This window comes from Cryptomeria japonica, chromosome 2 (assembly GCF_030272615.1).
Source record: "Cryptomeria japonica chromosome 2, Sugi_1.0, whole genome shotgun sequence".
NCBI classification, from domain to species: Eukaryota; Viridiplantae; Streptophyta; class Pinopsida; order Cupressales; family Cupressaceae; genus Cryptomeria; species Cryptomeria japonica.
Genome location: NC_081406.1, coordinates 105,109,272 through 105,181,360, shown reverse-complemented (window position 1 = coordinate 105,181,360; position 72,089 = coordinate 105,109,272). Strand labels below are relative to the sequence as shown.

The following is a 72,089-nucleotide window of genomic DNA, read 5'->3' as shown; positions in this document are numbered from 1 at the left end:
CACCAAGATTTCCATATGAGGGGGATGAGTGTCAAAAGAAGTAGAAGATGATTTAATTGAGGTGAGGTCATCATCAATACTAAATATAGCATTCATATTGAGAGATGGTCTTTTAAATTATTTGGTGGGCTTAGAAGGATCATATCCAAGTCCAAATGAAGCTTCATGTGTGTTATGTTCTAAAGGAACTTTAATTCCTTGCTCATTTATGCCACAACCATTGCCATTATAGCCACTCTTAGCTAAAATATGAAAACCAGGACCATAAAGGGATGCCAAATCAGAAAGATTGAGATGGTAATGCCTCATAGGTCTCAATGCTATATGAATTAGAAGAAGGATTTGAAGAATTATTTGAATTAGAAACAACCACAAAGTGGTTACTTAGTTGTTTAGACAAAGTGGGTTGCTCTTTAGGTTCCTCCTAGATTTCTCCTTCTTAGTCTTAGATCCTTTCAAAGATACTCTATACTCTCCTACAAAAGTAGGGTTAAAGTCTAGAGATCCCCAATCATCATCTGAGAGCACTCCTTTGGAAGAAAAGATATCCTTGGGAGGAGATTCTGATTGGATAGAAGAATCAAGAGTACTAGAAGGAAGAATATCATCAAAGGAAATAGATGTATTTGAAGAAGTAGGAAGATTAGAAGAATGGGAAGTAGTTGAACAAGAAGATCGAGATTTTAATGGTTCTTGAAGATTGGTATCACCTAATAAGGTGTATGTCTTATTGTTATAAATGAACTCGACTTGCCTATGAAAAGTTAAGGAGATAGCTTGCATGTTATGAATACACGGTCTCCCTAATAGAAGGTTATGTGTCAAATTACCAGGAATAAGATGAATAGGTGTAGATACAGTGACAAGACCTACCTTAACAGGCAAAGTTATTATACCTAAATCTTGTTTAGCAATATTATCAAAGCCTCAAACAGAAATAGAAGTAGGTTCGATGAGAGAACGATCCACAATAATCTTATCCAATAAGTCTATATACTAGAAACATTAAGGCCAGACCCATTGTCCACAAGGGCTAATCTTATAGAACTATCTTTGAAAATAACCATAATCATAAGAGAATCATATTGATGTTTGATTTCATGAGAAGGTAACTCATCTTGTGTGATTATAATTTGAGATTTGGGTTTATTTGTAGGATCAATCAAAGAAGCCATGTTATTAGGTGTCACTGCAGGTGGGACATCTAATTTTTCCAAAGAATCTTGTAACATCCCATGATAAGTAGGTGAAGTTTGAACCAAATCCGACACAGAAATAGTGGCAAGAGTAGCTTTAAGTTGTTCAATGAGATCATACTCCTTACTAAGAGTCTATGATATATGAGGTACTTGTGGAAGAGTAGGTTGAGAGGGAACAAGTGAAGTTGGGGTAACCGAAAGAGGATTAGGTTGCCTATTATTCCTCGTGTTGTAGGTATGAGAAATAGTATGATAACTCTCTCTAATGATTTTCTTAGCATACTCATAAGGGCTCTTAGTAGGATATCCTCCTTGCATAGTAATAACAGGTTTCTTAGGAGTGCAAAAAGAATCATTAACATAACCACCTTGAACCACTAAGATAGGCTTAAGTTGAGAACTTTGAGAAGGACAAGAACCTTGAACTATGAAGAGGGGTTTATTAGGTGTTTCATTCACATGTATCAAATTGATTGAAGATGGTTTAGGAATATCAAAGGTGTCCTGATGAATTTTAGAAGAAGAGTGGACAATATTGTTGGAAGAATTGTCGATAGTCTCTTCTCGCACTAAGATGTTATCATGGATAAGATCAATTTTAGGAGGTAGAATAGAAGTTGGCATTGATGTTTTAGAGGGAATAATATTATTAGGAAGGGTTATATCATCCTTTATCATCAAAGGATAGACATGGGGAATAGACTCTCTGGGAGAAAGATCAACATTACTCTCTAAAGTTTCACCTTTGAGAGGGAGATCTTTGAAAGAGATGTTAACAATCTCTTCTTGAACTAAGGTATCCTTATGATTAGAACCTAGTTGGGGAGAAGGAGATGCCTTACCTTTAGAGAAAAAATGATTGAGATTCATGGAAGGTGAGATGTTATTGAGAGAGTTACTCTCATAGGGTAGAGAATAATCAACGCCTTCTTCTAATGGTTCATCCCAAATAGTGAGGTCATTGAAAAAAGTATTAGAAATATCTTGCACAAAGATGTCCTTATTGTTATTGCCAATTTTGGGAGAAGGAATAACATTGTTCATTAATTCTTCATCCTTAGGAGGGAGAGAATAACTTCATTTGTTTAAATCATCGTCTAGCCTCAAAATGTGTTTAATAGGATCTTTAGGGGAGAGAGAATTAAGGAAATTGATTATTATTTCATCTTATTTTCCTAAGGCATCTTTATGGGTAATACAAGCTTCAGGGCAAGGAGAAGAATTTCTCATTAATGCATCATCTCTAGTGGGAATTTCGTTGAAGTCAAAAGAGGAAATGCCATCACTAGGAAAAGTAGGGACAATACCATCTTCTTGCACAAAATGATTCTTGTGAGGGAAGTATTCTTTAGGAGGGATATGAACATCTTTCTCTAAAGATTGATACTTATGAAGGAGATATTTGAAAGAAGTTCTCATAACCTCTTGTTGCACTAACATGCCTCCATTGGTAAGACCAAATTTAGGAGAAGATAAGTCAATGTCCATCAATACCTTTTCAATTAGAGAGGCATCATGTACAGAAGGTAAAGTAACACTAAGAAAAGTGTTTATGATATCATCCTCTTCCTCTAAGATAGCTAGATGGGAAGGGCACATTTTAAGAGAATTGTCAAGATCATCATTCAAATCTTCATCCTTAGAGAATGGGAGAGTTTTGAAGGGGTTGGTAACAACTCTTTTAGGCACTAAAATATTGTCATAGATAGAGGGAGGTTCATTAAGAGATGGAAAAATTGAAGCAAGGGAAACTAACCCATTATCACATTTATGAAATGAATGCATCATGACAACAATTTTCCTCTTTCAAATAATAACATATACAAAATAGAAGAAAATGTTCATTTTTAACCAATGAAAGCACTCTAAATGTTGATTTAGAAAAATGAAATTTATGAGTGAAATGTGTTGCTAAATTAGATCTGAAATTAATTATCCAAATTAAGCTATCCATGCATTCAATTTTGAAATGAAAAATTAGGGTTTTAACAAAATTGACCTCTGTCCAAGGGGTTGAGCTTAACTGGTTAAAACACTGGGTTCTCGCTGTGGAGACCCAAGTTAAATTCCCAATAGGGACATATGAAGTGGAATTCTAAGTTGTGACTCTTGGCCTTCCATAGGATGGGGAAGATTTGGGGGTCAATGTAATCAAACATAATAATAATAATAATTCAAAGATATGTAATGGGGATGGGGCCCCCTACCGTGTCCCCACTAGTTCATAGCTCCAGTCAAAAGCTATTCAGGCTTCGGCCAATTACCGATCAAAAAAAAAAAAATTGACCTCTAAATTTTTTAAATTTGCAGGGAATTGAAAATTGTAAATGTAATTTGAATTTGAAATAGCAAAAACACTCAGATCTGAGAACATAAATCAAAATTAAAGAAGATTGGATTCACATTAGGTGCACCAAAATGTGAAGGGGAAAAAGTGAGATCGAGTGACTAGAACCTAATCCCACTTTTTCTCACTTTGGCTACTTATGTGAGAAAGAGAGTTCTAAGGATTATCTTGTAGGGTCTCTATTTGTCTTGTTGTATATGAAGATAAGATATGAGAGATTGATCAACTAGACTAGGAGATGAACAATGAAACATATATGAACTGAAATTGCGGAAACTTGTAGAACTGGAACTGAGATACTTGAAAGTAGAGAAGGGGAACAATTTGAATGTGTACCTTGTGTTGAAAAATGAGTCAAAGAAAGTTACAACTGAAGACCTGCAAATTTGATGTTCCGAGCTTCCACCCTATCAAATTTCACCTGAAACTGGGTGGACCAGGGCTCAGGACCAAGGCACCCAGAGAGGACCAGGGCGCTCAAAGAGGATCAGGGCACCTAGAAAGGACTAGGGTGCTCAAGGAGGACCAGGTTGTAGGAACAAGGTGCCCAGAGAGGACCAGGGTACTTAGGGAGGACCAGGTCACAAGACCAAAGCACCACACACTTTTCCCAGTTATTTATGCTCAAATTTAATCTTCAGGACTATGTCTGTGTGCTCAGCCAGACCAAAATTTTACAGTGATGATAAGATCTTGTAACTGCAACTGCAACTGAAAATAGGGTTTTGGGTGGCTATATAGGGTTTTGACTTAAAGTCAAACCCCTGAGTTGGTGATTTCCACCTCCAAAAATAGCCAATAATTTATTTAAAATGTGTGTACAGGAATCTTGTGTGTGTGCAAGATCCTAAGATGAATGCAAACAATCTAGAGCATTCCTAAGCAGTAAACCCTAAATGCTTGTAATTGACAAAGTAAATTCTCTAAATCAATGATGCAAAGTGATCTAAATCATAAATGTAAATAAAAAAATGAGTGTAAATAAGCTCATACAAAGATATTAAAACAACATGAAATCATACCCAACCCCAAGGGAGGGCTACAAGTCAATCATTAGTCTATGATCTCCTATTATTCTTCAATGTCTTCAAGGCTCCTAATTGATGATTAATGCCTGATGAATTTTGTTGAAGACTCCGCATAAGCTTCTCTTTCACTACATAGAAGGTTGCTTGTGATCGCTTGTTCTTAGATCTTAGTCCGATTAGATTCCACCCCTTCAAATGAAGAAAGAGAGCTCTTATGTATGAAACCCTAGATCTTAATTTCGTCTTTAGGCCGACCTAGGATTTGAATTTCTGCCAATATTTTGGGGTTAAGCATTATAATATCATAGAATTATGCTCTCAAAATTTTAGGAAAAATGTCAGGGACCGTGTGCAAAGTGCATATGGTCCAACCAACCTTTCACCAAATTTTCAAGGCCCTTAGATATGATGATATTAGAGTGAATACCAAAGTTAGGGCTGATTTCAAGATGTTTTGATATGTGAAATTGGGCCTGAAAGGTTGAAATAAGACATAATTAGGGTTTATGATTTAATGATTCATTAGAGGAATAAAATAAAAAGGGTCACACTTAGGGTAAAGGGCCCAATTTTATGATGTATGAAGTGATGAAATATGACTTTAGATTTAATTAAATTAATTAATTAAATACTTAAAAGGAAAATTACAATGCGAGATGGAAACACACTAACATGGGTGCTAAACCAAGTGTAGAATTATACAACCCTAGAAAGGGTGTACAATTTACTACACTACAACCTCCACTCATTTTTATTATAGAAAAAATAAGGTTTGAAGGGACCCGAGACCCTTTACAATTGATCATAACCAAAATAAGACATGAAAAGAATAATAGTTAAACAAAATGCTACCCATAGAAAAAACGTAGATAACGGCAGCCCAGCGACAACAAAAAACCAGGTAGAGACCAAGGATTAAATATAAGATAAATTATTCAAAGTCTCAACAACCTCCACCTCAAGCTAGTTCATATTCTCAGCCGCTTTCTTCAAATCCTGGATATCCTGGAAGGATTTTTCTGCCTTCCTCTTCAAGTTGGCTTGAGTCCGCTTGGTAGGACCCATAGAATCCTCATTGCCTTTTTCCTTCTCTAGATCAAAATCCACCACTAAATTACCCTGATAGCCCTTTTTTAGATTAACCACCATGGTATTCATGTAATCTACAATGGTCTTGATAACATTTTGGTTGTGAGACATAATGGATTGTAATGAATCTTTAATGTTATTCAGTCTCTTCTCAAAGGCTGCAATCTTATACTCATAGTCTTTTTTGAAATTTTGAGAGCTTCAATAGTTTTAGAGAGGCAATAAAAAATCAAAAAACTTTCCTCCTTAGTCCAAAGCTCACTACCTTGTGTACCTTGTCTGCCATGTGATCCCTCAACTCCATTTTCCAATATTTCCACCTTACTTGTAATAGCCCTTTGTTTTAAATTGAGATATTTTATCTCATGGAAAGCCGACTTCATAATCCAAAAGGAATCCACTACCCCATCCTTTCAATGATCAAAATATCAATGGCAAACTCCTAGTCCAAATTTAAAAGGTGAGAGTCGATATTCAACTAATACGGGAAACAAAGTCTATTATCCCTATCCATAGATGGATAAGAATTGTCAGAGTGTAAGAGAGATGGGGAGCCTTGATTAGCATGTTCTAAAGAGGGTTCTTCTAAATCTAGAGTTTTACTCTTTGACAGAGGGTGGGCCTTATACAACTTACTGCCACATTTGGTTCCAGAGCCAGAGGTTGGGAAGTAATGTTATCTGACTCCTTTAACTTCCCCTTCCCAATAGGTCCGGGGTTAAAAATCTTATTATTGTTTTTCCCTTCTCAAAAGGGATAAAATAGTTTTCCTCTATATCTATATTCCAATCTGCATCATGGGAACTGTGGGTTTTTTATTCCTCATCCTCTGAGATGGAAATGCAAGGGAAAATGGGCTCATCAAATTTGTCTTTAAAATATTCATAAATGAAAACCAATAACCCCTCATAAAGGATGGGATTACCACTAGGGTGTTCTTTATGCTTAGAATTGCTAGCATTAAGGGAAGATAGGAGATAGAAAGGGAAAGAAACCCTCACCTGGTGCCTAAAATGATTAAGCAAGATGAAATGGTGCCCAGAAACTTTTGAGTACTAGTCGTCCATTGTGATGTATATTCCATGATCACCATTATCATTTCCTTCCAAAGTAGCATGATAGTAGTCACATCATAGTACTTTTTTTTTCTTGACCAACATTTTCCTCTCCTTATTAGTTTTGGAAAATTTCCTCACCGCAGGGTTTGAATATTTTTTATCTTTGTATTACTTGAGCCCTTTGGTAGATAAACCAATAACTTTGGCAATGAAGATCTCATCAACCACCACAAACCTCCCAAACAGAGTAATTTTTTCCTTATTCCACCATTTGGAAAAAATCTTAGTTACTTTAGGATCCCATCCATGAATCTTATCAATGTAAGGCGATAATTCCTCCTTCTCCAGAATTCTCCAAATAGTTGGGTTGGCCCTTAGCCCTTCACAACCCACAAGTTTAGTATGACATCTTTCTCCTCCCATTTTTAAATTAATAGAGCCCTCAAGAAAAGAGTAGTTTAACAAAATGTGCATCCAAGTTAAAAACCAAAAGAGCTCTCAAATAACCTAGAAAACCTATGAGAAATAATGAAGAGATCCTCCTCTAACCTCGCCATGATAGCCTCCATGAATAGTAATAATGATCTTGCCCATCATCAAAATTAGCAATGTGACGAGATACTTTCATGTATCCCATGTGATCTATCATATCTAAGAAGATCCCTAACATCATCGTCTTGGTTGTCTTCAGTAGTCCATGTCATCCTCCTCTTAGTTGTCACCCCCTTGTTAGCAAAGAAGTCTTCCACCATATTGAACTCCCTGAAAGCATGGGATATAAAGCATTCATCAAAAGAAAGGATTATCTCTTTTAATAAGTTAATCCATCCCACTATAGTCTATGAAGCCTTATTATTCCCCTTTAGGCATTGGATAATATTTTTTGAGTCCCCCTCTATCCAAACTTTTTTGCAATTAATTTGACATGCAAGCAATAAGGCCTGATAGGCCCCAATGGCTTTAGCAAGATAGTTGGTCTGGTTACCGATGGGGAATGCCACCATTGATATGAACCTGCCATTCTCATCCCTAATCACTCCCCCATACCTAGCTCACCTAGGATTTCCCTTGCCCACCTCATAACCTCCACTCTTTGTTGCTACACAATTTCTTTTCCATTTTTCACAGTTTAGCAATCTATATAATGATGTTTCTTGTTATTTGCCATGATCAAGCATAGGTGGACTGGGTGATATGAAGCTCACTAGTGGGATAACAATTTTAGATAAGAAGGTGAAATGCAAATGAATTTTTGATATATTACTACGATTTGATACATTTCTATTTGTTACTATCATGGTCTATTGATGGTTTTGATTAGTAATCTTTAGTATATTTGGGCAACTTAAAATGACATTATCATATTTTTTCTCAGTCATTTCCTATCTCTACTCAACCATTTTGCATCTTAGAATACATAGACAAACTTTACAAAGCAAGGTTTGATCAGCATACAAACCTCCATGCTGGATTGTATTAGTCATATTTTCTTTAGGTTTGAACTGAAGGAATGAAATTTTTGAGTGAATTAGATATAGCAATTCATGAATTTGTAGGAATATTAGATTTGCAAGTAGGTTGATTACTAGCATTTAGGTATGTATTAAGTCCTTTTGAACTATCTTTAGTTAATTTGATTGTCATTACAAGGATGTCTATATGAAGAATAATATGCAAGTATAACTAATTATGAGGTTTCCTAGCTACATCTTTTACCCTATCTTTTACCCTACCTGCTACTATAGAATGGTATGTTGGTTGATGAATCATTTTGGATGAAGGAATCATTGGATTAGGTCTATGTTCACCATTTGATAACTACCTTATGTTATTTTATTGGTTAATAGAAATGACTTTTTATCTGTCATTGTATTGAATCTAAATCCGATGGAATATTGGTCTATTTTGGTAGTTTTCTATTGGGACAAAAAATTTGGAGCAATATTTTTCCAAGTATTTTAGACCTAACTTATTTATAGCACAAACCCAAATATTAGTAATTTGAAAGAACTTTTCTATTGTTGCCATTCAAAATATGATTGTTAACATGTTTTATTGAGCCTAATGTTTTGTAGAATGTGTTATCTAGCAGCATGTGATATATGCATGATTTGATTATTTTAAGAGAAAATAGTGTCCTAGATAATCTAGCAATGTAACCTCCTTTTGAATTGTTTATAAACTCGTAGTATAGTGAATGTTTTTAAGTATAGTAGCACTAACATTATTTTAAATTATTTCACAAACGTGAAATTGTTTTGATTTTATAACTAAACTGATTAGACTCATACTAGTACTAAAAAATACTCTAAGATTTTTTAATTTGAATATCATGATGTTTCATATTGTGTTAAGACAATTGTTGTTTTTACATATCTAATTTTTTTCTTTTACATTCAATTATCAATTACATGATGTTTCTAATTATATAAGTTATATAAAAATATAATAATAATAAATTTTATATATATATATATATATATATATATATATATCAAACTGAACTCTATCTTAACACTAAACCAAAACAAGCCCTACAAAAATTTATAAAAGATTTCTTTCTTTCTATTATATATAATCTTTTTCAAATGTATCTTTTCATATTTAAAAATATCAATATAATAAGGAAATTATTGTATTTAAATATATAGTTGTTTCTTTTACATTTAACAGACTTTGCCATGAGATCTATAAACAGACTTTGATAGGACCCACTAATTTGTTTATAGTTTATACCATTTGCTCCCATGTTCGTTGATTGACCCGCTAAGCTATTCACTTATCTATAAATATGGTTGACTGTTGTGGCTTCAAAAAACTTTAGGAGATCTAAAGCCCTACCTAGGAAAGAATTTGGTTTCTGAAATGGGGTTATTACAGTTCTCAAAACCCCTTCAATTTCCACTTTTTTTTATTCATAATTCTCTACAAATCAGAGTATCTGGTCTAATTCATAATGATATAGATTTGTTCTTCAAAATATCATTTAAATGAAATATATCTTCTCCCCTAGTAGGGAGATCCTCAAACTTTTTCCATTTGCATCCCAAAGAAGGCTCTCTATCAATAAATTCAATGTAGCCTCTAACATGAATTCCCCAAATTCTTTCACAAACTAGTCTGATGTTGTTAGCATTCATCATTTTGTCCAAACAAAGATATCGTCCGCAATAATCTGACCAAAAAAGTGCCCTTTGACCATCTCCCACATTCCAAGATATCTTCTTTGAAATCAAGTCTCTACATTTTATATTAAAAAGTAGAGACTCTAGACCCTTTTGCAAGATTTTGAGTCCTAAAGAAACCCTCTGGAATCATATCTACTAAATATTTACTTTTTAGAATTCTGACCCATTTCAAATGTTAATCCTTACACAATTTTAAAACTATCTTGACTCCCAAAGCCTTATTTTGTCAAGCCCGATTTCTCAAACCAACTCCCCCAAAGTTTTTAGGTCAAAAAATCTTATCCCAGGTAGTCGGTGTTGTTTTATTTTTCTCATCCATACCTTGCCATTAAAATGATCTCATTTTCTTTACTAGCTTTGCATTGGCTCCTATTGAGAAAGATAAGCAAGAAATTAAGTAAATTGGAAGAGTTGAGAAGACAACCTTAAGCATAATGATTCTCCCTACCCATGAGATTCATTTGGTCTTTCATGATTCCATTTTTTTATCCATCTTTTCACCAATTGGATCCCACACTTTGGTGGTCTTCAATCCTTTATCTAAAGTCAATCCTAAATAAGAACAAGGGAGCTTCCCATCTTTAACTCCGGTAATATTTAATATCTCTTTCTCTATTGAAGACTTAAAACATTAAAGAAAAATGCTTATAACTTGAACTCATTCACCTATAGACCTGGCGATGTAGAATAGATTCTAAGAATTTTTCTAGGTCTAATTGCCTCCTTTCTATCAGCATGTCCAAAGAGCATACTATCATCTATGAGTTGTTGGTGAGAAACTACCTCAACTGCATTGGTGATCTTGATACCTTTGATAAAACCATCTTGTTGAGCTCTATTCAAAGCAGTTTTGCAATTTATGCCATTATTATAAAAAGGAAAGGGGATATAAGATCCCCCTAAAAAAGACCTTTGGAATTTTTGAAAAATCCTTCTAGAGATCTATTTACTAGAACTGAAAATCTGGGACTAGAGATGTGGTACAAGATTAGATTTATCCATTCCTTTGCAAACACAAAGGCTTCAAGACATTTTCATAAAAACCTCCAATCAACCTTATGATATGCTTTCTTAATGTCCAACTTAATCAACATGTTTGTTTTTATTTTGATTTGAATTTAATGGATTGCTTCTTGACCTATAATCACTCCAACAAAAACTAATCTTCATGCCATGAATCCACTTGGTTTTTTTGATATGATGACTAGGAGTGAATTCTTCAATCTATCATCTAAAGATTTATCTAAGACCTTATATATGGTATTGCATAAGGATATTGGTTTAAATTCATCTAGCCTCAAAGCTTTCTCCATATTGGGAATTAATGCAATAAAGGTGTTGCTGATTTCCTTTAGAAACCTTCATGAATTTCTTGTTGCTTCTAAAGCCTCTATCAAATCCTCTCTTAATATGTGCCAACATTTCTGGAAGGAACTTGCTAGTTCGCACCTAAAGCTTTATCTACATGCAACCAATTGAGGGCCAATTCAATTTCCCAAGCTGAAAACTTATCTATTAATATCTTGTTCTTCTGTGTTGAGGTCAACCTTGGAATGTTATTCAATAATGCACTTTAAGATTTATAATTAGACCCTTCTCAATTATTTAGGATCTTAGTGAAGAAGGATACTAACTCTCTTGTTATTTCCTAAGGGTCTTCTTTCATAAGTCCCTATTCATTCCTTATTTTATATATCTTGTTGATAAACCTTCTCTACTCAGTGCTATTATAAAAAAAATTAGAATTCCTATCTCCCTTTGCTAACCAAACTTCTCTAGATTTAAGTCTCCAAAAAATCTCTTTCTTGGCAAATATTTCCTCATAAATTTTAAGGAGCACCTTCTCTTTAACAAATATATTTTGATTGATACCTTACCTTATTACTTCCTCATTCGAAGTGTCCAATTCCTCCTTTACTTTAGATTTAACTGAAAAAATATTGGAGAAGTGTTTTCTATAACATTTCAATAGTTTTATTTTGATTGATTTTAGTTTGGACATTAAAAAATGGTTTATGACCCTCAAAATGCTCTTAATTTCACCATTTCTCTATCAACTCAAAAAAAAATTAGTTCATCCACATTTTCTCAAACTTGAAATGGCAATTTAAGGGCTTCTTCTCCCCCAAAATTTCTAGCTCAATTGGAAAATGATTTGATCCTGAAGCGGGCTTGATATAGGCTTTAAACTCAAAGGGAAGTTTGGAGATATCACCTTTGAATATAAATTTGTCTAATTTTTCTCCTATATAACTAAATCCTAGTTTCCTATTATTCCAGGTATAAGTTCCATTCTCAGTTTCTATGTCCATTAAATTATTATTGGCTACCCAACTCCTAAAATCTATTTGAGACCAAGATTCCTTTTGACTTCCCTTTCTTTTCTCTAACATATGAAGAATAGAATTGAAATCTCCTCCTAAAAGAGTGTTTTCTGTAGAGACATTTTGAAGGAATATTTCAACTCCCTCCACAATTCTAATTTTTGTTTGTTATAAGTTAGCCCATATACATTAAAAAATACTAGATTAAGATCTTCACTCATAATTCTTAAAGAGCCCCCTAGCTAATGTCTATTACCTTCTATCATTTCAAAACTCACTCTCACTAGATTCCAAAATATAGCCAAACCCCTTGAAGATCCTACTGCTTGTATTGATTCTACCTCCCACATACCTAACTTCTTTTTAAAGGATACCATCTGATTTCCATTCATTTTTTTCTTTTGGAGCATAACTACTTATACTTTTGAAGTTCGTACATACAACAATTAACCAAGTGTTTTTTTGTTAGGGGCATTCATTCCCCTAACATTCCATGATAAAAAAATTATTTCTCTAGGGGAAGGACCTTCCCAAAATTTGAATTCCATAAGGTTGTAATTTTTAGCTGATCCTTTGCTCCACCATCTAGTTTCCTAAGATCTAAAAGGGATTTCCTACCTCTCCTATTACTGGGGATTGTCCATAATCTGATTTAACCTTGCTAGAGAAATTTTCCCAAAGACCTAAGACTTCCTTTTCCTTGAAATTTTCATTTCCCTTCAATTGCTCTAGATCTACACATATCAACCTAATATCCTCGTACTTTATTTCATCCAAATCTAAACTTTTCTGGATTAACTCTTGTTTCCCTTTTTGAGAGTCCTCACACTCATCAAATTGAGGATCTGAGATACCTAATAAATCTCACACTACTACCAACTCCAATGAAATCGGACTCTCTTCCTCTATTAAATTTGACTTCCTATGGTTTGAAGGGAATAAGTTTTGACATAAAAAAGATCACCACAACCATCAATGTCCCTTGTTTCCATATGCTTTGAGTCATTGAATGTTGGTTGTTTGTTCTCTCTCATTCCTACAATTACAAGGATGGAGGTTCAAACTTCCTAGTGGGCATAGACTGAGAACCTTTCAAATTTTTTTCCAACAGCCTAAGAGATCTTTGCCTATTTATGTTTAGACTCTAAGCTAAAATTTATTGATGATTTGCTACAATAAAATTCTTCTCCTTTTTCTTCATTGAACAACCCAATGGTCTACCTCTTTTAGCTCTTATTGGTGTGGAGAACTCATCCCTTGATATCCTCATTTTAAAAAATTTAGAAGGGGATGCATTTTTCTTATCTTCACCTAAGATTTGATTTGCCAATTCTTCTATAGGGCTATTTTGAGCTTCCTCAACATACACTTTGCTAAAGGATGCCATATCTATTTTTGAAACCAATCTTTATAAAGAATATATCTAAAAAACTCTTAGATTATTTATGAAAGTTAGTACTCTTCCCTGATTAGTAGAAATCTTTTCCATATCTAAGTAATCCTTACTTCCCAAGATTTTTTGACCTCTTTCCTCTACTATCCAATGCTTTTCTTTGATCAAATATTTTTACTCCTGAAACCCAAAAAATTTTTGACTTCTATTTGCTCATTCTATACTTTTAATTGAATGTTGTTTATTGATAATATCTAGCAACTTTTTTGGAGAGCCCTCTCTAACATTATTTCCATATTTTATCCAAGAATGTTTTCACATACTATAATTGAGTGGAAAAAGTAGATTGATAGCTTTTTTATAAAACACCAAGACTAACAATATAAAGAATTTACTTCCTTTTGCAACCCATTGTTTGAACTAGAACATAAGGGACCTCATAGGGACACTCAAAATTCATTGGTTATATTACCTTGAATCCATTATTGTGGGAAGGAAAGGGAAATAATAATTCGATTTCTACTTTATTTTGTGAATTTGCCACTTTGGAAGTAATAGGAAGATCTTAATTTCTCATGTCTTCCCCTAGCACTTGGTTTGCCAACTCCTTAATCAGATTTTCTTGGGCTTCCTCATAACATGTTTGAACAAATGACTCTATATCTTGCATTGATACATTCCATCCTAGTGAACCTTTAACCCCTAAACTTTCTAAGAAGAAGCTTTTTTGAATCTATCTTCGGGAAACAAAAAAACAAAAAAAATACTTCTGCCCTTTTTAAATAGAAATTTTTTTATCAAGGAAAAGAGGAGTAAAGAGATCTAAATCATAATGATCTCGGCTACTAAATCAATGAAAATTAGAGTAAGATGAAGACATATGATCTAACATGTGGCATATACCACATACCAAAGTAGGGTTTTCATAAAACATTTTTTTATTCCAACATCCTATCCTACAATGAATATGTAAAGATGAAGGGAACACTCTAGTAGTATCAATAAGAAAACATAAGTGAACTAGAAGATTCAAATTTTTGTTAAAGATTAAATCATTTTTTATGAAAAAACCCACTTTGTTTCCAACAAATTCCAGAATATCAATCTCCGTGTATTCAAGCTGCAAATTATGGAGTAGTATCCATATAGAAATGAATTTTATGAAGGGAGAAAGAGAAATAGAATAACATAACAATAAGGAACAACAAAATATAAAACAATTTAAATTATGCCTTGTTCAAAAAATAGAGTTGCCAATGCTCTCTTGCCATTACATTTTTCATAAAAAAACAAGGTTTTTTTTCTGAATTCCCTTTTAAAACAGAGTTCTTTCTATAGCAATGGAGAAACTTCCAGAAAAGAACCAAATAGTCGAACCATCTAGATGCATAAAAAATGGAGTAGAAGAAGATATGTGAAGATAGTAGTAAATGTAGCTAGTGGAGTAGATAGGTTACGAAGGCAAGGGAGATTAGAAGAGTCCAACTGGACTCCACATACGCCAACGTCCCCCCTTAATCTTCACTGCCATATATGTCTACAATACCAATTCATTCTCGGAGGTGTTCAAAAACATTCTTTGTAAGTGCCTTTGTGAAAATGTCTGCTAGTTGTTCATTGGACCTGCAAAACTAAAGATATATGTCACCATTGTTCACCAATTCTCGAATAAAATGATATCTCGTATCAATATGCTTGCTCTATTTATGAAAGACATTATTTTTAGATAAAGCAATTGCTGAATTGTTATCACAATAGATTTTCGTAGGTTCTTCTTGTTGATGCCCCAAATCTAAAAGTACTCTCCTCATCCATACTGCTTGGCAAGCTGCTGATGTGGCTGCAACATATTTTGCTTCAGCTGATGAGAGGGTGATAATTGGTTGTTTCTTTAATGCCCAAGAGATAGCACCAGAACCAAGATGAAATATATACCTGAAAGTTATTTTTCTATCATCTATGCTACCTCCCCAATCACTATCTGTATATCCAATCAGTTTGTAGTCATCTGAAGATGTATATAAAATCCCAAAACTCTTTGTTCCAGCTATATACCTTAAAATTCTTTTTCCATCTTTCCAATGTGATTCCTTTGGTTTATCCATGAATCTAGAAAATAAGACTAACCCCATACATAATATCCGGTCTTGTGGCAGTTAGATACATGAGGCTGCCAACTAATCTTTTGAATAAAGTTGCATCAACACTAGGACATTTGTCATCCTTACTAAGTTTTAAACCCAAAGCAATAGGTGTAGGTGTTGAATTCACATTTGTCATCTTAAAATATCTTCATCAAATCATTAGCATATTTGCTTTGACATATGAAAATGCCTTGATCATTTTGACTTATGGTCTTCATGCCAAGAAAGTATCTCATGAGCCCTAAATCAGTCATATCAAATTCATTTTTGATGGATGTCTTGAATGAGTCAATGGACATGTTACCTGCGAATATCAAATCATCTACATACAAACAAACTATCAAGATTTATTTTTTATCATTCACTTTGACATACAAAGTTGGTTCATTGCCACACTTGCCAAAACCATTGTTCACAAAATAAGAATCTATCCTATCATACCAAGCTCTAGGAGCTTGCTTCAAACCATATAGGGCCTTTTTCAGTTTGTATACCTTATGTTCTCTCAAAATTTCATAACCTGGTGGCTGTTTTATATACACTTCTTCTTCTAAAATACCATTTAAGAATGTTGATTTGACATCCATTTGGTAAACTTTCCAATCACATCCTTGTCTTTAGGAAGCTAAACTAGATCCCAAGTTTGATTCTTTTCAATGGATTTCATTTCTTCATCCATGGCTGCAATCCATTTGTCATCTTTAATAGCATCTTCAAATTAAATTGGATCAGCTTGTATCAGGAATGCAAAATTAGTGCATATATCATCATTTCCAGCCTCTTGGATTTCATCATAAATCTCCCTTAGACTACGTGTCTTCTTTGAAGTGTTTATGAATCTTGAACTTAGTGATGCAAGTGTTGGATTAGAAGATTCACTATTATTATTACTTCCTAGTGTAGTAGCATTTGGAGTGCTAGGTGATCTAGAAGGTGTTGTAGGTACATTTGCTTGTGTAGGAGAATTCTCATCTTGAGTTTCATTCTCTTCACTCTCTTGTGGAACACTAGGTGCAATTATACTTGTTTTGTTTATGTTGCCATCTCATGCTTCTTCTTCAACAAACTCAACATCACGGCTTATAATCATCTTCATTGTGATAGGATTGTACATCTTATATGCCTTGGATTGTTCACTATATCCCACAAATATGCACTTCTCTCCTCTATCATCTAGTTTCTTTCTCAACTCTTTAGGTGTCAAGGAGTATGCCACACAACCCAAAACTCTTAAATGTGATATTCTATGCTTCCTTTTTCTCCAACCTTCTTCTGGTGTTTTATTTATCACTGCTTTTGTTAAACACCTATTTAATATATATACTGAGCATGCAACCGCTTCCACCCAATACTCATTTGGTAGATGTTTTACTTTTATCATACTTCGTGTCATTTCCATAATTGTTCTATTCTTTCTCTCAGCTACTCCATTTTGTTGAGTATACCTTGTTCTAAATTGTTTATTTATGCCATTTTCTTTGCAAAGATTCTAAAAATCAATTGATATGTACTCTCCACCTTGATTGGTTCTCAATGTTTTAATATAGTATCCACTTTCTTTCTCAACTTTTACCTTGAACTCCTTAAAAACAATAAATACATCTGATTTATATTTCAAAAAATAAACCCATACTTTTCTACTGAAATCATCAATAAATGTCAAGAAATAAAGCTTTCCACTTATGGAAGGTGTTTGCATAGGTCCACAAAGGTCTGGATGTACTATCTCAAGTGGATGTTTTTCCCTATAAGACTCCCCAATTGGAAATTGTTTTCTATGTTGCTTTGCCAATATGCAACTCTCGCATGTGGTCTTAAGTGGCTCTATTGGTGGCAACTCATATACCATTTTCTTCTTGTATAACAGTTGTAACCCTTTGAAGTTTAAATGCCCAAGCCTTAAATGCCATAACCAAGTTTAATTTTTATATGAGGCTTTGAAAGCTAATTCAACAACCTTTTGCAATCCTTGTGGCTCTACAAATAGTTCACTTTGAACTCTTAAAGGAAACATTCTATTTTTTGTCATTTCAACTTTTGCAATCAGCCTATTGCTTAGTTTCTTGTCTAGAATCACACATTTGTCATTTTTAAAGTATATTCTATATCCTTTTTGTGCTAGTTGTCCAATGCTTATGAGACTGTGTTGCAATCTAGGAACATAGTATACATCAGAAATATGCTTCTCTTCACCTTGCTTAGTTCTTATGTTAATTGACCCTTTGCCCATGACTGAAACTCGTTGATCATTTCCCAATTTTAATTTTGATTTTACTAAATCATCCATTGTTGCAAACATCTCCTTCTTACAACTCATGTGATTACTGCAACTGCTATCTAGGAACCGTACTTCTTTGGAAATCTCTTGTGCTACATTGCATGCTATTAATATGGTCTCTTGTTCACTAGTGTTTGGCTGGTTTTCATTCGTAAAATGTGTCTTTTGCTTGTTCATATCATATTGTTTTTTTCTACATTTTGATGCAAAATTCCCAAACTTATTACAATAATGACATTGGATGTTGGATTTATCATACCTTTCTCCTTGATTATGGCTATGAGAATGACTGCTCCCCCTTCCTCTTGTTTGTGTAGATTGAGCATGTCAGCTTGATGTTGGTCTTTTCCTTTCAAATTGTGTATGGTCTCTTCCTCCTCTTGGTGTAAAACGTCCTCTGCCACTATTGTGATTTGATCTCCCTCTTGTTTTTCCAAATGAAAGTTGAGTCTTGAATGCATTTTCCAATGATGATGTCCCTGATCGATTTATTATTTGCTCATGCACTAAGAGTGACCCCATTAATTCATCTACTGATAGTTGAGAAAGATCTTTGGCCTCTTGAATGACTATTACAACTGCATCAAACTTGGTAGGCAAACTTCTAAGTATTTTCTCTACAATCTTTTGATCTTCAATCGTGTCTTCATAGGACCTTATCTGATTTACTATTGACATTGCATGAATGAAAAATGAATCTATTGAATCTAAGTCCTTCATTTGCAGATTTTCAAAATCCCTTCTAAGTATTTATAATTTTGCCATTATTACCTTGTCTGTGCCTTGGTATGTTGTTTGCAAATGTCCCATGCTTGCTTTGATCTCGTCGTAGTTGCAACCTTTGGAAAGATTGATTCATCCATTGCTTGTTGAATGAAAAATAGTGCCTTTGCATCTTTCTTCTTGTTTTCCTCTAGCAAATCTTTCTCAGCTTGTGAAAGTGCTTGATATGCTTGTTGATTTGCTGGTTCAAGGAACCCATTTTCAACAAAGTTCCAAATACCCTGGGAGCAAAATAAGGTTTTCATTTTAATACTCCAGAAGTCATAATTTTTGCCATTAAACATTGGAATTTGTGGTTGTGAAATACTTCCACTTGATGTTGCCATGATTTTTTCAAAATAAAACTTGTCTTTGCTCAATATATCATCAACTTTTTTTCTTTTTTATGTCTACTGATCTCTTTACCCCTTTAGTGATTTCTTCTGACTTCCAAATTTGTGTTTGCAGCCTTTAAACGACCCTTTGCAAATTCAACACTTCTTCGAGCCAATGCTCTGTCTTTTTCTGACTTTGGTAATAACTTTCTCCTTTTGCATCTTCAAAGCTTCATGCTCAATCTTGTTCTGCAAAGCACCATCAAACTATTCTATACCATAGATCATCCTGCTCTGATACCAATTTGAAGGGAGAAAGGGAAATAGAATAATAGAACAATAAGGAACAACAGAATATAAAACAGTTTATATTATGCCTTGTTCAAAAAATAGAGCTGCCAGTGCTCTCTTCCCATTACATTTTTCATCAAAAAATAGGGTTTTTTTCTGCATTCTCTTTTAAAACAAAGTTCTCTCTACAACAATGGAGAAACTTCCAGAAAAGCGCCAAATAGTCAAACCATCTAGATGCATCAAAAACGGAGTAGAAGAAGATATGAGAAGATAGCAGTAAATGCAGCTGGTGGAGTAGATAGGTTACGGAGGTAGGGGAGGTTAGAAGAGTCCAGCTGGAGTCCATGGCTGCAATGCTTGATCCTAAAAATAGAGTCTCTCCTCTCTTTAGACTCAAATAAAGCCACAGACAATGCATTCCCCTTATCTACAAAGAAAAGATCTAATACTCCAGACCAGTTTTCTTTTACCCATTTAAATGGACTTTTTTTATGAATAAAATTAACTTACACCCAAAATCTATGGAGATAAAGATTCTTCTGGAAAGGTGATGCTCAACTTCTTATTTTTATGCAAAATCCCTGATATTTGCTCCAATGATGAATCCATGCTTAAATGAAAATTTTGGATTTCAACATTTGAGCTATTTTCCTCCTCTTCTCCATTATTTAGAGAAGACTCTTTAGTCCACTGAAAGTTTTGAGTTTGTGGTGTTTCCTTTATTCTAATGCTATGTTCCTTCCGGACCTACACCTTTTTTCTTGGAGTAATCCAGGATTGTTAACCTTGGGAAATCCCATGCTAAATCTTCTTACTAGATTATATTTTATTATATTTAATATTTTTATAAATAAATTAAGGAAGTTATATAAAAAAGTAATTAATGAGAATAAAAATGTTTCCATATTTTAAATACAAATTAAATAAATATATATTATTTTCTATGTATCAAATATTTTTATATATAATTCACTATATATTATAATCATAATTAAATAAGTAACTATTAGATCACTAAATGTATTATAAATTATATAATATTAATATTTAGTAATAGAATTAAAAAATTATATATCATAAATACATCTATCTAAAAAAGTCAAGATATCCTAAATATAATTAGAGTTCTTAATACCAAAATATAATTATTTCATGTGCTTTTTTATGCCCCTATAATTTAGCTCACCAATAAACTTCCTTTTTTAATGGCATTTATATTGTTTAAATTGATTATAATAATTTTGTTAAACTATATGGCATTTATTTTAATGTTTATTTTCATATAATAGAATCATAACATTAAATAATCATAACATGTTAAACTATATATTTAAGGTCTTAATTTAAATATGTAATAAGACAAGTGAATTAATCATATTTGTAAAAGTATTCACACTTTACATCTATATAAAGGAGAACCCTATTGGTATCTTGCATTTGCATACTAGTGGCTTGCATCTATATATAAATCACATTTTTACTAGTCTTAGATTAAGGCTTAGTTACAACAATGCATTAGCATTTATAGTCTCTTCTTAAGAATTTCTAAATCTTGATTTATCAAATTTGTTAATTTTTTTTCTCTATCTAAAAAATATACAAAAGTACTTCCCAAAAATACCAATACTTTATTTGTAAGTATAAAATTAGATAAATAAATATTAGATGTCTAAATTTATACTAAATAGTAAATAAGTGTTTCATGATTAAACTGCATGCACAACCTGATCCCAAACATGAGAAGTTTCATATTCTTTCAATCCTTGTTCTTGTGTTATATGTTTCTTTATATTCTTAGATCATACAATCTTACTCAACAAGATTATGAAATAGTGTCCACCTTATTCCATTTAATCTATTTTATTTTTTATACCTCTATTTTCTCAACAATAATAAATATTGAACTTTTGATCTTTTAAATGTTGGCATGAATGAATATGGAATTTTATTGAAAATGTGCCTCATTAAAAACCTTGGATAAAAGTTTCCTATCATCATTGATCATTCAACTCATATGATATAAATTATGGAGTTATTAAAAGACGAGAATTTAAAATGAGAAAAATTCTCAAATGAATGGAATCTAAAAAAGTGTTACAATAATAATAATAAAAACTGAAAGCCTTTACTTCAAAAAGTGGTATGATATAGAAGCCAACAAAATAAAAAATGCTAGTGGAGTCCCATTGACCACCTTAAACTATTTTTCTATTGTCTCTAACTAATTTTTTCCTTTAAGATATATATCTAAAAAGTTAGAAATAAATAATCTCATGTAAGGTAGGAAATATTTTTTTCAAATATTTTTTGATTTTAAGATATCACTTTAGATTATAAATAATAATACTCATGTGATAGGCCCATAATGTGTATGACAATTGAATATGCCAATTCATATTAAGTTTGTTAACAATTTTACAAAGAATTTGTTCAATATTTTTATTAAAAGCCTCAATTTGGCTATTTGATTGAGGATAGTAAGGAGTACAAAATCAATGTTGAATATAATATTTTTGTAAGAAATGGTTAATTTATTTGTTCTCAAATTATATACAATTATTAGAAACAAAAATAAAAGATAATCCAAATCAATAAATTATGTTATCTAAACAAATCTAGAAAGGATAATTATAAATATGTGAACACCATTCCCTAGAGTTTATATTAGCACAAAGTAGACTTATTAGAGTAGAGCTATTGACCATAACATGTGAATATGTAAATTGAATGACAACGTGGTAATCATTTGTTGCGTGATAATTTTATTTATACAAGATAGTGTCAAAAGTTAATGAAAATAAGTTATTCTAATTAAACAATTCTATAATTTGGTTTATTATTCATTGAGACTTCATACATTTGAACATGTTCTGTGTTTAATGACAAAGTGGTGCATAATCTAGTAATAAGGGCTTTGTACTCAATGTGCATAAAAAATTTAAATGAAAGAAGAGGTGAAATCTATTAGTGTAAAGGGGACTAATATTACTCCTACTCTAGAGCCAATTCAACACTTTGATCCATTAAAATAAACTTTTTTGTGGATAACTATTGTGTATAGAAAGAATATATTCATTAGGAAAAGAATCCATATTAGAAAAGGAATATGGTGAAGGAATATTAGCTAACTAGTCTACCACAACTTGTACCTTTATTGTTTTTTAGAGACAAACTTAAGTTTTAACTCTTAAGAAATATTACCAACCTAACCAATATTTTGAAAATATCAATTTTAGATAATAAATGTTTAAAAGGACCAAAATTGAATATTACATTAGTTTCTCCATAAACAAGACAAATTCCTAGCTTTTGCATTGCAAAGATGAGAATAAGACATTGTTTATCTAATACATATGTAATATGAGAAAAATGATCCTAGACTAACATGTGCATTAACCTAGGATCAATTTCGTCTGCCATACAATATAAGAGGTGTGAGTGGGGTTAGCTTCTTGTCCACAAGGAAGAGCCACACTATTCTAGACTCACACTTATGTTGATTGCAATCGATTAGAATTGATAGAGTGTTTGTGTGTTGTTAGGATAAGGTGACATTAAACCTTATAATCATATGTTATCCATATCCCTTCCTATTCCTTGGAAAGTGTTCCCTAGGACATGAGAGAAAATATTAAATATTTACTTTATGGTGAATTGTAATTGCATTACCAAGAGGTGGACATGAAAAATGATAAGGATAAATTAAAATGGAAAAAATTACTACCCGGTTAGGTATCCACATTGGGATATGAAGGGTCATGGATTGGGCACCAGATATTGAGAAGAGAAAAGATGTTCATTGGGAGCTCTGAAGGGTCATCTAGAGTTATGGAGCATCTAGAATGAAAAAATTATAAGCGACTTTGGGTTTGGCACCCAAGATGGATTCACTTGAAGAGTTTTATTATTTTATTATGTCTATTAGTTGTTCATTCTCCAAAGTGAGTTTTTGCAAGTGATACTTTGTCTCTTGTTTTTGGAAACATTAGTGGTTTTTCCTCTCTCAATTTGTTATAAATTGAAGCCATGGCATAGATGTTCCATCACAAATTTCTTTGTGGTTTTCAAGTGGTTCTAGGTTTATTTGGAGAAGTGTAGTGGAGTGTATTATTGTGATGTTCTCTCTTTTGAAGAATAATAATATACTTTCCATTGTTCTGTAGTGGAAATTTTTTTTTTGAAAGAGTTTCTCCACTTAAATCTAATGTCTCTTTTGGTATGTTGACTGTGTATTTATGTTAAAATTTTCATTCACTCAATATTTTATATTTGGATATCTTATTTCATATTTATAATCATATAAAGATGTTCTTATTTCAATCTTTATTCACCTCAAGATTCTCAACATTTGGTATTAAAGCTAACAATTTTGTTGGGAGGGGGATGCATTTCTCTTTAATTTTTGAACGATTTTTGTTGTAGTGGAGCTTTTGTTATTTAGTTCTGCAAATTTGAGAAAAGGATTGAAAGCCATAACTTCTACTTCTTGTATGGATATATTGAGAAATTCAATGAAACTAACTGACTATGAGGTGTGAAAATTTAAGATGGAAGATCTTTTGGAAGAAAGATATCAGTGGTTGCCAATTTCACATAAAAATAAACCATAAGACTCAACTATGATAAATGATGCTTGAAATAAATTGGAAAAGAAGGCATGAAGAACCATTCAGTTGTGTCTTACTGATTTCGTTCTCTTTAAATGTCTCTACAAAAGACTATGCATACATGTGGAAGAGGATAGGTGTGTTGGATATTGCTGAGAAGCTTATTGAGTGATGTGTTGTCATTGATGTCAACATATTCCTTTGTGTATTTTAGTGTTGTAATCAGATTGTGTGTGTTGGTTTGGCTAGTGTATTGCATATGAGATGGTGTGGATTAATGGGTTTTGTGATAAGTATCTCTAGTTGATTCAACGAAAGTTTTAGAGGTCTACATTATGATTTGATTGAGCTATGAGATCCGGTGTTGTGGTTGATATTTCAATTATTCAGTGTTTGGTATTTTGATCTTTATTGCTCTGGATTGTCATATCTTTAGTTGCAAATGTGTGGGATGTATTTTGGACATTCATATATGTCCTCAATTTAGATGGTTCATAATTTGGAGGTACGCAAGTGAATCTTTTAGTTTGTCAGTTGGTTATGTTGGTATACTTGAGATCCGGTGGGATGATCCAATGATTCTAGTAATTTGAGTTGTTGTAGTGTGATTCACATTGCTTGTGGATGTTTCTAGATAGTGTTCTATTTGTGTTTCTAGTCTGTATTGATCGTTGTGTGCATTATTGATGGTCTTCTTGATTCGGTGGTGTTCTTCATGTTATGCGGCATTCATGATGATTGTAGTGTGTTGCAGATGTTCGAGACATAATTCTTGGAGATGTTTCATATTTGTGGTGATGGTTTAGGTCCATACTATGTCTTACCCGACATCATTTTGGTCCGCATGTAATATTGTAGTGTATGTGATTATATTTTGTAATTAGGTAGCGTGTGTTGAGCGGACCTATATTTCATGGGTTGATGATGTGTATAAATGAATGTAATAATCATTGTGTAATGCAATGCTATGAGTGAATAATGTAATGATCATTCAGTAGCAAAGCTAAAGTGTGAAGTTGTGTGAACAAGTGTGAAAGATCAGATAGTGTGCTTAACCAGAACTGTACTCGGGCATGAGAAGATGTTATCTTATTAGTTCATGATCTTTCAGATGTAATAATGTTTTTGTAAGATAGTGAGTCTTCCTAAGGGTTGTATCCCTTCTTGTTCTGTGATTTGAGCAGTGAGCTCTAGGCAGTGTGTCTAAATGCATGTGCATTCCCCATTATAATATTTCATATACTCCTAATAGGGTATCATCTCATTGTGGGTGTGTTCCCATCGTGGTTTTTCCCTTTACCAGGTTTTTTGACGTCAAAATCTTGTTGTTATGTGTGTTTGTGATGTGGTGTTGTTTTATGCTTTCATTGCTAATTATCCTATCTGAATTTGTGGTTGTGTTAAGTTAAAGTTTGTGCGCAAACTGATTCACACCCCCCCCCTCTCAGTTTGTTGCATTGTTTCCAACAATTGGTATCAAAGCTAGATCCTCTGAAAGAAGCTTGATCGCTTGAGGTGATTCGGGATGGCAACCTTTTCTTTCAAGAAGGATAGTCCAAGATTTGATGTTGTGAACTACTCTCTCTGGAATAACCAAATGGAGTGCCATTTGAGATTTATTGGTGAAGACTACTAGAAGATTACTAATAATGTTTATTATGTTCCTCAAAATGGTCCTTCAACTCCATATGAGATAAAGGAAGCCAAATTCAATATTAGAGCCAAGGAAGCATTGTTGAGTGTCTTGAATGATTCAGAGATGACTAATGTGATGGATTTGCAGACTCCACATGAGATATGGAAGAAGCTAGAGATCTTATATGAAGGTGATAGTCAACTGAAAGTTTCTAAGTCGTAGATCCTAAAAGGAAAATATGAAATATTGAAGATGTGTGAAGATGATAACATTACCTCTTTTATGCAAAAAGTGATATTTGAGCTTGTGTTGAATATAAAATGTGTCAGTGGAGTATTGGATGAAAATGAGATTGTTGCTAAGGTGTTGAGATATTTGTCTCCTACTTACAAAGCTAAAGTTGCTACTATTGAGAATTTAAACCCTGACTAATGTGACTAGAGACATGCTGGTGGGTAAGCTTGTTGCCTTTGAGTTGAGTGAATTTGGAGACTCTCTTCCTAAGACTAAATTTGCATTCAAAGCTACAACTTATGGGAAGCAGAGATATGATCCGAGAGAAATTTCTACAAGGGTGTCTATATATGAGAAAGAGATGACAGAGATGGAAGAAAAAGAAGAAAGAGAACTTCAGGATCTTGAAGTACTTATTGCCAGAAGATTGCCTAATGGTGCAAGTAAGTATGAAGGTAATTTTCCTCTTAAATGTTTTTCATGTAACAAGATAGGGCATTTTGCTTCTAGGTATCAGCAAAGAGATAGAATCCTAAGAAGACACTTAATCCTTATAAGCCTAAATATCAGAAGAAGTGTCACTATTCAGCTGATGAAGGTGTTACTGATGATGAATATAAGAAAAGAAATTTCGGTGATGAATGGGTATTCATTGCTACCAAAGAAGATGAACCCAAGCCTACTGATTCTACTAGCTGCATTGAGGAAAAATCTTTGGCTACTAAAGTTGAAGAGAAAGATGAATGGTTTATTGCCATTGGTTGCTCTCATCATATGACAGGTGATAAGAGTAAGTTTGTGAGTATGGAAAAGTATGATGGTGGTTTAGTAAGAATTGGTGATAACTAAACTTGTATGATTTGTGGTAGAGGTTCTATTTCTCTTGATGGTAAGCATAATACTAATGATTTCTTATATGTAGAAGGTTTAAAGAATACTCTTTTGAGTGTTGGACAAATGATTGATAAGCAATGTGACCTGCAATTCAAGAATGGTAAATGTAAGATCTTGAGTAATTCTGAAATAAAGATTGCATCAGGTACAAAGACTAAAGGTAATATCTTTCATTTGAATGCTAGTGGTAAAAGATGTTTGATTTCTCAAATTGATGAAAGTTGGTTATGGCATAGAAGAATGTGTCATGTAAATTTTGATTGCATGGTTAAGATAAGCTCTACTAAAGAAGTGAGAGATCTACCTAAATTGTTGAAGCCGAAAGAATTATTGGATCTTGTACATACTAATTTGTGTGGTCCTTCTAGAGTAAAAAGCTTGTAGGGTGACAAGTATTTCATGTTTATGATTGATGACTATTCAAGGATGATGTGGGTTACCTTCTTGAGGGAGAAATCTGAATCATTGGAGAAGTTCAAGATTTTCAAAGCTATGGTTGAGACTACTTGACTGGACTGAAGTTGAAGTGTCTGAGATTTGATGGAGGTGGTGAATTTACTTCCAGTGATTTTAATGCATTTTGGGAAGAACATGGGGGGAAGAGACGGTTATCTTCTTCGCGGACCCCTCAGCAGAATGGTGTTGTGGAGAGAAAGAACGGGACAATTCAGGAAGATGCTAGCACAATGATGATTGAAGGAAATGTTTTGTATATGTACTGGAGAGAAGCTGTGAGTACTGCAATGTATACATTCAACCAAGTGCATATCAAAGGTGATACCGGTAAGACTCCTTATGAGTTATGGTTTGGTCATGCTCCTACTGTTAGATACTTTAGAAATTTTGGAAGTAAATGCTATATCAAAAGAGATTAAGATCTAGGGAAATTTGATGCTAGATGTGATGAAGGTATATTTATTGGTTATTCTAGACTAAGAGAAAAGCCTACTGATGTTATAACAAAAGACTGAGAAAGATAGTTGAGAGTGTTAATGTGAAGGTTGATGAAAGCAATGAGAGATAGATCGTATCTTGCAGATATGATTTAGATGATCAAGATGCTAGTTCAAGTAAAGGAAAGCAAGTGCAAACCCAGAATCAAGTTCAGAGCTTCAAAAAAACCTGCAAAGGAAGATGAAGATGTTAGTTCTAGTGCAAAAGAAAGAGTTCAAGAGTGAAAATCAAGAAAGTTTTAAGACTCCCAGGTATGTAAGGTTAAATCATTCAAAAAAATAGATTATAGGTGATAAGAATAAGGGTATGATGACTAGAAGAAGAATTGTTGAAGAAGTTTGCTTGATTTCTAAAGTTGAACCTAAAGATGTTAATGAAGCATGTAAAGATGAAAATTGGATTAAAGCTATTGAAGAAGAATTGAATCAGATTGAAAAGAATAATACATGGATCCTTGTTCCTAGACCTAAATATAAAAATGTGATTGGAACTAAATGGGTGTTCCGAAATAAGTTGAATGAGCAAGGTGAAGTTGTTAGGAATAAAGAAAGACTTGTTTGTAAGGGATATTCACATATGAAAGGTATTGATTTTTAGGAGATTTTTGCTCTAATAGCTAGAATTGAATTTGTTAGATTATTTCTTGCTTATGTTGTTTACAAAGATTTCAAGGTGTATTAGATGGATGTCAAGTCAACCTTTCTTAATGGAGAATTGGAAGAGGAAGTTTATATTGAACAACCGAATGGTTTTTGGTTGACAGATCAAAGAGATATGGTTTGCAAGTTGAAGAAACCACTATATGGATTGAAGCAAGCCCCTAGAGCTTGGTATGTCAGTTTGGATAAATATTTATTGAATCTTGGATTCAATAAAGGTATTGTTGATAGTAATTTGTACTTCAAGATTGATAATGATAACACTTTTATTGTTGAGGTATTTGTTGATGACATTATTTTTTGTGGAAATGATTATTTGTGCAAGAAGTGTGTTGATGATATGTAGAATGAGTTTGAGATGTCAATGATAGGTGAGATGAAATTATTTTTGGGATTGCAAATTACTCAATTGGATAAAGGTATTTTTATATTTCAATCTAAGTATGTGAAAGAATTGTTAAAGAATTTTGGGTTGGATGATTCAAAACCGATTGTTACTCCTATGGTGACCAGATGTAAATTGAAAAATGAAGATGATTATCCGAAAGAAAATCAAACTAGATATAGATCAATGCTTGGTGGATTGTTGTATTTGACTCACACTAAAATTTATATTATGAATGTTGTGTGTCTTGTTTCTATATTTCAAGTTGATCCTAAGGAATATCATGTTACTGTTATGAAAAGAATTTTTAGATATTTGAAAGGGATGATTTTGGTTTGTGGTATCCTAAAGATATATGACTTTACTTTGAGTTCTTTTACAGATGCTGATTGGGTAGGTGATGTTGATGATCGAAAGAGTACTAGTGGTAGTGCATGTTTCTTGGGAAAGAGATTGGTTTCATGGATGAGTAAGAAGCAGAATTCCATTTCTTTATCTACTGCAGATGCTGAGTATATTGTTGCTACTAACAATTGTACTCAGGTAATTTGGATGAAGCGAATGCTGAAGGATATCAGAATTGTTTATGATGAGCCTATTGCGTTATATTGTGATAATTCGAGTGCTATCAATATTTCTAATAATATGATATTGCATTCTAAGACTAAGCATATATCTATCAAGTTTCATTTTTTGAGAGAGAAGGTTAATGATAAGGAAATCAGATTGGAATATGTGTCTACAAAGGAACAAATTGCAGATATTTTCATGAAGCCTTTTCATAAGGATACTTTTGAGTATCTCATAGAGAAGCTAGGGGTGATTGCCCCTCCTGATGAAAACTAAGATGCATGGATTTACATTAGTCTGGTGCACTTCACAGAGAAATATTGTGATCTGGATTGATGAGGTGGCTGCTACTTAGGGGGAGTAGTCAGTATTGTCATTCAGATGTTCAGATTTGTCAATGTTGTTCTAAGGGGAAGACGATTATGATTTGTATATGTGCCTTTTCCATTGATGTCAAAGGGGGAGAGAATCATGTGAAAAAGCCTTGAGCAATTTAGGGGGAGATTGTTAAGTGTTATATGGAGATTGTTGTTGATTGAGTTTTGTCTTTGCATTGATTGTTTTTTCACATTCATATATGTTGTCATCAATGCTAAAGGGGGAGATTGTTGGATATTGTTGAGAAGTTTTTTGAGTAATGTGTTGTTATTGATGTCAACATATTCCTCTGTGTGTTTCATTTTTGCAGTCAGATTGTGTGAGTTGGTTTGGTAAGTGTATTGTAGATGAGATGATGTGGATTAATGGGTTTGGTGATAAGTATCTCTAGTTGATTAAACAAAACTTCCAAAGGCCTACATGATTATTTGATTGAGATATGAGATTCAATGTTGTGGTTGATATTTTAGTTGTTCAGTATTGCTCAATGTTTGATATTTTGATCCGTATTACCCCATAATTGTAATATCTTTAGTTGTGGATGTGTGGGATGTATTTGGGATGTTCATATGTATCCTCAATTCAGATGGTTCATGATTTGGAGGTCCGCAAGTGATTCTTTTAGTTTGTCAGTTAGTTATGTTGGTGTTCTTGAGATCCTGTGGGATGATCTGATGATTCTAGTAATTATAGTTATTGTGGTGTGATTCACATTGCTTGTGGATGTTTCTAGATCATGTTCTATTTTTGTTGTTGGCTGTATTGATCGTTGTGCATGTTATTGATGATATTCTTGATCCAGTGGTGTTCTTCGTGTTATGCAACATTCATGATGATTGTAGTGTGTTGCGGATGTTTGAGGTATAATTTTTGGAGGTGTTTCATTTTTATGGTGATGGTTTAGGTTAGCCAACATAGTTTTGGTTTGCATGTAATATTGTAGGGTATGTGATTATGTTTTGTAATTAGGTAGCATGTGTTGAGATGACCTATATATCATGGGTTGATGATGTGTATCAATGAATGTAATAATCATTGTGTAATGCAATGCTACGAGTGACTAATGTAATGATCATTCAGTAGCAGAGCTGAAGTGTGAAGTTGTGTGAAGAAGTGTGAAAGATCAGACAGTGTACTTAATCGAAACTGTACTCGGGCATGAGAAGATGTTATCTTATCAGTTCATGATCTTCTGGATGTAATCTGAATTTTTTTATAAGACAACAAGTCTTCCTAAGGGTTGTAGCCCTTCTTGTTTTGTGATTTGAGTAGTGAGCTCTAGGCAGTGTGCCTAAATTCATGTGCATTCCCCATTGTAATATTTCATATACTCCTAATAGGGTATTATCACATTGTGGTTGTATTCCCACTGTGGTTTTTCCCTTAAATGGGTTTTCCACGTCAAAATCTTGGTGTTATGTGTGTTCTTGATGCGGTGTTGTTTTATGCTTTCATTCCTAATTATCAAATTTGAATTTGTGGTTGTGTTAATGTTTGTGAGCAAACTAATTTAGCCCCCCCTCTTAGTTTGCTGCATTGTTGCCAACAAGGTGATCTTTATTAAACTAAATATTTTTCCAATAAGCTATATCTCAAGAGGAGGTTTTATTCTTTGAAAATGAAAGATGGTATATCTATCAATAAAATTTAAATACATTTAATTTGATTTTTAAGTCAACTTGCATTGATAGATATTAAATCATAGGATGAAGATAAAACTATCTTGCTTTTTTCTCTTTTCTTGAATCTTGGGAAAATCTAATTATTGTCATTAATAGTGGTAATGCAAAGCTAAATATGGACACCTATATTTCTATACTTATTTTAGAAGAGATGAGGAGAAATTCTATGAATGTTGGCTCCCAAGATGCCTTGTATGTATGGGGAAGGTCCAAAGAGAAAGGACCTAAAAGGCATAAAAAGAGGGATAAATCTAAAGGATTCTCTAAGACCCCCAAAAAGAGTAAAGTGTTGGAATTGTGGCAATACATGGCATGTGAAGAAGGAATAGAAATTTAAGTAAAAGAATTTTGATTCCTCTACTACAAACTCCTTCAATGATGATTCTGATGCTTTTTTTATTTCAACTAATAGTATTAGTGATGATTCTTGGCTTATTAATTCAAGTTGTTCCTACCACATGACTCTTGACAAGGAGTATCAGTGATGATTTGTGGCTTAATAATCTTGACAAGGAGTTTTTTTCTTCTTACAAAGCATATGATCGGGGAGAGGCTTTCCTTTGTTACAACATCACAAAGAATAGTGTCAATAAAGATATATTTCAGTGATGGGAGAGTTAAAACCTTCGATAATGTTTTGCATATTCTAGGAATTGCAAGAAATCTTCTTTTTGTATCCAAGTTGAATGATTCTGGAATGCATGTGATATTTGACATGTCTAGTTGTAGGTTGGTAAGAAAGAGTTTAGTGATTGCTAAGTTATCTCATATAGGAACTAGATTTTTAGGCTTAATGCCTCCATTTTTAGTAACTCTACTAATGTAACTAGCACTAAAAATGTATGTATATTGTGCCACCATATATTGGGTCACATAGGTCAAAAAGCTCTTAAGACCATTTTGAATAAAAAGTTGGTTGGTGATTTATTTTTATTTTTTTGTTGGTAAGATTGATTTTATGAGCATTGTGTGTTTGATAAACAAAATAAATCATCATTTCCTTAAGGAGTTTATAAAGTGAAGATACCAATAGAAATTATCCATTTAAATATGTGTGGTCATGTGGATGTTGATTCTTTGGGTAAATCTTGGTATTATGTGTTCCTTCATTAATGATGTCTCAAGATATAATTGGATCTATTTTATGCATTCCAAATCTAAAGTTTTCACTAAGATTAAGAAATTTAAGGCCTAAGTTGAGAAGCACTCAAATTATAAGATAAAAATGTTAGATCTGACAATGGAGGTGAATATTTTTCTAGGAAATCCAATGAATTATATAAGAATGTAGGTATTGTTTAGCGGAAGACTGCTCATTATACTCTCCAACAAAAAGGGGTAGCAAAAAGAATGAACTGAACCTTAATGGAAAGAGCTAGGAGCATGTTAAGTGGTGCTAATCTTGACATATGATTTTGGATAGAAGTTGTTGGTACTACTTGTTATTTCGTTAATAGATATAATGTCCCCACTTTGAAATATGATTTAATAATAAATAATAATAATAAAATTAAAATACAAAAGAATAAGAATTAATATGAAAATATTAAATAATATATTATAATTAAATATGATTAAAATTTGATTAGATTTAATAAATGGTCAAATATGAGGTATAAAAGGGAGAAGAAAACTCACTTGAAGAGGTGGATAATTTGGGAATCGGAAGTGCAGATTTGATTTAAATAAGAAGTGCAAATCTGATTGTGAAAGGTTTTTTCCCTTTTAAAGGGCAAAGTTACACTCTTCCAAAGGGTGCTAATGGTAAAAAGGTGTGTCTCTTGCCAAGGGCATATATGATTAAGAGGTGTGACCTCTCCCTCACATTGAGAGATATAAAAGAAAGGAATCCAAAGCATCTAGTAGGAACATCATCGATCAAATCAAAATTGTTATTAAGTTATAGGCAATAACACCGTTGTTCTTGGTGGTATTTGTAGGGGTTGTCATGTCCCAATCTTGATGCCATGTCAACCTCTATCAATGTAGAAGAAGTATGACAACTTGGAATATGCAGTGCCTCTCCCTAGATCAAACTTCATATAGCTTATTTTGACTTTGGTTGATTTGTTGGAGATATATGTGACTGGATGTTACTCTCTTATGTGATGGTTTTTATCATGTCGATAATGCATTTTATCTTGAATGATAGTTAGATGTTAGATTATGTATATATTGATCTTAGTCTAACACATCTTCTTTTATGTATAAGATAATTCTTGTGTTTGTCTTCTTGTATGAGTGTGAGTCTATATGGGGTGTGAGGGGATGATCTTCTGTTACCCACTTCAGAGGGACACGGGTTGTCATGACTCTCCTCCACCAGTGTGCGTGTATATGTTAGATTTATGTATGTATGTTTTCTCTATGATGCAGCACTGCGAGTACTGAGCATCAACTCTACCTAAATCTTCAGGTTTGAGCATGCTCTATAGCCCAATGGTAAAGTGGAAAAAAGGGAGATATTAGTTAGACCCCATGGTATCATCTTTCCTATGGAACAAGTCCCCTGTCAGGTATCCTTGTGTCATGTTTATCTGTTCATGTTAGCCATTAGCCTTGTTGGTCCTCTGCGTTTTGATTTGTTGTATTTTGTTGCTTCTATGTGAAGTTTAATAATTCTAATATTTTTTGAAAAGATTAGTATTATGCTTTAATGAAACTTGAATGTTGTCAATTAATTAATTATTAAATTAAAATTGTTGAACTTAAAAAATTTAAATTATTTAAATTAATTAATTAATTCGAAAGCAGTATTTATTAAAGAATTTAAAATATCTATTTTGTTATTTGAAAAGGGAAATTAGTTATTTGTATCCTTTTATGCTTTTGGAAATGAAATTCGAAAGGCAAAGTAATATTTAATTTATTTAATTAAATTAATGGTATGTGTGTGGGAGTTACAAGAAAATAGATAAAATTAATGATTTTAATGTGTTGAATCTTGCATGTTTGGAGGTTACAATTGGTAAAGAGGTATACTATTATCATTGATTACTTTTTCGGGGAGGGTTCTTTCCCGTGAATTTTTGGGGGGGCTCTGCAAAAATTACATTTCTCTGGTTATGGGGGTTTCAAAAAGAAGATTTGGGAGATCTTGGTTGAGGCAACGAAATGGGGAGTATTGTCGTGAAGTTATTTTTTGGGTTCTCTTTCTTTGCATATGTTTTCTCTCCTAGATATGGGGTTTTGGTAGAAGAAATTGGGGGAAAATTATGGCTCTTGGAAAATAAATTTGGAAGGATTGCCTAAGTACTCTGGATTGAAGCTCACCATATTGGAACCCTGTGATTACTAATTTTGTTCTGTTTCATTCTGGATAACGTAAAAAGGGTAGGGAATTCTGGTTATTTCTTCTTGCATGTGTAAATTTCTTGTCAATCTGAATAAAAGTCTGCTTGTATGATTTATTGTGATGATTTCAATTTGTTTGTTTGGAAATTAATATTAATTTGTACTATTAGATTGTCTGATCATGGGGTTTGGGTTATTGATATCAATTTGGAAATCTGGGTTAGATTTAAGGTGAATTAGGAAGTCAAGAAAGAAGGTTTTGAGGGTAGAGCAATTTTTTTTTAAGATTGTATTCTGCATATGAATTTTTGGATCTAAAAAGAATATATTTTATTTTCCCTTCTTGCAACAATTCTTCTGTGAATCATTCTCTGTTGTTTTGATATGTGTGTGTGTGTGTGTGTGTGTGTGTGTGTGTGTGTGTGTGTGTTGTTTTAATTAAAGTGTTATTATTAAAACTTTGTCTATAAAAAAAATATTTGCGTAAAACTCTATTTATAAATTTTATTGCCTACAAATATTTTTATTTAGGTGAGCGAGTTAATTGGGATGCCATGGGCACCCACAGGGGTGGATACCCCACCCACGGTGGTGGGAAACCCCAACCATCATGGGTTTACCCATGACGGTGGGGAGACCCACCTCCCATGGGCATACCCACGACCTCCCGTGGGCTCTCCCACAATGTTGGCTTCTTCCACCCCTCTCGGCATTATTGTGCAGTTAGCAAAAAAAAAAATTAATTAAAATAAATTTTGTTTTGTCTTAGTAGTTAATATTTTTAAATGGTGTTTATATATATATTAGATCTTTTCATTATTTTATAAGTGTTAATACTTTTGTATACATAGATTTGCAAAAAGATTTGATAAATATTTTTATGCTTACCTTTTTGGAAAATGTATTGTTAAGGATAAATATAGTTAAGTATTGAATAAGATATTAAAATGGATAAATAGTTGTATGTTGGTTAAATATAGTTAGACATTGATAATGATGAAACAAAAGATAAAATTAGATTTCATTTAAATTAATAAGATTGAAGTATAGAGTATAGTTGTGGAATATATTTATATATATGAAAATTTGTTAAATATAGACTTAATTAGAAATCAAACATATACTTGAGAAAGTAAATGAAATTTTATTTATGTATATGTGAATTCATCACGTAATTAAGTTTTGCCTAGGAATATCAAAACACGTATCTTATCTTTTCCACTCTGGTTTCCTTCTTGTAATATGTAGTTGACCTAATCTTGATAGCAAATAGAAATAGGGTATGTTTTTATCTTAAATGCTTGAATAATGAGATGTTAGTTTTATTGTGCTATTAAAAGGAATGTAATGAGTTATAATGGATTATAATTTGGGTTATTGAAATTTATAATGACTTAAATTAATAATTATTTAGACAAGTTTAAGTTCTCTTGGTATCTTAATTAAGATCGCATTCCTTTATGTTTGGATTTCATGAGACCTTGTATCGTTTATTTTTTGTCTATTTTGTGGGTTTCCTGGTTTTGATGTTTGAATGCCTTTTCAACTCTAGAGGCTAGATTAGTATTAGAGTTCCTTTTGTGCATGTTTCTCATTGCCCCTGAATGTTATGAGATTGGTGTCTTGCATGGGTTCTTGGTTCCTATTGCTTTGAACCAACTGGAAAGTTATCATTTGCTAGCAAGTGAGCTAAGTCTTGCTATGGTTGGAAACTTGTCACCTCATGTTTTGGGTGTCATGGCCTCATGATTTATTTTGATTCCTAGGTGCAAGCCAAGGGGGAGTGGCTTTCATCGGGGGTCGGGACCCAAAGTGGTCGCCTAGGTAACTTAATGGAAGTTTTGTAATCAAGCAATAACCTAATTAATGAACTTGGGTGGGTAGTTAGTTCACATTAATAAAGATAATTTTGCATTGCCTTTTTTTTCCACAAACGCTCATATAAGTTTGGGGTAACTAGAGAAGGGCCTGGAATGACTTCCACCAATCTTGTCTCCACGAAAGGTTGGTGTGGTCCACTAGTGTATGTATGGGGCTAGGGGTCGGGAGAGGTCACCAAGGTGACCCAGGATGGGGGTCGAGACCTAGTGAAGACCTACCAGGGTAACTCATGACAACCCAATGATGACACTCTTCCCTATTGCTACCTAGTGGTAACTTATGTTATGTTTTCCCCTGTGGATTATTTTGAGCCTTTGGAAGTAAGTTGTTTTTTTACTTTTGTGACTTTAGTGGTGTTTTCATCGTGAGCCTCTTGTGTATTTTGTATGGTCGGTTCTCTTGTGAGCCTCATGTGTACTCTATTTTGTGGATTCTATTGTGAGTCTCTTGTGAGTATAGCTTTGTGGGTTCTTTTGTGGTTCATGATCGGTACCCTTGTATGTTTTGTTTCCGCTTTGTGGGTCTGGCTAATACCTCCTAGCATGGGGGGTGGACCTTACGGTACCACATGGTTGGGTGGAGTGTTATTCGCACCCATTGGGTTTTAGCTCGTCTTGCTTCATGATCAAGGAGGCCCGTGAGAAGATCGAAGACTGTTATTATTGTACCAGATTCATGTATTCTTCTCATCATGGTACTCTTGTAGGATGTATCACTATGGATCCATTGCAATATATTTGATGAACTTATGTATATTCTCAAGCAATGTAAAATGTATCATGTTCCTTTGTATTTGATAGAACAATGTTATTATTTCTATAGCAGTTCTTGGTTGGGATTCTTGAAGGATGTTCAACCTTGTGTTGCATCATTATGGGGCCTTGAGGATGGTTGCTAGTTGTTAAATGTTTATCTAAATTATTCTTGTTGTATGTAACCTTATGCATGTGAACTGTAATCTTTATAAATAAAAAATTATTCACTTTTTCTTTGTCTTTTTAATTTTGTCATCTGGGCCTCATGGTGGGGCATGACAGAATAAAGTAACAATTCACTTTAGAAGATTAGTGACTTTTCAATGCAATGTTCAAGGATAGCATTAAGATAAAATAGCGATCCTAAGATGGCGATGATGATAAGAATTAAGAATTAGCAACTGATTTAAGGCATTGATTTTTAAAAAGAGTACAACAATTTAATAAATGAAGAGGCACGTGGAAGAGATATCATTCCTTGAAGAGAAGGGGAATTGCCTAAGGGTCACAACCCTCCAACAAAATTCAAGGATATTTATGAGTTAGAATCATCCAAGGGGCATCAAACAAGAGACAATAGGAAGACAAATCAAATAAGAAAATAAATCTCACTACAAAGATATCACGAGTATTCAACAAACTTTGTAATTACAAAGTGTTGGATTACTTTAAAGCTTTTATGCAATCTACAATCCCATTATGGGGGGAATAAGAAAATAATATCAGATCGATCAGTCCTTGAGGAAAGAGAACATAATAAAGAGATTGAATCTATAGTTGCCTTTACATTAAGACGATATTCTAGTATGAAGTTCTATGCATAATTTTGTTAATATTCTTTGCATACTATTAGTGATAGTAGATTGTCTTTATGACTATTCACTACATGTTATCTTCTTCTTTTTAGCTCACATTGTACAACCTATTATGGTTAATATGATGTAATATGTATGTGTTATATCTGATTATTGAAATCAACCATGGTTATAAAGAATTGAATAGGGAGAACAACAAATAAGGCACCCTATCAATATAGTTTGAATAGGGAGATTGACTGATAAGACACCACATCAATAAGACTTAGAATAGGGAGAACGTTTGACAAGGCACCCCATCAATATGATTTACAATATGAAAAATTACTAATAAGGCGCCCTACCAATATGACTTGCAATAGGGAGAACAATTGATAAGACACCCTATCAAATGTGGCTTTATTGAAGGATAACAATTGATAAGACACTCAAGTGTTTCTTGATTGAGGGAGAATGGTTGATAAGACACCCTATCAAGTGTAGCTTGATTGAGAGAGAATGGTTGATAAGACGCCCTACAAGTGTGGCTTGATTAAAGGAGAATGGTTAATAAGACACCCTATCAAGTGTAGCTCTATTGAGGGAGAACGATCATTAAGACACCCTATCAAGTTACCCATCCTAGCTTGCCATTATGGGATTCCTTTGGTAATGACTTATGATCATGATCTTTACATTGACAATTGTTTGCAATAGTAAATTTCTTTACGTTTCATCATTATCAGTCAATGCTTACTTTATGCATCATCATAATTGGTTGTTATATGATTTGTAGTTTATTTTCTAACTTTCTTGTAGGTTTTTCCTTTTAAAGAGATAAAAGTACTCCCCCTGTAACCCTCCCTTATTGACTAAGAATGGTAAACTAGGGCACTCCCAAAAGGGGACATTACAATAGATCTCCCTATTCTACTTACAAAACTCCTTATGAAGCACATGTAGACATGTATAAAGTCTTCAATTTCACACTTAGGACTCTTTGGTTATGAGGCTTTTCTTCATGTGCCTCAAGAAAAGCAATCTATGATAGATCCAAAATCTTAGAAATGCATCTTTGTTGGTCACAATGAGAATGTAAAAGTGTATAAGATTTATAATTTTTTAACACATAAAATGATATTTTCTAGAGATGTTTTTTATTAAGTTAAGTTGGAAAGGGGCCCAACCTATTATAGATTAAAAAAACCAACTATCAAAAGAAAGGCTTCAAGAGCAAGCCAACAACCACTAGGGACAAACAACAAAAGCAGGGTTTTTAAAGGGATCATAACCTTAAACATAAGAACAAAACCACATAAAGAAAACAAGGAACAACTCAGAGGAGGGACAACAAAACTACACATACAAGAGAACTAACACAACACACTGTAGCAAAATAAAAAAAATAACCAATAGTGCGAGAAACCATCCAACCAATTTGGGTGGCTTCAAATTTAGTGCTTCACAATAGTTTATTCTTTTGAAAAACCCAGATCAGGATCACCCAACCTGATTTTTTTAAGACCAGGATAGAACATAATGCTATTTCCATCTATTTGTTTTGCAGAATTAGATGGAGCATCAATCTTTGAGCTCTCTATATAATAGTTTGCAATGTTTCTTTTTCACATCATTTTTTCTTGAGATAGGAGTTACTTGCAAAGCATCCATCTTCTAGGCATCATTAGTGGCTAAAATCACCTTTTGTTGCACCATCTCTTCCATGCACCTTTTATTATTTTCAAGAGATGTTATTTTCAAGGAGTTTAGAGCTTAGTCAAGTGAAGAACAACCGTAGGATAAGACAAAGATAATACACTTTGAGACAAAGGTTGAGAAGTAGAAACATGCCCATGGGGAAGAACAATTAGATGCATGTGAGGATGCAAAAGAAGAAGAGGGTTTGAAGAGTTTAGATGATGTCTAGGATGACCACATAGAGGAAGACGAATTGGTAAAACCAATGTCTCCTTCTTTGAAGAGGTTCACAAGGCAAGGAAATAAAGTTGACAAGTATAGCCCACCAGATTTTTGTTGTAAACTTACTTTGTTGAGTACTGGAAATGAACCAAGATCTTTCAAAGATGCTCTCTCCTTAAAGGAAATTAAGTCTTGGATGCAAGTCATTCAAGAGAAGATGATGGCCTTGGATAGTTGTCACGCCTAGGATCTTGTCAATTTACCCAAAGGAAACCCATTGGATGCAAGTAGGTATTTAAAAAAACATTTAGAGCAAATGGTGAGTTAAAGCAATACAAGGTCAGAATGGTGGCTACACATGACTGAGAGAGAGAGAGAGAGAGAGAGAGAGAGAGCAAATTTTTTGGTAAAATTTTGTTTCTTGTTGCAAAATTAATTTCTATTAGATTCCTATTGTCTACTATTGTTGCTTATGATATTGAGATAGAGAAAATGGATGTTAAAATTTATTTCTTGCATGGGGATCTTGAGGAGGATATCTATATGCAACAACTTGATAGTTTTCTTGTTTAAAGAGATTGTTTTATGGGTTGAAATAGTCATGCAAGATGTAGTATGAGAATTTTGATGCTATTGTTAAAGTTGGGTTTTATGAGGAGTGAGGAGGATCATTATGTTTATATTAAGGTTATTGATGATCCTATACTAATTATTGTCTTATATGTTGATGACATGTTTATTGGTAACAGCAAGGTGATGATTAGAGAACTCAAGTCTAAACTTTCTAGCACATTTAATATGAAGGACTTGGGGGCTACAAAATATATTCTTAGGATGGAGATCAACAAAGATCGGGTTCGCAAAAAAGTTTGGTTAAGCCAGATGTGCATCAATTGCTAGTTGGTATTTCATTTTTTATTTCTATTGAATTAAGTCTAGACATGTATCCTAGTTTTGATGATGATTTTGAGGACATGTCTAAGGTTCTTATGCTAGTGTCGTTGGGAGTTCAATGTATGCAACGGTCTGCACTAGACCAAATATAGCCCAAGTAGTGGGAGTTTTGAGTAGGTTTATGTCTAATCCTAATTAAAAACATTAGACTTTTGTTAAAAGGGTGTTTATATATTTGCAAGGTACTTCTAATTATTGTTCAGTTTATCATGGTACTGATAATGTGGTTGTCATTGGACATACAAGCATTTTTTGATGCAAATTGGGCAAGTGACTTTAATAGTCAAAAGTCCACTAGTGGCTTTTTATTTACTTCGTTTGGAGGAAAACTGAGTTGGTTAAGTAAGAGGCAACCCATAGCTTCTATGTGCACCATTGAAGAGGAGTATATAGCTACTACACATGCCTCTAAGGAGGCATATATGGTTACAAATACTTGGTATTTGCATTGATTTTGATTGTAGGACTAGGAGGATCGAATATGACAATTAGAGTGCTATTTATTTAGCCAAGAATGTCATGTATCATGCTCGTACTAAGCAAGTTGATATTTAGTATCACTTTGCTTGAGAATTTTTTGAAAATGGTAAGGTCTTGATATAGAAGGTTGACACTTTGGATAATGTTCCAAATTCTCTTACGTTCGAAGTGAGCGACCATGAAAAAGTTCTCTTGGTGTCAGAAGGTCATGGACTTTGATCATCATACTTGAACTTATTTTATGCATCTCTTGGATTTAATTGCAATGTATGATGTCAAGTGGGAGAATGTCATTCATTTGTCTCCATGTGTTCATTGGGAGATCTAAAGAGTCATCTAGAGCTATGAAACATTCAAAATGGAAAAGGTCTAATTGGCTTTGAGTCTTATTATTTTATTATGTCTATTGGTTGTTCATTCTCCAAGGCATGGGTTTTTGCAAGTGGTATTTTGCTTCTTGTTTTGGAAAATAGTAGTGTTTTCCCTCTCCTAGTTTGTTATAAATTGGAGCAATGGCCTAGTTGTTTCATCACAAGTTTCTTTGAGGTTTCTAGGTAGTTATGAGTTTAGCTGGAGAAGTATGGTGAAGTGTATTATTGTGGTGTTCTCTCTTTTGAAAGATAACAATATATTTGCCCTTGTTGTCTACTAGAGTTTTTTCTTGAAAGAGTTTCTCCACATAAATCTGGTGTCTCTTTTAGTATGTCAAGATTTTATACTAACGTTGAATGTTGCAATCACTTCCATGTTTCAAATTTGGTTCTTATTTCACATTTGTGATCACATAACGAAGTTGTTATTACGAGATTTATTCACCTTGATTCTCAACATATATAAATGAACTAGGTTAACTATGATAAAATGACTAAATATTACACAACACAAGTACATCATGAAAAAAATAATAGTAAGGTGGATCTAGAAATTAGATAAAGTTAGGAACCTGGCACTGAAATCTAGAGCTAACTATGCTGGACGAAAGTGTTGGGATCCCTAGTCTGGAGATGACGAAGACTTCAAAAGACAGTTGAAAATACAATTTGGAAGCTCAACATGACTATCTCCCAAAAATATGGGTTACTATAGCAACACAAGGGCATTGGGCACCTTATATTAAGGATTTTTATCTAATCAAAATTTGGTATTATCTATCATTGTTTTCTCTACTTGTCTATAGCTTCCTCATTAATGGATTTGAGCTTGCACACATAGAAAATGGGGAAATTTGTGAACAGTAAATTATTATATTTAATTACCATTCGTTGATGCACTGATTAGAATTCAATTTCCCTATTACCAATGAAATATGAATAATAAACTAGTGTACCTAAGAATGTCACCTAATATGAATTTCATACAGTAAACTATGATGTGCAAACACTACATACATTGCATCTCATGAGAGCATGATTCCTTCCAGGCTTTTTTACTTAACATATACACCTTATTTAGGCATCCATATTATGCATACAACTCTAAATTTTGCTAAAAAATCATTTTGAAACCCATTCTAATGCTCTAAATTTGTGTGAGAAAGGAGGATACTAGCAGACATTGCATTTAATTTTACTCCATTTGTCAAGCTACTACAATTACCACATTTGGTCAAAATCCTATGTCCTTTACACTTCAATTGCATTCAAACCTATATTTCAAAGCTCTTATTTCTAGCACAAGAAGGATGTTGGCAAAGGGAATGGAATTGAGATTTTCATTTGCCATTAATAATTGATTGAAAGTTGATAAAATATTTTTAAAAAGTCTTGTTTGTGCATATCCTACAATCACCTTCCATTAAACTACATTTGTTTGAATTGTTTGAAGTAGTCTATGTTGTTTGTCTATGCTACATATTTTTCCCGTGGTATGATTTTGCAAATTTGTGCATAGTACAAACTTATAGATAAATTGATTGACTTGTTTCTTTTTATCAGTAAAGGCAGAGCCAAATTTGTATTAATTATGCTTAATTACAATATTGATATAGCTGGTTGATAAATTATCAAAAAGCTTGTTGGAAGCATCTGTAGGCCTTGTCAGAATTCGAGAAGGAGAGCAACCAGACAAGTAGAGCATAACCAACATATTGTATCCTTCCAAAATCTATCATATACAATCTAAGCTCATTAAAAAAAAACTATTAAAAGTCTGAGTGGCAGATTCTCTACTGCCAAATTAACAGATTTACTAAATAGAGCCAAAATTTATCTTACGAGAGTCTAAAAAAAGCAATAAGTATCTTTAAACAGAGCTCAATTAGAAACCTAGCTCATAGTTTCATTGGAGATTTTAGGTTGAGAAGTAGCATTTCTCGCTATCCCACGACCTTTGCTCGCACGACGGCCATGACCATGACCAGACCCATGGGGACCCCTTCTAGCACCACCCCTATAGACCTTCTCAGCCTGGGGTCTCTCATCTTCTGCTTTCATAAGCAGTAGACCGTTAAGTCTTGCAAATTGGAGAAGATCATCCTCCCTGCCCTGGTCTTCCACGTTTTCCCCCAAGAAATGCCATTTAAGGTATCTGAGACCTACTTCGACAAACACCATGTGTCTATCCAAATCCTTTCCTTTCAGGTCTAGCAAGAAAGGGCAGTAGTTGATAAGCTCGCCATGGGCATTAAACAAAATTCTATCGCCTGACCGAGGAGCCCGTGAATCATGGATAGCCTTGTTTAGAATTTCTTGAAACTCCTAGAGAATCTCTTCTGGGAATAACTTCTTTGTGAGACTCCATACTACTTCCTTTGCTAGTTTTAAATCCATCAAAGAAGCTACGAACTTGGAGGAAATGCTAATGTTATCACGAGGATACTCCTCCCTATTCAAGTGCCCACTACCCAAAATCATTTTGACTACCAATATAACAAGGAATTTTGAATGGAGAAGGAGGTGCTTCAGTCTCAAGTCTGTTATCTTTCTGAAAGAGACTTGGCGTGTCGAGGCCGAGAGGGAAATTGGAGTGTCTACACCAAAACAGGAGATGGGCCTTGGGTAGACACTCATAATAAACGCAAATGGAGGCTCTGTTGACATGATTAGCAATTGAAGGGCTATCAGACTAGAAAGGGAATGAAACAAACAGAGCTTTGGAATGAAAATGGCAAGAAAGGATGATAATGACTTGCAACAAATATTGAGGAGAAATAATCGAGCACTCTTTAACGCCAAATTATGAGGGGCAGAATTGCATTTAATTCGCGAGCTAAGGTGGCAAATGATATTTGTCCTTGACATGCCAAATCTACCTTTCGAGCTACACAAACCATAATTTGATTTGACAACTTTTCCAGCTAGGTCTCGAGAAGCGATTCCAAAAAGGCTTAGCTCAAAAATGTATTTTAGATGACATCACTAGGTCTGGGCCCACTCTACCCGAGGGAAAGTGAAGTTTGAAATTTAAAAGAGAACTAGCCATTTTTCGCTAGACTACCAAAGAAGAACTATAAATACTTGGTCTGGAATGGGAAGCATTTTTAACTAGCTTTCTCTCCTCTCTAAATTTTGTCTCTTGCATTAAGCTTGATGGACTTTGGGGGCATTTTCCTGCTGATTAACCTGATCTGCTAAGCCAGGAGGTTGGGTTCCCTGATCCCACCAATAATTGATTGACTTATTAGAGTATGTTGAATATAGAAGATCATTATGTCAGTACTTTAAACATTTGATGAAATTCTATGAGAAACACAAGAATGCATAAGTAAAATGAAGATATTGAATCTCACTTTGCTAGTACCTAAACCATTTGATAAAATTATGTGAGAAACAAAGGAATGTGTGAACAAATGAAGATATTGAATCACTCTACCAATACTTAAAACATTTGATAAAATTGCATGGGAAATAAATGAATGAATTTTTAAATGAAGATACCATAAATAAAAAATACTAATATAAGTAATTACATTATTTAAGTGCAACTGATTTATATAAAATTCATTCTAAGTTCTTGTAAAAAGAACTAGAATGTAGGTGACAAAAATTAGACAATGTGAAAAAATATTTCAAAGCCTTCATCAAAATCTAGCCATAATGTTGAGATGCACAATATTTTTATTACCATTGACGAATTTCATTAATGCAATTCAAGAAAACCCAACAACAAAATCCCTTAATATCAATTTAGTATAGTATTCTCATACTCATCAAGGTAACTAACTTCAATGTCTTTTTATTCAATTATCAACATAATATTATGCAAAATACAACACATAGGAATAGTTTTTAGCAATAGTTGCAAATTTGGATAACAAATTTTTGAATTTAAAATTTGTCAAACCCCTTTTATCTTTTCAAAGGCATGTTCAACAACAAAATGTGTTGAAGATAGTTTAAAGTTGAATTAAATTTTATTATCTGTTGCTTCATAAAAAAGTGTAATTAGCAAAGGTAGCAATGGTAGCAATGGATATCCACCATTACCAACAATGTACTCTCTCATGTCTGATGAACCAATAGAAACTAAAATTCCATTTAACCTCTTTCCACAAATTCACATAACCTATAGAAGGAAAAATTTCTTAGGAGCCTAGCATTATTAATAGATTCAAACCAACTTGTAAAAATATTTGTGAAACAAATTTGCTATCAATGATGGCTTGTAATGACATACTATAGTTTTGATCATGTTTGTACCAATTAGATGAATATTCATCAACTGGAAGCTCAAAATCAACATAAGTTACATTTAAAGCACCACAACAATTTGAAAAACCTTATTTTTGGTGAAATCCATGCTTAACAAGTTCAAGTGTTGAATGATCATTTGGGTATTGTATGTAAGTTTTAAAAAATTAACATGCATAACATTAATTAACTTTGTCACAACTCTTGCAACTATTGACTTTTCACGCCCAAAAACTTCACTTAATGTTAATCATAGACATTCTAGATTACAATCTTGAAATAGCAATAGCCACGTGTTTCTCAACTAATGATAGAGATATATCACCTTGCTTAAGATCTTCATACATTGATTCAAATAGAAATTGTCACAATGCATATGGTAACCTAAAGATACTACAAAACTACTTGACATCACATTTGAATTCAAAAATGTAATGGTTCAACCAATGCAACAAACGTGACTTGATATACCACTCACCACTAACCTTTTTGAGAAGCACATTTTGTTGCTCATGACATGTATTGCATGAAGCTCTAAATCTATTTCATCTACCTCATCATCTGAATTATGAAAAGCTCGAGATAACTCTTTCTTAAATATGTTTGTTAAATCTTCAACATCACACCAAACTTGCATGTCATTTCTTGTATCATTGGAAGACATTCTAACAATACTTTGACCATTTTGCTATTATTGGAATCCATCAAATATGTTGTAAAACTAAAAGTAATAAATTTAAAAAATATACTTAAGAAAATAAAAGCAAGGCATGTGCTCTAATTTTACATTGTAAATAGTTTAATTACAAATACAATAATGTAGTTTGAGATAATAATAGATTGATTGAATTTACTATACACAACCCCTAATTTAAAAGAAAAAGAATTTGAGACAACTCTTTTCCAAAATGGTTAGCAATGTTAAACAAAAGCATGAAAAGTATTAACTTACCAAGGTTGAAAACATATTACTTCAAAATAATCAAAAGATAATTTAAAAAATGAAAATAAATACCTCCATACTAAAATAATTCGAAATAATAACAATACTATTAATCAAAATGATGATTAGTCAAAGATTATACTAACATTCACTCTCATTAGTTTGTAACTTAGCACATTTGTTGGTTGATCATAAGTCAACAATGGCCAAATATCATACTACTCCACCCTAACGTATACAACACAGCTGTATTAATCCATGTCTATCCAATGAAATATTTAGAGTATGTGATAGATAGCTGACATGAATATTTATTTTTCCAAGTAGAGGAGTAATCCACACCATGTCATTGTAATAATGAATAAAATCAGGGCATAAGGGAAATATTTCTGAGTTTAGGATTTTCTAAAATTTGGAGTTATCCACACCATGTCATGGTAATAATGAATAAAATCAGTACATAAGAGGGAAATATTTCTAAGTATAGGATTTTCTAAAATTTTAAATAGATTGTAAGTTGTTACAAACACGAGAATTTGTACAATAGTTTTTTGTCAAATGGACTTTTTAGCGCAGCAAATCATAAGGTAACTCATTACAAACATACTTGAATAAAAAAAATGATATATTGTAGTAGAATGAATTTGCATAGCTGATTGTACTATTAAAGGCTATAATAATTGTAAATTTAGCAGATTTAATATTGTAATAACAATTTGATTAATAAGCATTCAAAGTAAACTTAGTCAATACTTTAAATTTTTTTTCTATTATTTGAATCCATCAGTAAAATTAAAACTAATCAATACAAAAAATTGTATTTTATTCATATGCAATTTTAAATCATTCTTCTTTTGCAAATGATTGGTTGATTTTCAACATTGTTGAAGCAATATTGTTTACTATTGAAACAATTCTCATTTGGACATTAATTTTTTGCTCTTCCAATAACCTTTCTTCATTCAAATCATATTTTTCCATGCGTTGTCTAATGCTTCCCTTAGCCAAAGTAGAAATCAACAACTTATTGTTGTCAACAATAACATCCTTCATGTCGGTTACATTGGAAATTCATTTTTTTTTCATGTACACTATTTATCTCTTTTACTACCATTTTTAGAGTGCTTAGTGTTGATGTGTTTTTTAGGCACAATCAAACTCAGAATAAATACCCAAAGGCATCCTATCCTTTCTTGAACAAAGTTCCCCAAATGTTGAAGATTCGCTTAAGCATCTATTACTTACATCTTCAAAAAGGAATTTTTTTATTTGAAGCAAGGTTGACCATTGTAAAAGATTAGGAGTTGATTCCTTCCTGATTATCCCCTCTTGTACCAACACTTGTCTAGGCATCTTCCTTATTGTTTGCAAAACAGAAATGGTGTCATCTTTAGTATGAACGAAGGCATCAACTGTCATCATGAGATTATGAATTATCTCAAGAACTCGAATGGCTCTTCCAAGTATTTTCATCATATTCCTTACAAACTCATTAGCCGTTGTGAAAGATTTGTTGATCCAAGCCTCTAGAAGTTGTGTTGAATTTCTCATTTTTTCCATGTGATCAACTAATTTGATAGAAAGCAGAGGAGGTGGGGTGGTTGTCGGACATTGATGTCTAAAAGGCTGTTGAAACTGCTAAATATAGCTCCTCCAAGAACGCACCGCTTTCTCCAATTTTTTGTTCTTTTCAATTTTGGCTTTTAACTTCTCATTTACTGCTTTTACAAATTTATTGGCTTCCTCCATGGATTGCTCAGAAGTGAGTGGACCCAAATCGAATGTCTCCAAATCATATTCCTCTGCCAAGATTTCATCTTCATACTTATCTGCAACAGGAGTGGCAATCTCTATCCTTTTGGAACTTGTATCATCCCTTATTATCTTAGACATTTTTTGAGCTTTCCTTTTCTCAATGACCTCTTGAGATCCATTTAAAAGACTATGTAAATCAAATGCTTGTTGTTCTTCTTCTTCTATCACTTTTTTGGTAAGCCTTTCTTTAAGTCATTCAAGAATGGAGGATCTTCCTTCTCATACATGTACTTCTTCAGGTGGAAGTTCAATTCTAGCAGGAGAAGCTACTTCATTATTATCCTCTTGTTCTTCGTCATTACAAATCTGAATATGAATGGCTGGGTGTGACGAGTCTTGAGAATTTTTTCCTTGTTCTTGCTTGTCATTTATGTCATTCTGTATGGTTGACTCTATCAATTCATTCACTTTGTAGACTACATCCTCATTTCTTCTTTTACCCTCACCTTGATCTTCTTTCTCATGCCTAGAAGAAACGTTGGGAGCTTGATCAGGATTTGTCTTTTGGTTCTTCTTGAAAGTTTCCTTCTTTCCTTGTTCATTCTCTCTCTTTGATCCTTTTGAGTGTGAATTATCCTCACTCACACTTAACCTTTCTTCTTCCACCCTTATTTCTAAGTTGAAAGTCATGATCACATCTTGCTCCTTTAGCTTCTGATGTTGAATATCTACCCATCTTCGTGTGCAAGCTAAAATGGGATCCATCAATTCCCTCAAATCTGTGACTTCCTGTTCATCCCAATTGATCTTGATTCCTTTGTCATCTTTCTCATAGGTAGATTGGATGTATCAACCACTATCTTGCACTTGGTCGACCACTCTATATATCTTGCATCTTCTAATTAAGTCAAGAGGCATCCGAGAGTGCATCATCTTCCTTGTCTCAAAGTCATCTTGTGCATTCATCCAAAAGTCTTTAACTTGAGACACATGCATGTACTTCCTCCCAGCTATCTCTTTAACATTACCATGGGGATCAAAATTTTCTCTAGAAGCAAATGATGTGGATAAATAGAGAGATAGTTTTGGCTCAACACTTTCAGCTACTTGAAGTGAAGGACAAACTTCTATTCAATTTTTGAGTGAAATGGAATAAGTGATGATAGTTCCATGTTTGTACCTTAAGGATTTAGTACATGCTAACAATTGCCTTGTCACAAGAAATACTATTATATCCAAGGGATATCGTGGCAACATTAGGGGAGGAGAAGGACAACCTTGCACTCTTATATATGAGAGCTTAGGAAATTGAATAAACCATGCCCCATATTGCTTGATTAGGTCTTGTGCATCTTGAGACAACCTTTGATGAATTACTCCTTGCAAGGTCCTAGTGATATGATTCGTGAAAGTATCATTGACCAATCTATAATGTTGTTTAGGTGGATGATGCAATAACTCATAAGAATCACAAACCCTTATCTCTCTGGGCCCTCTTCCCACTCGGTCTCTATGTGGTAGCCCTGCATATTCATAGTTCCTTGCTAAAGAATATATAATATACGAGCTCAGGTGAAATGACTTAGTTTGAATCAAACTTCTCAATTGTACATCTAGGCAATTACTAATGATCCTTGCTCAATTAATCATTCCCTTTCCTTGAATAATGATTTGAATAAAAAAGAACATCCACTTGTCGAAGCAAAAGGCATGAGGAGCCCCCACAACTCGACTAAGCAAAGTGATCAAATCTTTGAATTATTATTGAAAATCCATGTGATGTGGCCCATTAGGAATCTTGTTAAGGTGAGGTCTACTCTTTTGTAACTAGTCCCTATTGATGATTGATAGGCATGTGTCAGGATCATCTTCATAAATTGACTTGGCTCCTTCTAGACTCCTATAGATCATTTCTCTATGTTCTGGTATATGGAAGGCTTCATTTATGGCCCTCTTTGACAGGTAGGTAAGAACAATTCCATCTTCCGCCACAATCATCCTTAAGTGTGAATCATAATGCTTGGCACACTCAATCATCAACTCATGAAATCGAACTGTAGGAGGGAAACCGATTGCCTTGACGATGTTGCTCTCAATTATCCTCTTAGCTAAAGGTGATGGTTTTCCGATCTAAGGTGCCTCGCATAACTTCTTCATGTCAAAACTTCCAAGGTTTGTGTCTCCAATGTTGCTCCATCGAGATGTGATTTTGGTCTCCAAATCATCACTCATTTGATCTTCTTTAATTAGAGCTTACCTTGATGATGATCCACTGGCCCTACGTGCTGTCATGATTTACCTATAAGAGGTGATCAAGTTAGTATTTTGATTAGTATATTGAAGATTAATGACTTTGAGCTTGCAAAACCTTAGAAATGAAGATGAAGTACTGATTTAAACTAGTCCTACATTTTAACAATAATTGAATGTTTCACAAGAATGTCCTAACTTACACATGCATCCTAACTTGAATGAAATTATGCCCTTCAACCTTTAATCACGACTAATTTTAATCTTAAATGTAGTTCTTACCTCTGATTTTGATGATTTCCTATCAATTAAATGACTGACACTACTTAATGAAATCATTGCTTGGAATGCAAGTCTAATGCCTAATATAAATTTGGGTTGTCCAAGATGAATTCGCTGTATGATAGGCCTCTTTATTGAGCAAATTTGCTTCCTCTTGAACTTCAAATGACAAAATTTGCCTTCTCTAAAAGACCAACCCTATAATTGATGGTGAAGTTCGCATTATATACTGGTTGAAATTCACTGATGTCTGGTGAAGTTTGCTGACCTGCTATAGTGATTCGCCAATCTACTACTAAATTTCTCTTATAAAGAGGAATTGTGTTTTGATTTGATGTTAAAATGATCTTTTAATCTCTCTTATATATGCAACTTAGGGAAAAGATGTGTCTTTTGGGCAAAAGGCCGACTTGGTAAAAAGAAATAAAATAAAAAAACAAACAGGTTCTATGATGGCCGACTTCTCCTTTTGAACTCCTTTCATTGGAATCCGAATTTGAAATTGATCATGGCACCAAAATGTGTTGATACATTTTAATTAAGCATTGATTTTTCTCAATGTCCTCCTCAAGAACAGGCCATATATGGTTTTTCGATCTTTGTTGTAATGCCCCGCTAGGAAACCCCAAAGGGATTAAGCTAAAACACAAGAATAGAGTGCAAATAATTTTTTTTTTAAAATTAAACACAACACAATGTTAGAACGAGTTATCATAAGTTCAAATACTATAGCGGAAGACTAAATAACACCTAAAGAGTTTCCCAACGTGATTACTTAATTCAACATTTAACTCAACTCACGTTAATTAATCCAATTAAGCTGACTAACTTAATGACAAGATAATACTTAAACAAGGATAATTTATTTTGGTAAGATTAAAATATAGATCACATGATAAGGTTCATCCATTGAGGTTAAAAGTATAGGTGACATGATTATGTTCATCCAATAAAATTTAACCAAGCATTATGTACAATCTTACACTAAACATATGTCATGCATCTAATTTCATAACGTACTTTAATTTCATCATAAATTAATGAATACTTTCCATGCATACTTAATTGCATAATCAATAACTTAATACATTCCATTATTCAAATCTACATTCTTCATGATCCAATTTGTTGCATTTAATAAGATGACTACATACATGCATTTAAGATTAACTTTATCTATTCCACATTATACATACTAACATAATGCCATCCATACATGCTAAATCAAAAGGAAACATAAGAATGTAAAACACCACATAACACCAAAATGATCTCGGAGTTCACCCCTAGTGGGCTACATCTCTGGGTCTGCTCAACTACAAGACCCCTCTGATAATTAAATAATAGAGAAGAATACATAAGGTTCACATCATTTACAATCTTGTCATCAAGGCAAACATAACCAATAATACATACGACCTCATTGGTCAAATAAATACATGAATGATCCCTTAATAGAAAAGGATCCAACCGAACATAATAAGAAGCAATTACAAAAAATCAACTGGAGCATCAGCGAAACTAAATCTTTGCAACCCAAGGTCTAACATGATATCAGAATCTCACGAGGGCATAAACATCAGGATGACTCCTCAACAATGCTCCTATCAAGACAACAAAACAACACACTAGCGAACATAAGGGACAAGTGTCATCACATAACCCGGTATGGTTACCATGGCAAGTCTTCATAAGTTCCAGCCCCATCCATTGGTTTACCCTGACAACCTATTCCGAACCTCCGGCCCATCCAGGCCTCATGTGGCCCAACACAACCTTTCGTGAAGACAAAGTTGATGGTTTGCCATTTCAGGCCTTCTCACTACATGTTGAGTCTATGCTAGCACTCATCCAATGCGCGAGGCACAATTATCTTACTTATTTAAACACACTTTCGATGGGTTACCCAACAACCACTTTGGGCACAACCCTCAATCGAAAGCCACTTTCCCAAATGACACTAGACTATACTCAAATGAGTGCCTAAACCAAGGAATACATAAGGTCAAGTAAACGGAGTTCAACACGGTAGGAATACCTACTTGGTCAAACAAGACTTCATACAAGGTGTACTGGCTGATGGTACTCTACCTAGAGACCCGACCAGCTATGGTCAACCACAAACCAACATTCAACACCCGCATAAGGGACATGATCGGTTACAACACCACCACAAGACAACAGTCAAAACTCGAGATCGAGGACAGAAACAGGTACCCAATTCAAACTTACGACAGGATCCAACAAACAAAATCAAAGACTTGTCATTTCTTAAGTAAATGCGAATACAAAAAATTAAACATGCATAGGCATAGATTGGAAAAGACAATCTTCTTTCCTATTGTTTTCACACAACAATTGATCCGGTTTTCTAAAGGATCTAAGTTTTCAAAAAAACAATAACAGAAAATCAACATACACGATAAATTCAATACCACAATTTGAATAGTACAATTTTGCTTATTTCCCAATACAGAGAGAAATATAAATTAAACAATTTATTTTACTAAATGAAAATATCATTTAATTGCCAATTTTCCAAACGATACATTACTAAATTTCCAATGTTTCTAAATAATACAATATTTTATCTTTTTCCTAAAAAAGATACTTCCTGCATACATAAAGATAAATACCAAAATTAAATATTAATTAATAAATATTTATTAATCCGTGATTAATAAAATATAAACAATTAATAAATTAATAATAAAAATTTACCAATTAAATATATATATATATATATATATTTGCATTAATAGAATATATATTAAATAATAATTAATAAATAAATAAAAACTATTAAAAAAAACTTTTTAATAAAATAAAATTAATGACCATTTTTTTTTAACAAAAATTTTGCTTCCCAGGACACAAAGAAAAGCTCAAAAATTTATGAGTTTTCCAGCAAACTCATAAATTTCTTGACTTAATATTTTAAAAATCAATTTGATTTTTTTATTTTTATTTATTTTTATATATTTTCACAGGTTATGAATTTTTTATTTCTTTTTCTTTTTGTAAAAATCAAACTCCCATTGCCAAGTTTATTTGGAAAATTTTCTGAGTGAAATAAGCAGGGAATGTTTTCTTTTAATTTTTAAAAAAATTTATTAAAACTAATAAATTCAATACCCAAACTCTAGGTATACACAGACCCAGCAAAACATATCAAAAGAATTTATACCAAGAACAAAAAAAATGTCTATGACAGAACAAAGATTTGAGAAAAACATAAAGTTTCCTAAATCCTTCTTTCACAAAGCCTTAAGGGAAATTTATTAAACCAAAAATCTCTAATTTTCTCCATACACAGGAAGAGCAGAAAAATACATAGAAATAAGAAATTCCCAAAAAATTTACCAGCATGACTTTTCCTTTCACCACAAATTTGCAAATTCATACAACAGGAAAACAAAACCCTTTCCAAACCAGGAAACCCTTTCTCAAATTTAAACAACTTTAAAAACTCTCCAAACAGGAATCTTTCAGAAAAATCAACGTACACATAAGTATTTTTTTTAAAACTAAATTTCAAAACAAAAAGAAGAGTGACAAACACCCAACCTATGATAACAATCTTGGATGAATACTCTGCAAACAATCTGAATCAAACCTCCAAGCTCTAGTTCTGGTTTCCAATCTGGCTTCCAATATTTCTCCAAAAATATCCATTTTTCTTTCCCGTGAACTCACAGGGATAATATAGAAAAATATTCAACATAAACTTTTAGGTTGAAAAATGTTTTCTAATAAATCATAATATTTAATAATAAAAGAAATTATTTTTCTAATTTCCAAAAAGTAAATGGGAAAGTTATTTGTAAAAATCATTTCTTTTATTTATCTTTTCTCATGGCATTTAATTAACTTTTCTAAAAGTAATTAAGGCAATAGTTTTAACTCTTTTTTTTTTTTTAAAGGGCAAATAAATTAAATTAATTCTATTTCAAATAAATTTAAATCTTTCATTTCCAAAAGCATAAACAAAATAAATTTATCATTTAAATTTAACCATTTAATCGAACGTGCTACCAACTTGAATTGAGCAATTCTAATTAACGATTAATCGCATAAAGGGAACCTATTAAATTTAGTCCCTTAATTACTAATGTGTAAACACACATTAAATCAATTTAAACATTTAAGGATTAATTACTCAATTTAACCATACACAAAACATGCAACCCAAAAAAGCCAAACAGACGGACGACCTGCATAGCCCACCAAAGGGGATATTGACGGACAACTGACGATGCTCACTTGAGCATGACTATGGTCAAACGAGGGTCTCACAACCACCTAATCCAATTTCTAAGGGTCAATGAGGAACACTCAAACCTGCGAATCCAGGTGGAGACGAACCTCGCACCCATGCGGTACTGTATCTGCAATCTTCTGCAACCATGAATCACACATGCATACATATATTTATTTAATAAAAGTGTTAGCCCGAGATTAATAACACGAATCAGGAGAAGTAATAAGCTTACATACAAATTGATGCAAAAACCACATTAACCGGTATGCACAATAATCAAAACATCTAACTATAACATTATAACATGATAAACTAACCAAGGTCAAACCGAAATTAAAATCTGATTACAGTAGGGGTACTACATTTGTCCTTTCGAAGGACAAGACCTATAACTAATTTGCTGGTCAGATCCTTGAAAATTGCATTTTTATCAATTCGCTTCATATGTTTGATGATCAAACTTGAGGCAAAGGCTTCGCTCAATGTCCTCTTCAAGGACAAACCCTATATGTTAGTCGTTGATTATCCATGATGAAGATGAGGCTCTTAATGAATATTTCGCTCTATGACCGCCTCAGGGACAAGCCCTTTATGTTAAAATTCGCTCCATGTCCTCTTCAAGGACAGGACCTATAAACTCACTTGAATCTGATCCATGACTGCCTTAAGGACAAGTTTCACAACATATTTTGCTCTCAGTCCTTCCGAAGGACAAGACCTATAATCAATTTTGCTCCAAGGCTGGCCTAATGATAGGCCCTATAAACAATTTTTCTTTGAGATCAGCCTAAGGATAGGTTCAAAATGCATTTTGCTTTATGTCCAGCCCAAGGACAGGTTTCACAACATAGTTCGATCTCAAACCTTGCTAAGGACAAGGCCTATAATTTGAATTCACGCGCTTAAGAAGACAAGTCTAAAATGGCTCACTCATCGTCCTTCTCAAGGACAAAACCTATATCCTATTTTCACTCAGAGACCTTTTAAAGGACAATACCTATATCCTATTTTCACTTAAAGACCTTTCCAAGGACAAGAGGTGAATTCACTCCAAGGACAAGGTAAGGACCAGGTCAAGATATAAGGATTTTGTTCAATGACCAGCCTAGGGACAAGCTCCAAAAGGTGAATTCACTCTGAGACCGACCTAAGGATAGGCTCTATGAACAATTTTCACTCTATGTCCCTCATGAGGACAGGCCCTAAAATGGAATTTTCGCTCTTGGACTAGCCTAAGGACAGGGTTTGAAAGTATGAATTCTCTCTTAGACCTTCAGAGGGACAGGACCTAAATCCTATTTCGCTTTATGTCCTTTGTGAGGACAAGACCAAAACTGCAGCTTGCTCCATGGCCAGCCCAAGGACAATACTCAAATTTCGCTCTCAAACCCTTGGAAGGACAAGGCAAAGACACATTCAAATTCACTCAATGACCATCAGCAAATTGCTCTGGAAGATCACCAAAGGCAAGGTCAAGGTAGGTAAATTTGTCCAATGTCCTTCCCAAGGACATGACCTATAACAATTTTTTGCACAAAGACCAAGGTAAGGACATGAATTAAGTTAAATATTTTGCTCACCAACCCCCTAAGGACAAGGCTTCAAAGTGCATCTTGCTCACCATCCCTTCAAAAGACAAGGACAAGATAGGTGAATTGACTCTGAGACCGCTCTAGGGACAGGACCTAAAAGAAAAGATTCATCAACTTACCCTATGACATTTACCAAGACATGACTCAAAACTTACCACTCCATCAATTTGAAAGCAACACCAATTCCACCTTCTAAGAACACCTCAATGAGGGATAGGACCTAAAAGACAAACTTTTGAGCAATGACAACTCCTAACTTAGCCTAATACGATCTATGCTAACTCCATAAACTCACTCATTTCATCTTGAAAGAAGAGAGAGGCAACAAAAGACAAAAAACAAACCAAAAAAGAGGGGTCCCCATTTAGATGGGGCGATGTGTGATATGCTCACAACACTTAGTACTTTCAATATGTGGTGTTTCAGGTCATTCAATGGTTCATCTTCATTTGGAAGCTTGTTCTCATTAAATGCATAGCTCATATTAGAAGAGTCAATAGTGATATATCATGGATTAATGGTTCGCTCTTTACCAAATGCAGTTTTGGTCGCATCATAAATTTTAGCAATGAACTTTGTACGAAGTTTCTTTTCAATTTTCTTTCGACTTGTCATATTTCAATAATTATCATGCCCAAAAGGAATATTATGTTCAGTCTCTAATTCTCCTGTAATCAAGTTGAATATGCTCCCTACAATCTCAACATTGGTTTGCTATGTGAGAAACACCATGAGCAGAGCAATATTCTTGAATGATTTTTCACTTTTCAATGGAATTTAATGCTCTTCCCAACATCACTTGATTGTGTTTCTCTCTCAATTGTTTTAGCTTCAATTAGAACTATTATGTTTGCAATGCTTCAACAAACTCTATTTTTTGTTTGAGAAGGTAGATGAAACTGTTTTTCTGTGACTTCTACTTCACTACTTGGAGCTACCTTTTTAGTGACCACTTCTTCATTGTTCATTTGTTTACTAGGAACAAACTCTGGGTAAATATCATCATTAGAAGAGAACAAATTTTCTTTGGCTATGTCATCTTTTGAGAGCATTGAAGTGAAGTTCAAAAAACCATGTCGAGGAATTGGATGGTATGTAGTGTTATCCATGAAAAATAAAATATTGTTAGAACCTACATTTAAACAAACCAAATTGACAATATTGAGCCACTTCAAAATTGCAAAAATTTGAATAATAAATTACCAAAATAAATCATAATTTGGTGATGTGAAACCAAACAAAAATCTCCATAAGAGTTCCAATACTAAAACAATCCCTATAATATTTTAGAAATATATACCTTTAAGCTTTTATATGAGACAAAAGAGGCTTGGTATTGACATGGAAAAATACAGAAGTCAGCCATAATACTAGTATAAGTTCAATAATAGGCCCTTCTACTAAAATAGGCCTAGATGACAACTTTCATCCAAACCATAAACAACAAAGCTACATCCCTAATTAAAATCTTGTGTTCATTCTAGCTTTAAGCCTTAGTTATTTTTTTAGCTTCTGGTGCTCTTTTCTATCCTCCTACTTTGTTTATTTATAACTAACTATACTTTTGAATCCCACTAACTTACTTTGCTTGCTCATTGACATTAATATAATTTTTCTTCTTCTAAAATACCAAAACAATTATGATAATGTCCAATAACCTTGTACTTGACCAATATGTTGTTAATATCATTGAACAAGTAAATCCATACTGCTAAATATGCAATTCCAAAAAAGTTGAATGAGTCAGCAAATGTGCCCATTAAAAGGCAAATTTGTGGGAAATGTTGCTGCTAAAGTTTACCCTCGCCACTGATGAATATCCCCTGTTGGAGAAAATAAGCTATGAACTCAAACATTCTAATAAGAAGGGGTTATCATTTGGGCTCTCAACCTCGCAGAAACAAAAAATCATACCATTTAGAGTAAAAAATGTACATAATAAAGTCGGGTTATTATGATGTAATCCAACGTCAACACTCTCTGCTTACAATCAAGTTTCTTATATTTAGTTTTAGATACCTCATTCAAGTTTTCATTAGCACTCAAAATTAATTAAATAATTTGATGTACTTTTGAAAACCACTAAATTACTTTGGTACATATAGATACAACTATAAAAAATATCGGTTGAAACTGCCAACTATAATACCCTAAAAATGGTCATCTAAACCATGAGCCCCTAATCTCGACAACATCACCAAGGTCCTAACCAAAGACAATTAAATCAATCTTGAGCACACAATTAATTCTTTAATCATCAAATGTCACATGGCAAAATCAATCACTCAATATTAATTAAATATTTATTTAAATAATTAATCATTCCAAGTAAATCATTTTAAACAATTATCTTATTTATTTTAATTAAATATCCTAGCATATTTAATTAAATAAATCAATTTGCTATTAAATCATCAAAAAGAAGAATTAATTTAATTAAATAAATCAAATTGCCATAAATCTTCAAAAAAGGAAACAAATCAAGAAAGAAGAATTAATTCAATTAAATAAATCAATTAAGCACAAATCTTCAAAAATCGAAATAAATCAAAAAAGGAATTAATTGACAAAAAAGAATTAAAATTTGAGAAAAGAAATCAATTGGAGATAATCTTGAAAAAATAAATTAAAAATTGATAAATAATCTCAAAGAAAGCAATTAAAACAATTGAATATCAAAATTGAATGAAACAGAGAATAAATCAGTTTTTTTCTGATTTTAATCTTAATTTTAGTTCAATTTCCTTTAAATCGGTTTTTTCTTGATTTAATCTTAATTTTAGTTCAATTTCCTTTAAAACTGAGAAAAGCATCCAATCACATCAATTCACCTGGATTGTGCTTCCTCTTGGAAAATCTTGATCGTTCATCATCATTTGATCTCAACCATTGGTTTCTTTCTGAATTTTCTATAAATTCAGGCTCATCTCTCATTCAAAGAGAGGCTGGAGAATATATTGTTATTATACTATTTTTGCTCTAGACTCATTGAATATTGCATATTAATTATTTCATATTGATTAAATCATTTAGTTTAATATTGCAAAAATATTGTTAGATTAATATTGCATCTATCTAGCATTCATCATGTTTATATAGATAAAATCTTTCGTCTTGATGTTGTCTGGTCACTGGTATTGCTAAATAATCTGAGAGCAATCTTATACTCGCATCTTTTAGAAGGCAATGGGTCGATTTGTTATGGTTTATTTATTCATTGATTATATCTGATTAACCATGCATGTAATGACTTGATTGAAGTGTTGTGTATTGCAGATACAGATACAGGTCCACTTTTCACATCCGCCATTTTCTGGTGCCCACCGTGGGGCTCAAACCCACAACTAAAAGATTTCTAATGTTTCTTGAACAAATTTAATGTTTGGTTTTTATAACTAATAAACATGTGTTAAATTTGCAGATAAAATTTTTGTTTGTTCTTCTATGACAGTCAAAAAAGGGTCTCGGTTTGGAGGGCATACCCTTTTATTTAACCGTTGGATCTTAACCAATTTTTTAAATGTTGTTGAAAACCAAGTTTTTGATAGGTTCACCGAACGGATTTGCCTAAATATTTTGGGTTTGAAATTTATGATTGATAGAGTGCAGGACTATCATTTTACTTATTCTTCTGTGACAGTAAAAAATGGTCTTGGTTCGGAGGGCATAACATTTCATTGAACCGTTGGATCTAACCCAAATTTTAATATGTTTTGTAAAGCTAAGTTTTCCACATTTCCACCAAAGCGATTTTACAAAGTATTTCTGGTTCAAAAGTTATAAATGACAGAGTGCAGTACTATCAAAAATTGTCATAACTAGGATAGTCATAAAATGGAAATTCTTGTTAGATTAGTTTAATTTACAGTTTACATGATAGAATTTTCTTTTGATGATTATTTTTTATGTTATTCTGGAAACTAATTTTGGGATTTTAATGTTTTTGGGATGCTTGTCAAAGAATCTATGAATCAAACATACGCCTGCCAAAGAACCAAGAAGAAAATGACTACTGACATATTGGTTTTGCAAGTTGCCTAAGAAGAATCGACTAAACATTGTGTATTCATTTAGTATTTTCTTAGGCACTTAAATTGCTATCTGGTTAAAGAACAAATCTGTCTTTCGTGTTTTCAAAAAAATCTAAGAGGTAGGAGAGTATGCTCTTGTCTTTTATAGACAATTAGAAATCTAGACCCTCGAAGCTTTTTTCTAAGTTTTGAGATTTGTGTACCTTTAGCGGGCCTGTCACAGTGGGAAAAAGTAATCACCCTGTGAGAACAACCCAAGTGAGTACAACTGGACTTGAGCATTCCAACTCACTATAATAAAATAGGCCTTTGGTGATTAAATTCTCAGAGGATGGGATTATTTGAGTTTTCTCTTTGAGATCTCTCATATCGAGCATTTTGTAGAGCCTTGCGGTCTCAATCACGTTTACGTGACTACATCTTGTTTCGGTACCTTGTTAGGCTATAGGCCTCAATCATGCTTGCATGACTTCAAGGGGTAATTTCAAATGGAATTCTTGACTAAGAACTATAAGATAGAAGCTACCTGATTCATGTCCAAAAGGTTGATAATCTTTGTGCAAGAGAGATAGTAACTCTCCCAAGACACTTGCCATATCATGCCCCCATTAGCATTTGGAGTCGGCTAATACGGCGTTGAAAATCCATTGCATGAGACTCAGCTACCATATTCTGATTAGCTATTGGGTGTGTACCTAAGTCAGCAAGCAAAGGTTTTCTTCTCTGAGCCAACTTCCATAGGGTTAGCGTGTTGTGATTGAATTATTATATATCTTGCATGTTTTCTATGTTTTCATCCCTAAAACTAAAACTGAAATACTAAAACTAGAGAAAACAAATGAAACAATATCAAACAATTCAATGATAAACTCTATTTGTGTCCAAACTGGTCTCTGTCAGTCATTGAAACATCAATCCTTATCAAAAACTAGTAGTCGTCAGTCATTGAAGCTCTGTTTGTCAGAATCTCATCTCCGTCCAATCCTCTGTCATGCAAATTCCTGATCTTATCAGTCAAAATTGTCAAAATTGTCTAAAACAGTCTACAACGAGCCTAAAATTGGTTACCATCCTCTTGAGCATAAACAACCTTGATAGTGTACCCCTGCCATTGCGTTGCACAATTTTGTCGATCATCTCTCAGCTAGTTCAAACAACATCTTATCAAACCTAAGTTAACTTAGATAACGTCTTACACAGGATAGATCATTCCTGAAACCAGACCAGATCTTAAGTTACTTCTCTCAATCACTACGTTAAACAAACTACTAGCTACAATTTGATCTTGACTTCTGCAACACATCTCGCTCTCGGTCCTGTCGGTTAAAAATGCATGTTCAAGCCAAAAGCTCTTCTAATTTTTTTGATAAAAGTAAGAATCTCATGGATACCTTAGCTCCAATTCCCATGGCTGCCTATGCTCAAATGCTTCAAGATATAAAGAAAAAAATATATGACATGGAAATCCAACAAAATAGATCAATGACTCCATTTGAAAATCAAATGTATGATACCAAGTGTGAGAAACTTCAAGAAGTGCTAAAACGATTATGTGATTTGTCAAGCAAATACCAACAAATGATTGACAATCAAAAGCCAAATCTCAAACAAGCTCACAAGACACCTTCACCAAGACAAAAAGACATCTATTCCCTAGATAGACAGTTTACACCTTTGGGGCAATCTATTGAGTCCGCTTTGGAAGAGCTTATTAAGAACAATCTTATCATATTGCCTAAAAAGACCACATGGGGATGGGAATTTATGAGTAAGTATTGTGCATATCATAGACAAAATGAACATAAGACTTCACATTGCATAGAATTAAAACATAAGATTCAAGATCTCATTGATAATGGTGTCATTGAAATTGAAGATCCTAATGACTCACCTAAAGAAAAAGAAGGAACTACTTCTAAGCATTATATAAATCATGAACCTATGTCTATCAAGGCTCCATATGTGGCCTCCATCCCTTCCATGATGCCTTCATCACCTAAAACTTCTCAGCAACAATCCATACCATCTCCTTCAAACAATGAAACTTCTCATGTTGACCTTCAAGGGCTATCTCCTATGGAAATCCAAGTTAATGCCAATATTGATACAAGTTCCTCTAAAGATTTAAAAATCTCAGATCCTATGCCATCATACACTTCAATTCCAAACGTACCCACTCCAAAGAGTCCCACTCAAAATACTTCCCCATCATGCCAAAATATGGAGATCTTCCAAGAATCCCCTACGCCTATGCAAAATCCTATCCCTTCCTTAGAAGTGACTCCATGTCAAGAGGATAATCTGGAAAATAAAAAAATAAGTCCTACCATAAATCAAGATCAAGACACCAAAACTCTTCAATCCCATCTAATGATTGAAAGAGATCCTATTCTCCTAGAATCCCATGATGATCCCCTTATACCTTTCCATTTCTTCCAAGATGATCCCCATCCATCTCAAGAGCAAAGAATCCTTTCAAATCCCATTCCTGATCCATTTCCTAAGCAAGATCATGATGCCTTTTCCACCTTTTCAAACGATCCTATTCAAAATGAAGAGTCAAACACCCTTCCTACTTTATCCAATGGTCCTCTTCCATGTCAAGATCAAAGTATCCCTTCACCTTCCTGTCATAATCCTCCATGTTCACCTCAAGAGTCCATCATGCCCATAAAGCCCTCTCACGATCCTATTATTCCTTGCAAGACACCTCCACCTCAAAATGAACTTGCCTCTAGCATCCAAAGTAAGAAGAAACCCTTTGTTAAAAAGATCTTTCAAAGCATGCATTATCAAAGAAAAGGGTTAGACATTCATGGACAAGGTATATTACAACCCCCTGCTATAAAAGAAAATCTTGATTATAATGGCTACATTTCTCACTCTCAAGATGTTGGTATCCCTCATAAATCCTACATTTCTCCAATTAAATCCAAATATACATTTGCCCCATCATCACTTCCATCCATTCTAGGTCCCTATATCCCTCCATCCCTTATGAAGGATCAACAAAGGCACACCTCTTTGAGTACCTTCCATCCATCTAAAAGACCTCCATATCATTCCTATCTATCCACGCATCTCCCTTCAAGCAATTTGGATGCCAAGCATAAAAGTCATAAGTCAAGCAATCCACATGTATTCAAAGATCAACATGTCCCATCTAATCGACATGTCAAAACAAAGCAAAATATGATCCAAAAAGAAAAAGAAAAGTACAAAATGCCACAAAGGCCCACAAAGAAAGAAGAAAAGTCAAAGGTTATATGGGTTCCTAAGGCACTTGTACAAACAATGCACTCCAAGGAACTACAAAAGAATCAAAAATCAAAAGCCATGTGGATCCCTACGCGGTTACTTGAAGCACAATAGTCTAAAGAAAAATCAAAATTGGCATCCAAAATTATTGTTCCTCCATCCAAACCTTCGGAGTCTATTCCTCCATCACCTCCTTCATCCATTTTGGGTTCTTATGCCCCAAAATATGTAACCTTTCCTCCATCCAAATCTCAAAATTTGAGATTCACTTCTCCTCCATATATCCACCATCCCTCAAGGCGTGTGCCAATGTTGATCTTTCCAGCATTTTCATCTATCGATACACAATTCTTCTAACATCCCATCCATTATCCAACACCTCTTTTTCACCCTTCCATCCCTCTTATCCAATCCTTTGCATAAGTCCTTGCCCTAGTTTCATTTTATTATCCTACCAACATCTTTGAGCATACCTTCATAGCCATGGTCTATTGCAACTTATATTCTAAAGGTACCATCCAAAGCAGCGAGACATTGGGGTGCTTCTTCCATCCCCTATCATGCCTCTATTATCTTCCAAAAGAAAAAAAATGATGAAAAAAATGAAAAAAATGAAAAAAAAAATCAGAAAAAAAAGTAAAGAGAAATTCGTCCTTATGTGAAAACCACTCCATGTGGCGCCTCGGGCAAGTACCATGATGAAAACTTGGCAAACAGGCATCATGCGTAATCCATTATCCTTTGGCACTTTACACTGGGGGCAAGTTCCATCCATGTACATCCATCTATTATCCATCTTCCTCCATTATCCTTCATCTTCCATTATCCCTCATTCGCTCTATCTACATTCATATCCGTTTTCCACCTTTGATCTTGACAAGGTTAAGGATCTTTACAGGTTTTGTATGTCCTATCTATTACACTTGATCCAGACCCTTTAGGTCCTCTCCATTTCCTACTTTTATCCTTCATTACCCCCCTTTTTGATCTTGCTTATCACATCTGCCTCATATCCAAATTTATCTCTTGATCTTGATCAACACTATGGACAAAATGTAAAAACATGCTTTCCACAAACCTCTTGACATGTCCACTTCTTTGGACCATATGGAATAGTTATGCTATATCATTTCTTTACATTGCTAAAATCCTTGCTTTACATCGCTAAAATCCTTGGTTTATATTGCTATATCTGGAACATGTGCTTGGATTAATGTTGTGAGATAGTCCTTGAAAGCATCCACCACCATTCGCTTATCCATTCATGTGCTCAAAATCCCTTTTGCCTTGCTAGACACTAGGGGCAAACATTAAAAAATCCTAAAAATAAAAAAAAAGTCCTAAAAAAATCATAAAAATTAGAAAAAGTTCTGAAAAAATCCTAAAAATCAGAAAATGTCCTGAAGAAATCATAAAAATTAGAAAAAGTTCTGAAGAAATTCAAAAAAAAGAAGAAAAAAAGGAAAAGAAAAAAAAAAGGAAATAAGAGAGAAAATGCCTTGGTGAAAACCTGGTAAATAGGCACCTTGGTAAAATAAATAAATATGCATCTCTGCCAAGTAGGTGAAAACCTGGTAAACAGGGGCCTCTTGTACTCAAGCGCTCCATCTATCAATGCAACGTTGACATTCTCGCTTTCCTGCACATTTTCTTTTGCTTGTACATATTTCAGTCACTTTTGTGACATCCTGGTATGATGGAACCCTCATGGCTTGAAACCGATCATTGTCATAGTCTTAGGTTAATCGACAAGAGCACATTACATGTCCTAAGAAGTATCAACCAAGTCAACCTTACATCGGTGAAACCTGGTCATCCACTTCGAGTTAGTTACCTGTCTCCTGACTACTGAAGAGTTTTATCACTGAGTTAACAAGCAAAACAACATAACTAAAAACAATCACTAAGCTATTTGAGCTATGCATGAAAATTTTCTGTGTTCTATCTTTTATATTGGTTTTCGATTATTATCCCTCTGAGTAACTCAAGGAAGTCTATTGTGACTAAGAGGAGTAAGGATTGGGGGCATAATATTTTCTTTGTTTTCTGCTTGAAGGAATGATTCCAATGATCTGGAAACATCTAAATTAGCTGTGTGTCTGTGATAAGAGCCTTCACATCAAGGTGAAATCGCCTCACATACCTCAACTTCGCTTATTTGAATGCTACAAGGAGGTTCCCATCATTTCTTTGTCTGTCTTGAGGGAATTTCTTTATTATGCAATTCAGGTCCATGCTTAATTTGTCCAAGGATATGAACGAAAAAAGGGTCATTGCGAACAAGATAATTCATATTGCACATGAAAAGAAATGAACTCTATTATGCCTGCTATAATTGTAAAATGCTCAATGATGAAAATTATCTTTTGAACTCCAGTGACTAGGTTTAGGATTGCATTTCATTTTGCATTTTGTGAATTTGAAGTGATTTCGGTATAATAACAATGATCTCTTTATCTTTTGAACGAGAGTCGGGAGCATCATCATTTCTTCGCTAAGTGATCTCTTTTCATCATTTCTCCGATCGAGTACTTGTGCTTTGAGATGTTAGCTGCATACATGAGCATTTCATATAAATTCATGCATTCATTATCATTCATTTACATCCATCTTATTGCATAGGAAAATGAAAACATTGCATCATTCATTATCATTCATTTGCATTCATTTTATTGCATAGAAAAATGAAAAAAACTGTATTACTCATTATTCATTACATTTGCATTATCATTTATTTGCATATGAAAAGAAACAAAAATAGACATCCATGATCATTTGCATTGCATACATTCATGCTGAAAAGAAATGCATCCATATAGAATAAAGCATACAGAACAACATCTCATAATCCATCAACACAAGTACGATGAAACCAAATCATGAGCTTGTAAATCGGTTGTCCTAAGTCCATTTTCGGGATCGAAATCGAAAATCGAGATCATTTTGCTAGTCAATTTCAAAATTTGGACCACTTAGCACTCTTTTCATCAAAAGCTCATTCTCTCTTCTAATTGCGCTCAATTTCTCGTTAATCAATGCTGAATCTCAATTTAATTTCTATAAATCAACTTTGCGCTCAATTTCTCGTTAATCAATGCTGAATCTCAATTTAATTTCTACAAATCAACTTTGCGCTCAATTTCAACGCAAAATTTTCAAAAAATTCCTCTGAATCAATTTGTGCTCAAACAACTTATCATCGCTAAAAAATTGCCTATCATCATGTACCCTCGCTATCTTTTGATTTCGCTCCCGAGGGGGCATACTCGTGACCTTATGACCTCACATTCTTCAATGTCGAGAAATTTTTCAAATCTTCATCGAAAGTCGAGCAAATAAAAATCTTTTCAACTAAAGAAAATCAAATAAGACCTCATCGCTAGGGGCATATCAATTTCATCACTTTTCATCAAGCTGATATTCGTCTTTTATCTTAATCAATCTTTTTACGTTAATTAGTTCCATCGCCTTTCATCAAGCTGATATTTGTCTTTTATCTGAATCAATCTCTTTACATTAATCAGTTCCATCGCTTTTCATCAAGCTGATTTTTCGTTTAAACTCAATCAAGGGTTTAAAGAGTATCTTTGATCATGCTAAATCTAAATAGGTGTTACATTTTATTCATTTCTTGATCAAGCTGAATAATTTTTCATCGTATCTTGATCAATAAAGTTCAAGATCGATTTTTTTATCATCACTCACTGTATCTAAGTTCAATCAAGTTCTAGATCAATAAGATCCGCTTCTTGATCAATCAAGTTCAAGTTTGGTATCTTTTGTTTTCTATCATTCCCAAGTTCACTCAAGTTCCGGAACGGTATCATGTTAATTAGACTTTATTCAGCTTTGTCGCTTCGAATCAAACTAAACACCTCGCTTTTTTATGTAGTTCATGATCAATCAAGTTTAGAACTGACATCTCCTAGACATCAAATTTTCTTTGAACCAACGCATTGTTCGCACATTAATTCAAAGAGGGGCAAATGTAATACCTTAAAAATGGTCATCTAAACCATGAGCCCCTAATCTCGACAACATCACCAAGGTCCTAACCAAAGGCAATTAAATCAATCTTGAGCACACAATTAATTCTTTAATCATCAAATGTCACATGGCAAAATCAATCACTCAATATTAATTAAATAATTAATCATTCCAAGTAAATCATTTTAAACAATTATCTTATTTATTTTAATTAAATATCCTAGCATATTTAATTAAATAAATCAATTTGCCATTAAATCATCAAAAAAAGGAATTAATTTAATTAAATAAATCAAATTGCCATAAATCTTCAAAAAAAGAAACAAATCAAGAAAGAGGAATTAATTCAATTAAATAAATCAATTGAGCACAAATCTTCAAAAATGGAAATAAATCAAAAAAAGAATTAATTGACAAAAAAGAATTAAAATTTAAGAAAAGAAATCAATTGGAGATAATCTTGAAAAAACAAATTAAAAATTGATAAATAATCTCAAAGAAAGCAATTAAAACAATTGAATATCAAAATTGAATGAAATAGAGAATAAATCAGTTTTTTTCTGATTTTAATCTTAATTTTAGTTCAATTTTCTTTAAATCAGTTTTTTCTTGATTTAATCTTAATTTTAGTTCAATTTCCTTTAAAACTGAGAAAAGCATCCAATCACATCAATTCACCTGGATTGTGCTTCCTCTTGGAAAATCTTGACCGTTCATCATCATTTGATCTCAATCGTTGGTTTCTTTTTGAATTTTCTATAAATTCGGGCTCATCTCTCATTCAAAGAGAGGTTGAAGAATATATTGTTATTATACTATTTTTGCTCTAGACTCATTGAATATTGCATATTAATTATTTCATATTGATTAAATCATTTAGTTTAATATTGCAAAAATATTGTTAGATTAATATCGCATCTATCTAGCATTCATCATGTTCATATAGATAAAATCTTTCGTCTTGATGTTGTCTAGTCACTGGTATTGCTAAATCATCTGAGAACAATATTATACTCGCATCTTTTAGAAGGCAATGGGTCGATTTGTTATGGTTTATTTATTCATTGATTATATCTGATTAACCATGCATGTAATGACTTGATTGAAGTGTTGTGTATTGCAGATATAGATACAGGTCCACTTTTCACATCCGCCATTTTCTGGCGCCCACCGTGGGGCTCAAACCCACAACTAAAAGATTTCTAATGTTTCTTGAACAAATTTAATGTTTGGTTTTTATAACTAATAAACATGTGTTAAATTTGTAGATAAAAATCTTTCTTTTTGTTTGTTCTTCTATGACAGTCAAAAAAGGGTCTCGGTTTGGAGGGCATAACCTTTGGATCTTAACCAATTTTTTATATGTTGTTGAAAACCAAGTTTTTGACAGGTTCACCAAACGGATTCGCCTAAATATTTTGGGTTTGAAAGTTATGATTGATAGAGTGCAGGACTGTCATTTTACTTATTCTTCTATGACAGTAAAAAATTGTCTCGGTTTGGAGGGCATAACTTTTTATTGAACCGTTGGATCTAACCCAAATTTTAATATGTTTTGTAAAACTAAGTTTTCCAAATTTCCACCGAAGTGATTTTACAAAGTATTTCTGGTTCAAAAGTTATAAACGACAGAGTGCAGTACTATCAAAAATTGTCATAACTAGGATAGTCATAAAATGGAAATTCTTGTTAGATTAGTTTAATTTACAGTTTACATGATAGAATTTTCTTTTGATGATTATTTTTTATGTTATTTTGGAAGCTAATTTTGGGATTTTAATGTTTTCAGGACGCTTGTCAAAGAATCTATCAATCAAACATACGCTTGCCAAAGAACCAAGAAGAAAATGACTACTGACATATTGGTTTTGCAAGTTGCCTAAGGAGAATCGACTAAACATTGTGTATTCATTTAGTATTTTCTTAGGCACTTAAATTGCTATATGGTTAAAGAACAAATCTGTCTTTCGTATTTTCAGAAAAATCTAAGAGGTAGGAGAGTATGCTCTTGTCTTTTATAGACAATTAGAAATCTAGACCCTCGAAGCTTTTTTCTAAGTTTTGAGATTTGTGTACCTTTAGCGGGCCTGTCATAGTGGGAAAAAGTAATTACCCTGTGAGAATGACCCAAGTGAGTACAGCTGGACCTGAGCATTCCAACTCACTATAATAAATAGGGCTTTGGTGATTAAAGTCTCAGAGGATGGGATTATTTGAGTTTTCTCTTTGAGATCTCTCATATCGAGCATTTTGTAGGGCCTTGCGGTTTCAATCATGTTTACGTGACTACATCTTGTTTCGGTACCTTGTTGGGCTATAGGCATCAATCATGCATGCGTGACTTCAAGAGGTAATTTCAAACAGAATTCCTGACTAAGAACTATAAGATAGAAGCTACCTAATTCACCTCCAAAAGGTTGATAATCTTTGTGCAAGAGAGATAGTAACTCTCCCAAGACACTTGCCATATCATGCCCCCATTAGCGTTTGGAGTCGGCTAATACGACATTGAGAATCCATTGTGTCAGACTCAGCTACCGTATTCTGATTAGCTATTGGGTGTGTACCTAAGTCAACAAGCAAAGGTTTTCTTCTCTGAGCCAACTTCCATAGGGTTAGTGTGTTGTGATTGAATTATTATATATCTTGCATGTTTTCTATGTTTTCATCCCTAAAACTAAAACTGAAATAGTAAAACTAGAGAAAACAAATGAAACAATATCAAACAATTCAGTGATAAACTCTATCTGTGTCCAAACTGGTCTCTGTCAGTCATTGAAACATCAATCCTTATCAAAAACTAGTAGTCGTCAGTCATTGAAACTCTGTTTGTCAAAATCTCGTCTCTGTCCAATCCTCTGTCATACGAATTCCTGATCTTATCAGTCAAAATAGTCAAAATTGTCTAAAACAGTCTACAACGAGCCTAAAATTGGTTACCATCCTCTTGAGCATAAACAATCTTGATAGTGTACCCCTGCCATTGCATTGCACGATTTTGTCGATCATCTCTCAGCTAGTTCAAACATCTTATCAAACCTAAGTTAACTTAGATAATGTCTTACACAGGATAGATCATTCCTGAAACCAGACCAGATCTTAAGTTACTTCTCTCAATCACTACGTTAAACAAACTACTAGCTACAATTTGATCTTGACTTCTGCAACACATCTTGCTCTCGATCGTGTCGGTTAAAAATGTCTGTTCAAGCCAAAAGCTCTTCTAATTTTTTTGACAAAAGTAAGAATCTCATGGATACCTTAGCTCCAATTCCCATGGCTTCCTATGCTCAAATGCTTCAACATATAAAGAAAAAAATATATGACATGGAAATCCAACAAAATAGATTAATATTGCATCCATCTAGCATTCATGATGTTTATATAGATAAAATCCTTCGTCTTGATGTTGTCTAGTCACTGGTATTGCTAAATAATCTGAGAGCAATCTTATACTCGCATCTTTTAGAAGGCAATGGGTCGATTTGTTATCGTTTATTTATTCATTGATTATATCTGATTAACCATGCATGTAATGACTTGATTGAAGTGTTGTGTATTGCAGTTACAGATACAGGTCCACTTT

General features: G+C 33.4%; 1 protein-coding gene across 1 annotated transcript; it reads right to left on the bottom strand.

Moving 5' to 3' along the window:
* Positions 1–17,688: 17,688 nt before the first annotated feature.
* Positions 17,689–48,980, bottom strand: LOC131859382 (uncharacterized). Its single transcript, XM_059213043.1, has 3 exons — positions 48,753–48,980; positions 18,820–19,052; positions 17,689–18,241 (listed from the first exon to the last, which is right to left on the bottom strand). Exons 1-3 carry the CDS (start codon positions 48,978–48,980, stop codon positions 17,689–17,691), a joined length of 1,014 nt encoding a protein of 337 aa, XP_059069026.1.
* Between the last annotated feature and the right edge of the window lie 23,109 nt (positions 48,981–72,089).

What these genes read in the sequence shown, in the direction of transcription:
- LOC131859382 (XM_059213043.1), bottom strand. Translation starts at nt 48,980, where the DNA reads ATGTCTAAGATAATAAGGGATGATACAAGTTCCAAAAGGATAGAGATT. An exon ending in ACAAAAAATTGGAGAAAGCG is followed by an intron (nt 19,053 to 48,752) that starts GTGCGTTCTTGG and finishes TTTTGCTCCCAG; the next exon opens with GGTATTTGGAACTTTGTTGA. An exon ending in CATACCAAGGCACAGACAAG is followed by an intron (nt 18,242 to 18,819) that starts GTAATAATGGCA and finishes ATCAAAATGTAG; the next exon opens with AAAAAAACAATATGATATGA.